The sequence below is a fragment of the Nicotiana attenuata genome, chromosome 3 (assembly GCF_001879085.1).
Source record: "Nicotiana attenuata strain UT chromosome 3, NIATTr2, whole genome shotgun sequence".
In the NCBI taxonomy this organism is placed as follows: Eukaryota; Viridiplantae; Streptophyta; class Magnoliopsida; order Solanales; family Solanaceae; genus Nicotiana; species Nicotiana attenuata.
The window spans coordinates 67,092,389-67,158,398 of record NC_031991.1 but is presented as its reverse complement, the minus strand read 5'-3'; the positions used below and the strand labels follow the sequence as shown (position 1 = coordinate 67,158,398).

General features: G+C 37.8%; 4 protein-coding genes across 6 annotated transcripts; 2 read left to right on the top strand and 2 right to left on the bottom strand.

Moving 5' to 3' along the window:
- Positions 18,019-22,851, top strand: LOC109223991 (mitochondrial dicarboxylate/tricarboxylate transporter DTC-like). The gene is made up of 6 exons (XM_019388513.1): positions 18,019-18,330; positions 19,090-19,173; positions 19,943-20,004; positions 21,099-21,460; positions 22,169-22,383; positions 22,474-22,851. Exons 1-6 carry the CDS (start codon positions 18,217-18,219, stop codon positions 22,528-22,530), a joined length of 894 nt encoding a protein of 297 aa, XP_019244058.1. The 5' UTR covers positions 18,019-18,216; the 3' UTR covers positions 22,531-22,851.
- LOC109223990 (GDSL esterase/lipase At1g09390-like) lies at positions 22,732-26,410 on the bottom strand. Its single transcript, XM_019388512.1, has 5 exons — positions 26,110-26,410; positions 25,171-25,356; positions 24,762-24,919; positions 24,206-24,476; positions 22,732-23,623 (listed from the first exon to the last, which is right to left on the bottom strand). The coding sequence occupies exons 1-5, from the start codon at positions 26,363-26,365 to the stop codon at positions 23,385-23,387; spliced, it is 1,110 nt and encodes a 369-aa protein (XP_019244057.1). The 5' UTR covers positions 26,366-26,410; the 3' UTR covers positions 22,732-23,384.
- LOC109223989 (putative F-box protein At1g49610) lies at positions 27,615-32,249 on the bottom strand. Of its 2 annotated transcripts, none has more exons than XM_019388510.1 (4): positions 32,120-32,249; positions 30,373-31,368; positions 29,296-29,469; positions 27,615-28,294 (listed from the first exon to the last, which is right to left on the bottom strand). In XM_019388510.1, exons 2-4 carry the CDS (start codon positions 31,240-31,242, stop codon positions 27,980-27,982), a joined length of 1,359 nt encoding a protein of 452 aa, XP_019244055.1. In that variant the 5' UTR covers positions 31,243-31,368; positions 32,120-32,249; the 3' UTR covers positions 27,615-27,979. The 2 variants fall into 2 exon arrangements, with proteins under 2 accessions (XP_019244055.1, XP_019244056.1); XM_019388511.1 differs by having other exon boundaries at positions 30,373-30,988.
- On the top strand, positions 34,130-40,302 carry LOC109223988 (5'-adenylylsulfate reductase-like 5). Of its 2 annotated transcripts, none has more exons than XM_019388509.1 (4): positions 34,130-34,556; positions 37,111-37,292; positions 37,964-38,076; positions 39,481-40,302. In XM_019388509.1, the coding sequence occupies exons 1-4, from the start codon at positions 34,404-34,406 to the stop codon at positions 39,912-39,914; spliced, it is 882 nt and encodes a 293-aa protein (XP_019244054.1). In that variant the 5' UTR covers positions 34,130-34,403; the 3' UTR covers positions 39,915-40,302. The 2 variants fall into 2 exon arrangements, with proteins under 2 accessions (XP_019244054.1, XP_019244053.1); XM_019388508.1 differs by having other exon boundaries at positions 37,952-38,076.

The following is a 66,010-nucleotide window of genomic DNA, read 5'->3' as shown; positions in this document are numbered from 1 at the left end:
CCACACCTTATTACTTCGTGTTGCAGCGCGCAACCCGATCCCACCGAGCAATCACAACTCACAAGCAACACAACAACAACAACAATTCACAAGGACAACAACAACAATACCACAGCAATAACAATTTACATAAACAAGGATAACAACGACAAATGTCAAGGTCAACAACATCAAATCCCAATAACAACAGCGACAAATCTCAAGGAATAGCAGCACGATACACAAGGGAATTCTTTAACCATCAATGCCATTTCCATCTTATTCAATAGCCCAATGCACAATTTAGATCACAACGGTAGTTTCCCACAACCAGCCAGATATAATGTTATCACATTTGTTTCAATTGCATCGATTACAACTTCTTTCCATCATTTGTTACACAGCTCTTACCACACAAACACATTCACATACCCACATTTGGTTTATTGCCATTCACTTGCACCACCATATTGGAAGACTTAACCAACAATGTTCAAGGCTCATTAATCACACGAATTCACAAGTAGTTCACATAAGTAAACACATACTTCCATGTCGACATCCTCAAGTTTTTACATACTTTGCACATAATAAGATAGGCACATCAAATCACTTCGCACAATCACATATAACTTGGTGGTAGGGAAATTAACTAAGGCAATCAATTCACATATTTTCATACAAGGTACACATACCGTATGCTCGTCACAACAAGGGGATTCTACAAGAGTTAAAGTTAGCCATACATACCTTTCTTGAGCTTTTCTTTAATTACTACGATATTCCGGAAATTCTAGCAACTTCAATCTATTTTGGGACATAGCAAAATTGAACACAAATTAGGAAGATATTCATAATTCTAGCTCATTTGAGCATTTTATCAAATACTAGTTGAGCATCTTGATTTCAAATCCCCTTTCCAAAATTTTCTTCATTCCCTAACCCAATCCTTACTTATTTATGTTAAGCAATCTTCCCATAAACCTAAGTTGTACATGCATGTATATACAATATTAATACACCCAAGAATCATACCTTAATAACCCATCTTATACTCCAAACTCGAAATTAAAACCTAGGGTATAGAATCTTACCTCTTAGATGAAGAACTTGTGATTGGGATCTTTGATTCTTGAAGATTGATGCAAGTTTGGATGATTTAAATGTTGGGTTCCTCCTTCTCTCTCTAAAATGCTCTCACCTCTCTCTAAAATCAGTAGAAAATGACCCCAAAATGAACTCTAAAGCCTATATATTAAAATGGGGTCGGGTTATAAAACTTAGAAAATTAACCCTCCGATGTCAAGTCTGCTATAGCAGAATGGACCGCAGAACGCGAATGCTGGCCGCATAATGCACCGCAAAATCGGCGTCCAAAACTAGGCTACACTAGTCCAATTTGCGACCTGATTTGCGGCCGCAGATCAAAAATGTGGACAGCATAATGGACATTGAGATCGCAGATCTGACACGGGATCGCATTTTTTCCAGCCTTTGGTAATTTGGTCATAACTTTGTGTAGGAATGTCCAAATGACGAACGGTTTGAAGTGTTGGAAACTAGACTCGAAGACCTTTCCTTTGATAGGTTATCCACCTCCTAAAACCTTATATATATTTAGATATGCTCGTTCAAAGTATGGACTAGTGCAAGATCGTTGGGAATTTTAGCCTATTATGGACTTTTCCAATTTTTCTTAGACTTAGGCCTTTCCTTGGACCTCAAATTACTTACAATAAGACTTATACACATATCTACCAAATCCAATGGATGTACACCATGTTAATAGCACATAAAAATATTATAATGAGCCTACATGACACCACGAAATCCTAAATTACTTAGCGAAAATTTCCGGGGCCTTACATTCCTCCAAAAACACTCCTGAGTCCTCGGGGCTCCTAACCAAACACACACACTAACTCAACAACATCCTACGAGCTTAACCGTGCGATCAAATCGCCAAAATAACATCATATACATAGAATCAAGCCTCAAATCACTTGGTTTTCTTCTAAGTTTCATAAACTTTCAAATTTAGAACCTATAGTCTGAAACACGTCAAATGACGTCCGATTTCGACCAAATTTCACAGGAAGCGCTTAAACCACATATAAGACCTGTACCGGGCGCCGGAACCAAAATACGGGCCCGATACCAACGCTTTCTAATCCATTTTCAGTTCAAATTTCCATATAAATTTCAGAAAAATAATTTCTTTTAAAAATTCATTTCTCGGGCTCGGGACCTCGGATTTCGATTCCGGGCATACGCCCGAGTCCCATATTTTCCTACGGACCCTCCGGGACCGTCCAATCACGGGTCCGGGTCCATTTACCCAAAATATTGACCAAAGTCAACTTTAATCATATTAATATCAAAATTCATCAATTTTTACATAGAATTCATATTTAAGCTTTCCGGCTACGCGCCCGGACTGCGCACGCAAATCGAGGCAAGTAAAAATGAGGTTTTCAAGGCCTCGGGAGCACGGAATGAAAGAGAAAACAGGTGATGACCCTTTGGGTCGTCACAAACGTACACATCTAATAATAATTATATCAAGATTAAGAGTATAAGTACATCTAATGGCTAGAGAGTTTATTTTATTAAGTCAGTATAAAATACTTATCTCTACTTGGTCCATTAAATACATACAAAATGTACTAGCATAAGAAGTTGGAATTAAACCATTCCCATAATCAAGATAAATTATATTTAATCTTGTGCTACAATCATTCCTGATGGTTTGTCCAATTCCATCATTAGATTGTGAACTCAAACTTTATACTTATAAGAACCGATGATTTAATCTTCCGTATATAAGCTAAACTCTTACACTAAATCATCTACTATATAAGCAAAGGACACAAACTAATATATGATCTATTTAAAATTTTATTAAAATTGAATGAACAATTATATCATAATAAATACTATAGCTAAACCAAATCCATGGTTAATAGTATATATCCCAACAATCTCCCACTTAGACTTTTAACCATGACAATTGTCAGAGTATACTATATCTAAACGCATGGTTAATAGTATATGCCCCAACAATCTCCCACTTAGACTCATAACAATGCATATACTACTTTCTTAGGCATTCTTTTACATGACTATTAAACATCTTCACCAAATAAGGTTTTGTTAAAGAATCGTGCCAAGTTATTTATGATGCAATATTTGTCCAGTAGTGCTTTGTCGCAACCATCTAGTTTGATATTAAACTCTTCAGGGATCCTGTTAATGAGACTATCCCAAGAGTGTACACCGAACTATGATTTTCTTTAGCATTCTCCCACTACGATGAAGTACTACTAATATTACCTTCATTACCTTACGACATTGAAATATTAGTGACTTCTTACTATAGTGTTCACTGTTCAAAAATCACTCCCACTCGATAAAAGTATATCATGTCTATTAACGTTCTCCCACTACATAAATGCAATGGAACGTCAATTCCGACTTGTGGGTTTTGATGTTCTTGAACGTCACTTGCCTTATTTTCTTTAGGACAATGAAATAAAACTCTATTCGTTTTCTTGGATATTCTATAAACATGCACCTATCCATTCTTAGTTCCAACTTACATATCCGCTTTCCCTTTCAGCACATATGCGGGACAATCCTATATCTAAACATGCCACAGACTGAGCTTACATTCAGTTCGCAGTTCTATAGATATCCCAGGTACTAACTTTGAAAGAACTAAATTCAGAATGTAATTTGCAGTTTCTACGAAATATTCCAAAAACAAATAAGGCAATCTGAATAACACGTCATTAATCTATCCATGTCCAATAGAGACTTATTTCTTCTTTCTACCACACCATTTTTTTATGGAGTTTACGGTGTAGTCAATTGAGATGTAATCCCTTATTCTGATAAGTATCAAAAGAACTCTTTAGAGAGGTGCTCGCCACTACAATCAAATTGCAGTAACTTAATATATTTTCTTGGTGCTTTTTCGTTTCAAGTCTTAAAAACCTTGAATTACTTAATTCATTAAGACTTATGGTGCATCAAATAAATATATTAATATTTTGAGTAATAATTTATGAACGTCACAAAAATACTCAAAACTATCTCTTACCAGTATGTTCATTTAACCATAAAAATCAGAAGGGATTCATTCTAGCTTATCACTAGCTTTATTTCCTTTTGAAGGGAAACAACCTTTAGTCAAATTACCTTCCAAACAGGATCTACAAGTTGGTAGTGCCTCTACTTTCAATGAACCTTAAGGTCCATCCTTGACCAACTTGAAATCCTATCCAGATTAATATGACTTAGACAAAAGTGCACAGATAAGTTTTACTCAATTTTGAAGAACATATTCTCTTATGAGGCAGACTGATATTGTTCTGTCCAGGGGAGACATTAATATATAATAACAAGGTCATGCATTCATGTACCACTAGAGATAAAATATTTATCAAGCTCAATAACTCAAAAGTTATTAAAAAAATGAAATAAATATCCATCTCTTATTTTGCCCAGAAATCGGAATTAAATTCCTTCTAACAAAAAGTACATATATTGCATCCTTCAAATTAATGTCTTATCACTGAAAGAATTTTTTTTCCAAGTAATACGACAAATTGCATAAAGTCATTGTGGAGTTGAGATAAAAACATTAAATAGATCATAAAGTCAAAACACTAAATAGTACAATTCAGACGGCATTCAATATTTATATGCATACATGCATCTCGAATAATAAATTTCGATGGGAAAAGAATCATTCATGCAAAGTATGTTATATAATGCAAAAATTATACAATCCAAAAAAATAAATAGAACCAACTCAGATGGAGAGTAAACTATTATTTTCAGTCAATTGTATATAACCTTTTAATACAAAAAATTTTAAACACACTACACATATATGTCATGCATCTTGAATAGCAATTTCGATGGGAAAAGAACTACTCATGCAACATACATATGTAATGCCAGATTATTCACTCCAATAATTAAAACAGACCCAACTCGGATGGAGAGTTTACTGTTAATTTAAGTCACGTGAACATCATAATTAATAGCTCTAGTTCCATTGATCCAACATGTATACTCAGATGGAGAGTAAGTACACGATATCAATTACTAGTATTTCACCTAGTGAGCTTACAATAAATTTATCCGATATGGAGGAAGACCCAAAGTCAACGCATAAACTTATTACTCACTTGAAATTAATTGTGGAAGACCATAGAAATATATTTCTATCACCACTTAATCATGGTGGTATTTGAGTTACAAAATTGATTCGACACTTTAAACTCAGATAGAGAGTTAATACAGGTTATCAATAGCTAGTAACTATATCCAGTGAGTTCATAATAAATTTATCCGATATGGAGAAAGACCTAATGTCAACGCGTAATTTTATTATCTCACTATAAATAAAAAATGGAGACCATAGGAGTTAATTCCTATCACCACTTTATCACAACCATGAACTTTTCTCTGAGGATTAAGTTCAATAATTAAAAAAATGCTCAATACCCCATTTAAATAGTCTTAAACACTGAAATTAACGTTTTTCACTGCATTGTAGTGAGTATTGTTCACTGAGTTATTTCTGATGAACCTACCAAATTTCAGATCAACCGGAGATCGTTAAAATCATAATCTCCAAAAATTGCGACCAAATTTGGAATATTACCATTTTAAGCAATTTTTTTTAAGAATATAAAATATGACCTACATTCTTATCATACTCCAATTCATGTCAAATCAACATGTGTTATCATGTTCCAGATTAGACATAAATAAAAAGATAGAAAGAATGACTTTTCGTATATAAATCACATTTTAATCCGCCAAACCTCCAAACAACTCATCTAAACGATCCCAAATCGTCAAAATACGATGTGATTCACTGCATAGCAATGAGTTCTTCTTAACTGATCGTTTCCGATGATCCTACCAAATTTCAGGTCATTCAGAGATCGTGAGATTCACGATCGCCAAAACTAGACCAAATTCGAATAAATTATTTTTGGCGTATTTAGGATTAAATCCATGTGATTTGCATTCTTGCTATATATCATATCAAGTTAAACCATCATGTTTCAGATTTAACACAAATATAGCCGATATATAAAGAATAATTTTTCATATTTATAACAAATTCAATTTAATAAACTGCTTGAAAACCCATCTAAACGACCTCAAAATGCCGAAAAACAGCATGATTCACTGCATAGCAGAGAGTTTTTCTCACTAGATTGTTTTTGATGAACCTACCAAGTTTCAGGTTAATCGGAGTTCGTCAAATTCATGACCACCAACCTGTTATCAAACTCGGAGAATAACCGTATTAAGCAGTTTCATTATTTAAAATAAATATGATATTGATTTCCATTCTCCTTATAATTATACTATGAGCTCAAGGCATATATTATGTTCTTCAAATTTCTAGGATACATAATATCTGCTTTTGCAATAAATTATCCTTTTATTAAATACACAAGAACCTAAGATATTATATTTTCTCCCGTTCGGCGAAAATCCCAATATCTCTTCTCATGGTTGGAGTTGGTTACACTAGTATCCAAAGATAAAAATCTTTTTCTAGTTAAGAACCTCCACCACTAATGTAGATTTATCAAGGATAATTTTCACACAGTACATTAAGCAGATTTCAATGACTCAAATAAATAGACCATTTTGTGGATCCTACTTATTAATCATAATGCTCAATCCATGAATATACATAATTTCACATGTACAAATTTATTTAAAAAAATTCACGAGTTCAAATAAACAAACCACTTTAGTGGTAACTATTTATTACTCGCAAAATTCTCAATTTACGAGTGAAGATAGATGTAGCTCATAAAATTATTTCATGGCAGATTATGGACCACAGCTTAAAAGTCATGCCAATAATATAAAGCTCATACACAAAATATCGTCATATTTCACTTAATTACAACCTCCAACCAAAGAACAAAAACTTTCATCGAAAATCCAAGACTAGTAATCACGTAGGGCATGAAAACATAAACTAAAATTTGAGAATTTTTTTTATGCACAAATATGCCAAACGCTCTAATCATTAGTCATCCAGGATATCAAATAGAGGATTTCACTTTCTTACAAAATAATTATATCATCACACAATATCAATTATACCTTGTAAGACCTAGTCAATAAAATCCTACACCTCTATTATTGAATTTAATACAACAACACGTCTATTTACTAATAGCCAATGTGTAAACCTATTAGATGACCCGTATTTAATCATGGATACCATGGGGAGTCACTCCCACCACCATTGAATTAAAAACGAATTAAAATAATCAAGAATTAATTTTCAGAAAATAAGAAAACGTCCAAAACACAGTCCAAACGACCTCAAAATGCCGAAACATATCATGATTCACTGCTATAGCAGTGAGTTTTCTCAGCACGTCATTTCTGATGGACCCACCAAATTTCAGCTCAATCGGAGTCCGTCAAGTTCGCTGACCTCCGAAAATACCGGCAATTCGGTCAAAATCAGGTTTTGCGTTTTTTTGGGGTTTACCCAAAAAATCCAGATCATCTCAATCAAATACCAATAAGAAAGCAGATATCTCATGATTACAAGAATAATCCAAAAATTTTGCACCAGTTAATTCACAAAACAGCAGTGCAGTTTTTCAGAAAACCACATATACATGTAAATAAAAAAACGCACATAAAGACGATATTCTTGTTTTATGAAAAACTTAGTTATCTAATTAGATATGAGTGGGATTTGATACCAATTGATGGATTATAATAAGCAGCGGAAGCAATCCCAGTATCAAAATCACACGTAATCTAGACAACTAGCATAAACAGAATTTCACGGGTTACCTCTTGAAGCGTGAACAAATCTCTTCTATCACGTGAGCCTTCAATTCCATAACTTTTCAACGTAATCTCCATCGCCCGCGCAATCGTGATCCTCGAACGTTCCACGGTCTTCTGTTGTGTTACCCAAATAATATCCGAAAATAATAATTTCGTGTGGGAAATTTTCTAAGGAAAAGGGCTGAGAATTTCGGCCACTATGTCTACTTTTTCTAGGTGAAAAACCTTATGTATTTATAGCACAAGTTTTAAGGGTTGGAACCCTTTTCTAAAACCTGTTAGGTTTTGTAACACCCCGTAAATTCGGCTTAGGTGTGAATGTGTTAAATGAGTGGTAAGGTTATATTTTGAACATGTGAAGTCCCATCGGGATGATTATGGCTAAAATATTTGTTTCAAAATCAAGATGGAAAGAGAGGTGCATAAGATTTGACAAAATCGACTAAGTTTGCAGAAGGTCTGTCTTCCACCAAGTTTTAGTGAAAATGTGTAAGGAATTAGGAATAATGCAAAGCATGAAAGTTGTAGGCCTTTGAAATATCTTTCCAATGAAATATCATGGAGCCCGAACGGATCTTTGTGCAAAAAGTTATGTGCATTTTACAGAACAGTACGCGTATGCGCACCCGGTAGCGCGACCGCGCTAATTTTGAGGTAGTGTTACTGCCGTTTAGCGCGGTCAGTAGCGCGAGCAAGCCTCCAGGTGCACGAGAGCGCTAGTGGGGTTTCGTTTTAAAGCTATATTTTGTCCCCCACAGCCCCAAAATATAAAAACTTGCTCTACAAAGGAGAACTCTCAAAAACCTAACTCCTTAAGGGTCCTTCTACCACCCAAGGTAAGTTTTAATGGTGATTCTAAGTTAATTTCATTTTTCCAACATCTTATTAATATGGGTAAACCCTCCATATCATTACATATTCGATTGGGACATCATTGTTGAGAGAAGGAAGCCTAGAACTCGAAATTCAAGGGTTTGAACTTCAAAAAGGTAATATCTTCACCCTCTAATTGATTATAGCATTGGTTTAATGATTTTAAACCCTAGTTCATGAGATATGAGTTGATGGGTTTGATAGAAAAGCATGAACAATTATAGTTTTGGCTTGTTGATTGTGGATTATTGGTTAAGGGTGTTGTTTATCTTATGGGTGAAGAAGAATGACATTTATTATAACCGTTTGAGACTTTAAAATTTATCTAGGATCAAGAGAATGGCTTGTTGGGTGTAGAAATACCATTAATAAGGACCATGAAGCTTTATGTCACCAAGTGTTTGAGAAAATGTTTAAGTGACTAAAACATGAGAATTTATGCTAATATGGAATCCCTTTGACTTGTATTGATATATATTAAAGTTGAAAGGGTTGGCGAATGTTGTAGGAAATTAAGGTATGTGAGGCTAACTCTCTATGTTTGGGAATTTTAATGATTCTCCCTACACTACATTCTTTTACGACGTTACCAATTGCCTCAGAAATATAGTTAAGCCTAGTTCCTTGAATAGTTGTAGAACTTCTATTCTCTAGCTTCATAACTCGCCCATGACTTTCATTCTGAACGTTGTGAGCTCAGTGCATATTCAATATATGCTTGGGTTTGATGCCCCCGAGTCTTAGTATAGATTACTCAGTATGCCATATACAGTTGAAATTTCAGTATTCACAATCAGTTCAAGAATACATGTCTCAATCTAGTCCCATTCAATATGTCAGTATTATGTAACCCAGTATGATCCAGTATTCCAGTATCATGTAACTCAATGTGATTCAGTATTTCACTATCATGTATTGCAGTATGATTCTCAGTTTCTAATTTTAAATTCCTGAATGTTGAACACCTGTATTTGGGCCTGAGGCCGTAGTTTATATGCTTTATGCATGTTTGGGCCTGAGGCCGTAGTTTATGCTTTATGCATGTTTGGGCCTGAGGCTGTAGTTTATGCTTTATGCATTTTTTAGGCCTGAGGCCGTAGTTATGTATACGTATACTTAGGCCTGAGGCCGTAGCTTGTGCACATATATATTGGGCCCGAGGCCGTAGCTTTTTCAGATAAACAGGTTGTTCATCATTCAGAAGAGGGAGTATTCATATCCTTACTTCCTTTATTCAGTTCAGTTATTAGGTATCAGTTATCTTTTGAGTTATTCAGTTCACTTATCAGTTATCAGTTATCTTTTCAGTTATCAGTTCAGTTATCAGTTATTAGTTATCTTTTCTGTTATCAGTTATCAGTTATCAGCTTAGTTTCAGTTTCAGCACTTATAATTCTTTCTTTCAGTTACTTTACATACCAGTACAATTCAAATGTACTGACGTCCCTTTTGTCTGGGGCCTGCATCTCACAATGCAGGTAATGATTTACAGGTTGATGATTCAGAGCGCTAGGATTCTCGTACCAGCTATTTGGTGATCCCCAGTTCTTTCGGGGCATTATCATTACTTTACAGCCTTTCAGTATTTACAGATAGTCAGTATTTCAGTATTTCATTAGAGGCTTCATAGACTAGAGTAACAGTTAGACAGTGTCTCAGGCTTTTCATGTTAAGCTATGTTGGCTACAAATATTTTTCAAAATTGTATTAGTATTTCCGCAGTTTGATTTATATCATCCAGACTTTCAGTATATCAGCATGTGTTAGTTTATCTTCCGCATTCAGTATGTTATGATACCACATGTTGATTCAACCAGCCAGTTGGTTCGCTCGGTCACATGTAGTCAGGCACCGAGTGCCGTGTTATGTCCAGGCCCAGGTTCGGGGCGTGACAAAGCTTGGTATCAGAGCCCTAGGTTCAAGTGTCCTAGGGAGTCTATGAAGCCGTGTCTAGTGGAGTTTCCTTTATATGTGTGTGTCGGCCACTCGTATAAACGGTTAACTACCAAGACATCCAGGATTGTCTCATTTCTTTCTACTCTAGATCGTGCCATGAAGCTTAGAGCAATAAACCTTCTCTTCCTATCGAATTCCAAACGTATTGGATTCCCAAGCGACGCGCAGGAAAAACGTATGGTCCTAGAGAGGATAATTGCCCATTGGGGTATAATCATGGAGTACGGGTTGGTAAATATGAGACTTTAGAGGATGTTAAAAGTGGGATGCAATGGATAGTATTACACATTAGAGCATAACCTTATCAGAAAGACAAAAGCAGTTATCATGTCTTATGGCTATTAGTTTACCTCAGTTACCAGTTATACAATCTTTTCAGTTAGCAAGTTTATGGTTATTCAGTAAGCCAGTTATATTTTTTTTTTATTCAGTTACCAGATCTCCAATTTTCAGTGTATCAAAATTTCTGGTGACTTGTGAGTATACGGTGATGCATAGGGGTTCTCAAAGAAAATGTAAGTAGCAGTGGTTATAGCTAAATCTTTGCATATTTTAGGTTCATATTAAGACCAAGACTCGCCGGATGGCGCAGGAAGTGATTTATCAGATGATGGTATACTCTGAAGGATAAGTTTGTGTATGGTAATTGTATGTGTTTGACCTCAGAGAACAATTTTTTTTAATTCTTGCAAATGGAGCAACATGCTGGATGATGATAGTTCAGATGTCAGACCCTAACTTTGGTGACTATAGTTTGGACAGAAAAGAGCCTAAGGTTAAAATACCTAGGAGTCAGAAACGTTTGTTATTACCAAAGATGTGATTTCGTACAACTCATGCAAATGACTAGAAGATATGATGTATGCAATGAGAACCAAGAGCAACCAATATTGAATTTCAGGGAATGATTTTAAGTTGTGTAGATTTATTCAAATCAGAACTAGAAGTACCACGTTAGCAAGATACTATAAGAAGTAGTTATTGATGTTAGATAAGAGATATGGCAGTTCCCCCTTAGGTTATGTGACCAAGTGATTACCGCGGATATTTATAGTATGATACGATTTAGTATTGTATAGAAAGTTCAGGGTTAGATATTCTAATTTTGTTTAAGACAGATGAAATTTCCCTAAGTGTGATCCATGTACATAGTTCAAAAAGAATGATAGTGTGCGACAAAAGAATATGGTCGGATGACGAGGGAAGTTAGGAGTAACCTTATGCTTCACTTTAGTTATTCAAAGCAGGAGAAGAAAATATGATGCTAGCAGGTGGTTAGTAAAAGTATTATTAAGTAAGTTTTGAGTAGATACAACAAATTAGCAATTTCAGCAGAGCTAGTAAAGGTACAATTTGATGCACTTAGCCAGGTTAACTATAGTGAGTGGATGACAGTTTGAAATACTGATCGTGTGTTAGTAACCCAAAGAGCTTAAGTTAAACCCGAGGTACAACGATAGTGGGAAAAAAATTAGCTAGCAGTAAGAGAGCAAACTACACAGTGTAAGCAGAGTTAAATTATTAAGATTGTGTATGATAGTTATGAATACATTAGATTTCCGTTAAGTGAATAATTTAGTTTTTTTCTAGTAAGAAGGATTTCTCAGAAGTTAGTAGGAAGATGAGTCGTCATTGACGTAGAGTGCAAAGAATTGAAGAAAGTAAGGAAAGTTATTTGGATCCCAACAAAAAGAGAAGGATCCACAAGTATAAGACCTTTGGTCTAAGGGGTAATGTGAAAATTTTCAGTAAGTCCAGTTAGAGATTTGAAACTCGAATAGTTAGCATGGGATATGAAAAAGAAAATCAGTTCAGTAATGAGGAAAAATTGTGTAATTACAACAAGGATTATGTCTAGCGTGTGTAAGAAACATAAAGTGATTAGAATGATCACCGAGCTTAGTTATTGATGATAAAGTGATCACAGAAAAGCTGTAAAATCATGCCTATTTGTGTGTTATGAGGGTAGAGCCATTGCACGGGACTCTAAAATTTAGAGTACATGTCAAAGACTTAGGTCACAATAATGCTATAAGTGCTTTCAGGAAGTGCTTAAGAAGATAAAGTGTGAGAAGTATAACTCATAATTGAGGTAGATAAGAGAACTCTGGTGAAAGAAGTTCACCAACCAAGATAGGAGTTTGACTTTGGACTCCGAAGATGACGGAATTGTTGTCTAGAACAGGACGTGTTCCCCATTAGTAGCTGAAGAGAAGGAGAAACAATTTGATGATCCATACGTGTTGCAATTGAAAGAGGAGATTCACAAGTATAAAACGATAGCTTTTGAATAAGGGGGAGATGATGGTACTTTGAGGTACCAAGACAGATTGTGTGTTCCAGACATAGATGGACTTAAAGAGGGAATATCATGTTAGAAGCCCATAATTCCAGGTATTCTTTCCATCCAGGTTCCCCAAAGATGTATCATGGCATTAAGGATATTAATTGGTGGAGCAACACGAAAAAGAACGTTGCAGACTTTGTGGCCTAGTGTCCGAATTATCAGATAAGTGAAAGTCGAGCAGCAGAAAGCCTAGTGTTTTATCACATACCTCTCATTGACCTTGCTAATAATAACCTACCATTCTAGTATCAAGATGGCACCGTACGAAGCTATGTATGGGTGAAGGTGTAGATCACCAATTGGTTGGTTCGAAGTTGGAGAAGTGGAGTTGTTAGGACCCGATTTGGTCTATCAGACTATAGAGAAAGTTAAGTTGATTCAAGAGCGTTTGAAGAAAACTCAGAGCCACCAAAATGTCCTATTCGAGCGTGCAACATAGAGACCTAGAGTTTCAAGTTGATGATTAGGTATTTCTGAAAGTTTCGCTTATGAAAAGCGTTATGAGATTTGGGAAGAAGGGAAAGCATAGTCCCTACTATATTGGGCCATATAGAATCTTGCGAAGGATCGGTCAATTAGCTTATGAGTTGGAGTTGCCACCAGAATTAGTGGTGGTACAACCAGTATTTCACGTGTCATGTTATAACATTCAAGTTTCCGGCACTCAGATACTCATGTCAGTTCAGTACTCAGATACTCATGTCAGTTCAGTACTCAAATACTCATGTCAGTTCAGTACTCAGATACTCATGTCAGTTCAGTACTCCGATACTTATGTCAGCTCAATACTCAGCTACTCATGTTAGTCCAATACTTAGACATTCATGCCAGCTTAGTACTCAGACTACTCAAATATTCGTGCCAGTTCAATATTCATATATCCATGTTAGTTCAATATTCACGTATCCATGGCAGACCAATATTCAGTCAATGCAGTAGTCATTCAGTTCAGTATCGTAATAGTTCAGTAATCATGTATTCATTCAGTTTAGTATATAAGTGTTAATGAAAGTTCATGTTTGCACCAGACTCATTTAAGGTCCGGAGTTAGTAGAAGTTACAGTCAAGACAATCATTCGAGGACGAATGATCCCAAGGGGGAGATAATGTAACACCCCGTAAATTCGGCTTAGGTGTGAATGTGTTAAATGAGTGGTAAGGTTATATTTTGAACATGTGAAGTCCCATCGGGATGATTATGGGTAAAATAGTTGTTTCAAAATCAAGATGGAAAGAGAGGTGCATAAGATTTGACAAAATCGACTAAGTTTGCAGAAGGTCTATCTTCCATCAAGTTTTAGTGAAAATGTGTAAGGAACTGGGGAAAACGCAAAGCATGAAAGTTGTAGGCCTTTGAAATAGCTTCCAACGATATATTATGGATCCCGAACGGATCTCTGTGCAAAAAGTTATGTGCATTTTACGGAACAGTACGCGTATGCGCGCCCGGTAGCGCGCCCATTAGCGCGACTGCACTAATTTTGAGGCAGTGTTACTGCCGTTTAGCGTGGTCAGTAGCGCGAGCAAGCCTCCAGGTGCGCGAGCGCGCTAGTGGGGGGTCGTTTTAAAGCTATATTTCGTCCCCCACAACCCCAAAACATAAAAACTTGCTCTACAAAGGAGAACTCTCAAAAACCTAACTCCTTAAGGCTCCTTCCACCACCCAAGGTAAGTTTTAATGGTGATTCTAAGTTAATTTCAATTTTCTAACATCTTATTAACATGGGTAAGCCCTCCATATCATTAGATATTCGATTGGGACATCATTGTTGAGAGAAGGAAGCCTATAACTCGAAATTCAAGGGTTTGAACTTCAAAAAGGTAATGTCTTCACCCTTTAATTGATTATAGCATTGGTTTAATGATTTTAAACCCTAGTTCATGAGATATGAGTTGATGGGTTTGATAGAATAGCATGAACAATTATAGGTTTGGCTTGTTGATTGTGGATTATTGGTTAAGGGTGTTGTTTATCTTATGGGTGAAGAAGAATGACATTTATTATAACCGTTTGAGACTTTAGAATTTATCTAGGATCAAGAGAATGGCTTGTTGGGTGTAGAAATACCATTAATAAGGACCATGAAGCTTTATGTCACCAAGTGTTTGAGAAAATATTTAAGTGACTAAAACATGAGAATTTATGCTAATATGGAATCCCTTTGACTTGTATTGATATATATTAAAGTTAAAAAGGTTGGCGAACGTTGTATTACGCTCAAGAGCAGGAAGTTAAGGTATGTGAGGCTAACTCTCTATGTTTGGGAATTTTAATGATTCTCCCTACACTACATTCTTTTACGACGTTACCAATTGCCTCAGAAATATAGTTAAGCCTAGTTCCTTGAATAGTTGTAGAACTTATATTCTCTAGCTTCATAACTCGCCCATGACTTTCATTCTGAACGTTGTGAGCTCAGTGCGTATTAAATATATACTTGGGTTTGATGCCCCCGAGTCTTAGTATAGATTACTCAGTATGCCATATACAGTTTAAATTTCAGTATTCACAATCAGTTCAAGAATACATATCTCAGTCTAGTCCCATTCAATATGTCAGTATTATGTAACCCAGTATGATCTAGTATTCCAGTATCATGTAACTCAATGTGATTCAGTATTTCACTATCATGTATTGTAGTATGATTCTCAGTGTATGATTTTAAACTCCTGAATGTTGAACACCTGTATTTGGGCTTGAGACCGTAGTTTATATGCTTTATGCATGTTTGGGCCTGAGGCCGTAGTTTATGCTTTATGCTTGTTTGGGCCTGAGGCCGTAGTTTATGCTTTATGCATGTTTGGGCCTGAGGCCGTAGTTTATGCTTTATGCATTTTTGGGCCTGAGGCCGTAGCTTGTGCACATATATATTGGGCCCGAGGCCGTAGCTTATTCAGATAAACAGGTTGTTCATCATTCAAAAGAGGGAGTATTCATATCCTTACTTCCTTTATTCAGTTCAGTTATCAGTTATCAGTTATCTTTTGAGTTATTCAGTTCAGTTATCAGTTATCAGTTATCTTTTCAGTTATCAGTTCAGTTATCAGTTATCAGTTATTAGTTCAGTTATCAGTTATCAGTTATCTTTTCAGTTATCAGCTTAGTTTCAGTTCCAGCATTTATAATTCTTTCTTTCAGTTACTTTACATACCAGTACAATTCAAATGTACTGACGTCTCTTTTGCCCGGGGCCTGCATCTCACAATGCAGGTAATGATTTACAGGTTGATGATTCAGAGCGCTAGGATTCTCGTACCTGCTATTTGGTGATCCCCAGTTTTTTCGGGGCATTATCATTACTTTACAGCCTTTCAGTATTTATAGATAGTCAGTGTTTTCAGTATTTCATTAGAGGCTTCATAGACTAGAGTAACAGTTAGACAGTGTCTCAGGCTTTTCATGTTAAGCTATGTTGGCTACAAATATTTTTCAAAATTGTATTAGTATTTCCGCACTTTGATTTATATCATCCAGACTTTCAGTATATCAGCATGTGTTAGTTTATCTTCTGCATTCAGTATGTTATGATACCACATGTTGATTCAGCCAGCCAGTTGGTTCGCTCAAGTCACATGTAGTCAGGCACCGAGTGCCGTGTTACGTCCAGGCCCAGGTTCGGGGCGTGACAGGTTTTCCTTTCCACCAGAAAAATGATTCCTTTATTTCCTATTATTTAGGCACAACAGGGACCACAAAATTTAATTAACAAGGCTTCCAATTATGAAATTAATTTATAATTTTTGAAAATTAATATCCACCATAATTAATTACGAATTATTCCACTAAAAATTCGTAATTGCACTTCTTATTCAATTTCGAAATTCATCCATTAAATCTTATTTAACTCCCCATGTTAAGATTCAGATACTAATCAATTAAATTAAATTACTGACGATTTAATTTATTGATTTTTTCCTTCACACTTTCGCTTAACTTATTTCATGTGTCGGATACAAAATTCACCAGCCGGGTTTTGCACATGAAAACTTATAAGCTTTCATAAAGGTGTATCATCAATCTCTAAATCGAGACATGGATTCCATCAACTAACTATTACTTCGCCAATGTATATTATTATTATCCAATTTACCAGGCATATTGACCCACGAAAGAATCTCGCCTTTTAATAAATCAAAACAATAATAATGTAAACAGCTAATGATAATTATATCAAGATTAAGAGTATAAGTACATTTAATGGCTAGAGAGTTTATTTTATTAAGTTAGTATAAGCTACTTATCTCTACTTGGTCCGTTCAATACATACAAAATGTAATAGCACAAGAAGTTGGAATTAAACCATTCCAATAATTAAGATAAATTATATTTAATCTTATGCTACAATCATTCCTGATGGTTTGTTCAATTCCATCATTAGATTGTGAACTCACACTTTATACTTATAAGAACCGATAAGTTAATCTTCCGTATATAAGCTAAACTCTGTACACTAAATCATCTACTATATAAGCAAATGACACAAACTAATATATGATCTATTTAAAATTTTATTAAAATTGAATGAACAATTAGATCATAATAAATACTATATCTAAACCAAATCCATAGTTAGTACTCCCTCCGTTTCAATTTATGTGAACCTGTTTGACTGGGCACGGAGTTTAAGAAAATAATGAAGACTTTTGGAATTTGTGGTCCTAAACAAGTCCAAATGGGGCCAGAGTATTTGTGTGGTTATAAAAGCTTCTCATTAAGGGTAAAGTTGTAAGTTTAAGCTAAATTGTTACCAAAGAGTTCATTCTTTGGAACGGACAAAAAAAGGAAATAGGTTCACATAAACTGAAACGGAGGGAGTAGTATATATCCCAACAATGAAAGTAGTACATGAACTGATGAAAGCAAAGAATCTAATTAAAAATCCCAAAAATAATAAATAAATATTACTACAATTTCTAAAAGTGTAATTTTCTCGAAATCAAGGGCCAAGAGTAGAGAGAATAAATTAAGGTCTAGTCACACTCACACACAAGCGTGATACCAGAGGCCACAAAGAGGGCTTGCTTTTGTTGGCTCGACGAGTGAGCTGATCTTTGCTGCTTACAACTGTGTATAAATAGCTAGCCCCCCTCTCCCTTCCTTTTCTCCTTTTTCTCTGTAAACCCTCATAGAGCTTCAGCCCCCCCATTTATTATTCTCTTTTTCTTTTTGAATCTGAAGGGAAAAGAGAACAGAAAAAAGAATGGGAGAGAAGCCAAAATCTGGAGGTGTTTGGCCCACTGTTAAGCCCTTTGTTAATGGAGGTGCTTCTGGTATGCTTGCCACCTGTGTTATTCAGCCCATCGATATGATCAAGGTATTGCCCCTTGAACCCACTTGCTTTTTTTAAATTGGTTATTACTGTTCTTGTTTGTAAAGATCCTGCCTTTTTGATGTTTTAGGGCGTTGTTTTGTTTTTAAGATGTGTTTGGTTAGTGGGTCAGGTTCAGATCTTGGCTCAAATGATTGTCATTTTGGGGTTTTTTTTCCTTTTTGTTTTGTATGTGATGTTTGGTTTTGATCTTATGGTGTATTTGGTGAATTCAGATCTTAGATCAAATGGGGATTATGCTACAATGTCTCATTTTACTTTTTCCAATTTAGAGTTGTTTTTGTAGTGAATGAACAAGATCTAGCCTTAAAAAGATTTGATCTTTACACTAGGAATTTCTTCCCATCTACCTAACCCTTGCTTTCAGAGTTATCCCGTACCTATGTAATCAGAGGCGGAGCCATGATTTGAAGTTTATGGGTTCGGTATTTTATTAAGTTAATAGGTTTTAAATTTTCTTAAGACAAATGTATGATTTATACCAAAGCTACTCAGTTCGACCGAACCCGTAGCCGAAAGGCTAGCTCCGCCTCTACCTATGTTGGTGCTTGTGGGAGGTAGCAGGTACCCGATGGTATAGTCTAGTTGCGCGCAAGCTGGCACGGACACCACCATTATAACAAAAACTGAATCTTTGGTTTTTTTATTCAATGCGAGATAAAGTTTGAATCTTGCAGTTTGTAATACTACTACTTAAATTTGATGGGATCTATTCTGATTTATGGTACTTTTTTATGATGGCAGGTGAGGATACAATTGGGTCAGGGATCAGCAGTTGATGTCACCAAGACCATGCTTAAAAATGAAGGCTTTGGTGCCTTTTACAAGGTTTGTTCCCCTGAGATTTATATTGGTTAACTCTGTCCTTGATTAATAATGTTGCACCATTTACTTTTTGATCTCTGACTGAATAATTCATTATTTTATCTTAGATCACAAGAAACAGATAGGTATTTTAATTCCCCACTAATAATGAGTATACCTGCTCTTTTAAACTTGGTGCTGAATGGGTTTGTAGTCCTTATATTATAGTATTCTCAAGAGACGACTGATAAATATTCCTAATGTTTCACCTTGGTTATGGCGTTATGCCTTACCGAATTAGCTACTTTTCTGGAGCTTATGGTATTTTAGCATTACCTTTTACTACCTCATATGATCTTGAAAGTTTAAATGCCTGAAAGGAACAATTTCTGAATTTTTTTTGTCAATCGATAGTACACCTGGAACATATCAGCAAGAGAACTAGATGCTGCTTTTCTCTAGAAATGAGCTGCTGAAAGTCTTTCTGTATTTAATACAAATGTTTTACGTCTTTCAATACCCATCTTTGGCGTAATGCGTAAGAGATACTCTGATTCCATTCAAACTTTTAATTGGTGAATGCTACAAGTGTAACATATCATGGATTAGACAGGTGCCGAGTAACATAAATTGGATTATATAAGGTGACTCCCAAATGCATTAACTTATCTGTTGTGGAACAGCTGATGGCCTGATGCACTTGTTTTATTTAATGCATAATTTTCTCTAACTTTTTTGTATTGTATGGTTTTTTGTGATTCCATGCCATCAATTATTTTATCGTCATATGCAGGGTTTGTCAGCTGGGCTTCTTAGGCAGGCAACCTATACAACAGCCAGGCTTGGGTCATTCAGGTGACTATTTGTCTAAATTTTGTCTTTTCTCCATTCATAATGTGCCGGATTTATTTAAGTTTTTAAGTACTTTTGATACTATTGATATACATCAAGGTTCATAATACTTCACAACCCTTAGGATTGCCTTCTATTGTTCTTTGATGCATCTAGGCTCATAGTTGTGACACATAATTGATCATACCCTCCCAATAGTATGTCTTATACATTACATACGAGTGCGTAATAAATTGGAGGTTTTCAAAGGATTTACTCTGGACACCACCATTATTCTGCGTGATACTTTTTGAGTCACACCTTCCTTCTCAGGTCTTTTTTCATTTTGCTTTTTTGAATCAAAGATACAGTCTGAACGAAGCATATTGAGGTGCTGTGCACATCTTACTGGAATTTCCGTTTAAAGAAGTTACTCTTTGGATATGTCAAGTGTCAATATAGGAATAAATTAATGAACAATGTGATCTTATTGATTTTCTGCAAGTCTTGCTTTTCATTTTTTTTTTTAAGATCTTGGGATTACGACGCTTCATTTTATCCTCTCCCCCTTCCCTCCACTTGGCTGCTAATTTTCTTGAAAGTTTTGTGGTTTGGTCTTATTTTGTAATTTTTTTGAGGTGGTTGTGCTTATTGGGTTTGCTCTGTTGTGCTTTTCTGGTGATTCTTGTTGCAAGGTCTGTGATATCACTGTTGGACCTCCATAGAGATGCAGGGTTTTGCAAAATTTTTATGTGTTTATAGAAATATTGAGCTAACACACCTTTTGAAAGAATTGGTGTCATAAAACTCAGCAGGTAGAAGAATAAGTGACACGTACAATTTTAGATAATACAGAGGCTTAATAACCTACTTCACCAAGCATGTTTGGAATGTCGATTCTAGTTACTTGCGTAATAAAATTAAGCTCAAATTTTTCTTTGGAGCAAAGAGGACCTAGCTAAAAGCACTATATTATTGGTGATATTGAGGATGATTTTATACAATAGCCCAACTTATTGCTGTTATGCTTTTTGCTTGATAAGATTCTTGCCTATATTCATCCAATAAAAGAAAAAACGACTTACTTTTCTGCCTTTCTTCTGGTTTTCTTGAAATAGAATTTTGACGAACAAGGCCATTGAGGCCAATGAAGGGAAGCCCTTGCCTCTGTACCAAAAGGCTTTATGTGGTCTTACTGCTGGAGCAATTGGTGCATGTTTTGGTAGTCCAGCAGATTTAGCCCTCATTCGTATGCAAGCTGATGCTACCTTGCCTTTAGCACAGAGACGCCATTACACAAATGCATTTCATGCACTCTCCCGTATTGTGGCTGATGAAGGAGTTCTAGCCCTCTGGAAAGGTGCTGGCCCCACAGTAGTAAGGGCAATGGCATTGAACATGGGAATGCTTGCCTCTTATGACCAGAGTGTGGAGTTCTGTAGGGACAACCTTGGCATGAGTGAGGCTGCTACAGTAGTAGGTAAGAGAAGTTCTCTTTTAATGCTTCTAAGGGTCCTGATTTTAGTCTCAAGTGCTCTGAGTTTCTTTAATGCCTTCGCTCAAGAAGCGTTTAAGCTCATTTTGTAATTTCAAGAGGGATCAAATAATGAATCTTGTCTTATAATAAAATCAGTAAACTTCTCTTTAGGGAATTTCACCCATCTTTTGCATATCCTGGTTAATCATTTTAGTTACTATCTGCTAGAAAATGCAGCATCTTTGGGCCTGGTTCCTTTCTTTGGTGCAATTGGTGCATTATGGCAAAAAACTGCTTGCTGAGAAATGCTTGATGTTAATCTCTACTTTGCTTCCTGCCTTTCTGCATTCAAGCTACTTGGTAGATTGAGGGAATTTGGGACTCTGGTAAAGCTGGTCAGTGTAACTATTAGATGGTATAAGCTATGCCTTTGAGGTGTCGCCAGTGAGTAGGGCAGGTCATTCTTCTGCTCCGGCTCTAGAATGTTCTCTAGGAAGTCATTTCTGCTGTGGCATTCAATAACATGGAAATAGTGCTTTGCAAAGTTTGTCTGGGATATTGTGTGTTCGAGTACATTTTTTTCTCTCGCTCTTCACATTGACTGTCTTGAACGTTAGTGTTCTCATTGGATGATGCAAAATTCAGTATCTCCCATGAGGCGCAGCGTTTCCCCTTCTTACAGATAGTACCTTTCTCTTTCCTAAAACACAGGAGCCAGCAGTGTTTCTGGATTCTTTGCTGCTGCTTGCAGTTTGCCATTTGATTATGTCAAGACTCAGATACAGAAAATGCAGCCAGATGCTGAAGGAAAGTTGCCTTACTCTGGTTCTTTCGATTGTGCCATGAAAACTTTGAAGGCAGGAGGACCCTTCAAATTTTACACCGGATTCCCAGTATATTGTGTTAGGATTGCCCCTCATGTTATGGTATGTTTCCCTATGTTTTTCCCAACTTCTGTTCTCCCAGATTTACGTCAGCTTTTACTAAATGTTTGCTTCATTCTTTTCCCTATGCAGATGACTTGGATTTTCCTTAACCAAATTCAGAAGGCAGAGAAGAAAATTGGATTGTGATTTGCTGCTAAACAATACATCCGCTCAAGTTGAGCTCTATTAGAATAACATCTTTGCATTGTTGTATTGGTACTTCTTTATCTATTTCTTTAGTTGCGCACCTTCAAAGTGAAAGGGTGCTTGAAGATTTTTGTGGTGATACATTGACTCGTGAAATTTAGGTTAGACATTTGGTCTTTTTTGATATTCCTACCTATTTAGTTTTGGGAGGACTGCTTTATCCAAATGGATGGGAAGATTCTTTTAGCTGAATAAGCTATGTACTTCAACAACTTTCTTGAAGTAGGTTTTATGGAGTTTTACACCAGTTTCGGCTTGTCATCTTTAGCTTAATTTTGGTTACCTATATTTGGCTGTTCTTAAATGGTTAAGTTTTTTTTGTTAGTATCCTCCTGGAATGAGCTATTGAGTATTGGAGTGAAGATGGATCCAAATGTAGCAAGAACAGAAAAATAGAGATTCATGTAGTTGTTCTCAAGTAGTTTGAGATGTAGTTGTCTATAGGTGTATATGCCTTTAGACCATAAGTATAGGTGTTCATGCCCCTATTTATCACATTATATATACAAAATCATGCCTCAAGAACCTGATATGCATGCATTATTTATAGATCTGATTGTATGTATTAGTGTATAGGTAGGCCATACATAAATTTTTCAATTCCTATAGGATCTTGTATTGAAGTTTTCCTAGTTTCCAGACTGGGGGAGATGGTTTAGTAGCTTTTCTTGACATTGAAATTACTGGGTTGGGTTTGCATATTATTGTTTTCGATACAGAACCTGAAAATAAACTTATTTACCAAACAAAACTGCATACAACTTCACTGATTGACAAAAGTCTTTAGTCCCATATCAAGGTGCAATATTGCAAAAACTATTGAACTTGAGTGGAGGTGTAGAGTAGTTTGATGAGAGTATTTTAGAGGCAACAGCTGCATTAGCTGCTTCTGTATAATGAGCACCATCCCAGCTAATGTACTTGGATCTATTCTCACATATTGTGTAATTTCCTTGCCCACATTTGTTGTTTGATTCAAAGTTATATGGTGGCCCTCCATATCCACAACATGCCATCAATGGATTCACAAACCCTACCAAAATAGACCCAATCACTTCTTAGTATTTACACTGTCAACAACAATCCAGTAAAATCCCATAAGTGGGGTCTAGGGAGGGTAAAGTGCACGCAGACCTTACCTCTACCCCGGAGGGGTAGAGAGGCTGTTTCCAAAAGACCCTCGGCTCAAGAAGATGAAAATAAACAATAGACAATAGATCAGTGACAACAACAGAAGCCAGAAAAATAAAATTAATATCAGCATCGTAAGAAATAGAAAATAAATATAAAAGCAATAACAATACCCAGTAATAATGCCATTAGTGTGGAAGCTACATAAACCACTAACAACCCAAGGCGAAACATTATCAGCCTAGCCTAGCCCCGCCCCCGGAAACAACGTAGAAAAACGTTCGACTCCCTCCTAACCTACAACACTTGGTATTTACACTAAACTAAGCAATTTATCCTTGAAGATAGCGATACACATGCAAGAAATCGATAAATATTTATCCACACTCAATATTTACACTAAACTAAGCAATTTAACCTTTGAAGGTGAAAACGGTGAATGCTTCATCATATTTTCCGAAAAATGAAAGAAAGGAACACTTACCATAATTAGAAGAATTGGCAATGAGGTCATACTTGATGGAGTAGACATCAACATATACAATGGTGATATTCTTCAATTCATCTCTTAGTGTTTCACAGAGAAGGTATAATTTGTCATTGAATATTTTTGCACCTTCATTTAGAGATCTTAGGCAACCATGCTCATCATAATCATCCTTATACTTGTTATATGTTGTAAGTGATTTAGGCAAGCACCCTATTGGCCCTGTATTATGTACCCAAAAATTCTTTCCACCTTCTTCATAAATTTCCTACAATTCAATATAGAAATTCAACAAATCCAGAAAAAAGGACAAGCAAAAAGAGCAAAAGTATACAAATTTAGAAAGAAAAAAGAAAAAACTATAGAAAGAAGAAACATAAAAAGGAAGAGGACTATAAGTACAATAACAACAACGACCCAGTAAAATCCCATAAATGGGATCTGGGGAGGGTAGTGTGTATGCAGACCTTAGCCCTACTCCGAAAGAGTAGGGAGGCTGTTTCCGAAAGATTATCGGCAAAAAGGACGAGAAGAGGACTATAAGTATGGTTACCTTTATTGCATTTTCAATTTCATAAATGAAATCAGGAATTTTTAGGATAGCTTTTTCATATGAGAGACCACCAAATACTCCATCCAAATCATTTTGTCCAATATCAATTGTGTAGAGGGCATTCCTTAAATCTTCATCTCCTAGCAAATTTCCATTACCTAAAAGATAGAAAAAATAATATTCCTTTTTAAGAATTTGAGTAATAGTGAAAGTGATAAAAGTTGTTATCTTGCCTTCGAGCCTTTGATCACTAAGTTTTAAACCATACGCTAGTAACCCTCGAGATTTCTAGATTTTCTGATTATAAAAAAAATTGTCTTTAATTCCTTTTTTCCTTTCGGCTCGAAAATGTCAATATTTTTTAATAGGAGTGGTTGACTTTTTAGTATGGTTATAATTTAATATATACCTTTGTCAAATAACTCAAGAGAAAGAGAACGAAACCGATGGAACTGGGCAATTTGGATCTTCAAATTAAAAGAATCTGAGGCTGGAAGAGTTTTAGAACCAGCAATAGCAAAATTAACTCCGTTTGTAAAGTTTTTCCCCATTGACTCCATAAATGGAGTTAAATAACCATTTTTCACACTTTCGCCTGCAATGAATAAAATAAAATTAAACAAACAAATAAATAAATAAACAAAAAGATGAACATGAGCCTTGAAAATGGATGAATTAATGATATTTGTGCTTACTTAACAAAAAAAATAAAACAACAGTCAATAGCGAAGTCAGGAATTTTCTCAAAAGTGTTCAAACTTAAAAGAAGTAAAAACAAATGCAGTGTAAAAAATACTTTCGTATATAAAGAAATGTCATCGACACACTTCGTTAAAATCTTTTCAACATATATGTAAATGGTATCTTTAAGAAAAAAAAAACAAAAACAAATGTATATGCAAAGACGTATACCATAGAAAAAAACAACAACAACGACCCAGTGAAATCTCATTAGTGGAGTCTGGGGAGTAGTGTATGCAGACGACCTCTACCCCGAGGGAGTAGAGAAGCTGTTTCCGAAAGACTCTCAGCTCAAGAAGGCGAAAAGAGACAATATCAGTACCACCAACAGAAACCACAAGGAAAATAACATCATGAAAACCAGAAAATAGATGCAAAGCAAAAGCGATAGTCATTACATAGACCCGGCAATATGTAAAATGAAAGAGTAGTAAGATACAACATTGTCACTAGCTAACTTAGACAAAAACTCTATCAGACTAGCCTCACAAAGGGGCAAATTCAAACGCTTATAACCCAAATTGTGATAATAAATTGACACTATTTGTTTATGAAAAATTCTGTGCACGCCATTGCGAGGTAATATTAAAGTTTAAACCTAACTTACATAGAAAATCAATGACTAATTTGCCATCACACATTCGACCAGCTAAATCATGATTGATGGTGTGCTTTATTGGAAGCTGTCCGATCATTCCACGTATTATAACGTAGCCACCAGTATCAGAATTGGAGTCACCAAAATTGATAATTACTAGATTTCCATTACACTGTGAATCAACAGATAGAGGAAAGAAAAGACCAATAATAAGGGAAATTATAAAAGATAGAAGATAAAACATTCTCTCCTTCAAATCCATCATTTTGCTTCTTCATCTTTGATCAAACATCTTTTGTTTAAACTTTACTTATAATTTAGAATATATGGTAAGTGATAATTTATTTCAAAATATTTCAATATATGGAATTACTTGAATGATAGAGACGGAATCAGAAATTAAATATTTTTGAAAGAAAAAAATAGGTAGTTTGAGAAAACGAAATTTTATACCAGCTTGTTTTTTTTGGCCTTCAATTGAGCTATATTTTAGTTAGAAAAAAAAAATGAAGAAGCTATCTTTTAGGAAAAAAATTGTAAGAACTAGCTATGTTTAGGTTGATTTCTCTTGATAGTGGAAAAAGGAAGAACTATTTTGACCCCTTTAAAAAAAATATAAGAAGAATTTTATGACCAGTTATAGCATAAATGTGATGGATTAATTGGTAATTAGATAAACAAAAAAAGATTTATGTATACATAGGGGTCGTCTGTATTCTGTAACTGTTAAGACAGAAACCAACAGATTAGTAGAGTACCATTAATTAGCTTGTTAAATATTTGTTGAACCAAAATAAAACGGAAGATAATCGCACTATAATACCGTTAGAAAACCCAACAAATTTCATGTCATTTATTCATGAAATTAAACATAAATAATAAATGAAGAAACTGAAAAGAGAAGAAACAATTAAAACTGAAAATATATTCAATGCAAAATAACTCCAAAGCCCCAAAAAGATTTACAATAAAAAAAAATAGAAAGACAAGAATTCATTACCCTTCAAATAATAAACACATATTAAATTCTAGAAAGCTTCTATAAGGACTACTCGAACCTCAAGTACTACATAACTTATGAGGCGGGAATTGCCCAATACCATATAAGGAGACAAACAGTCCGCATCCCTACGGACATGAGAACTCTGAGTAGTGGACTTACCAGAGAGGTAGCAAGAATAAAAGTCATTTTATAACAAGGTGGGAAATCGAACCCTCACCAACAAGGTGAAAGTTTGAGTTGCTAATCAACTAAACTACTAAGACTACCCTAACAATTGTTTTTCACTAATCTTATGTATAATAACTTAATCCACCTACCCCCCCCCCCCCCCCCTCTTCATCTTTTTCAACCAACAAAAAAAAAAAATCAGCATAACAAAAGAAGGGGCTATTGGAATTACCAAGGGAGAATCACACGATTTAAAGACTTAACCACAAGCCTAAGGGGATATATACTCAAGTATTAACTTGAGGCAACAGAATATATAATATCCAGGAGACAAGAAGCATCATAGCAATATCGGTGGCGGAGCCAAGATTTTCATTAAGGGGAGTCAAAACATACAGAAATAAACTCACCAACAAGTCAAGGGGTATCAATATATATAGTATATATACATATCTTAAAAGAAATTACCCAGCTACACTATAATTTTCCGACAAAGGGGTGTCGCTTCCCTTGGGTGCATGTGGCTCCGCCACTGAGCAATATTACAACAACAAGAGACATTTACCTTCACAAAATGCATTAGTTCATTTTAGAAAAAACGTGTTTGAACTATTCAAGATGTCTGACACCCCACAAAAATCAAACATAATCCATGCAGCTTCGGAACAAGCTGATGAGTTATTGAAATTACAAAATGACTTGATGTCATCAGTTGAGGAGCGTAACAACTGCTCGGGAAGAAGCCCTAGGCAGACTTAGTAATATTTGGGCAACTTTTAGCAAGTAGTCTGGTGAATTTGTATCTACCCTTTTCGCTATGATTACAACATTCTCTAGTACCTTCCCGTTCTTCAAAATGAACTCCAGAAATGGAAACACGGAGGTTTTTGCCACAAACTGGGTAATCTTGACTGTCTTCAAATGGTGCAGCAAACATTTAACGTGCTTCGCTTGTGACGCTAAGTAGTTTGCGCCATTAGAATTGTAGAAATTTTTTGAATCTGCTAGCCCCGCGCCTTTTGGCTAGAAAAAATTTCCAAGATAAGGTTTGCTTACATTTAGATAGAAGCAGAAATGAATAATACAAATGATCTCCACAAGCCAGTACAGGATCAGATATAACGGATATTTTTGTTTATGTTTTTATTTTCTTTTGATAAGGAGGATCAGATCAATGGATGTATGTCAATGAAAGCATTTTCTACTTCTCTGGCAATGTAATGAATGCGGTGTTTAGTTTATTAACTGAAGCTAAATTTCCATAACCAGTTCATCGCGAAGATACTGTTGGAAATAGTAAACTTAAATGTTAACAGTATGAACAAGTGCTAGGTTTATTTGTATTTTGAGTTTTTCTAGCTGTTTAAGTCTAATATATATGTTCTGAAAGTTATAATTGAAGTGTGTGTCCTTTGAGTTGAGTTATCCTAGATGGTTCATGTAACTAGAAGTATAAAGTAGCTACACATATGTGAGTCTAGTGTGTTTTTTTTTAAATGTAAAATGGAACTTCTCCTAATGTTATTAGAGTGCTTATCTCCTTATTCGATTCTCTTTGAACCTTATAAAATTTTATCCTTTGAATTGTATTATTCTCTTCTTCCAATCACACAAAGTGTCAGCAAGAACGCAGTTTAAAATCCAGAATGCTTCTTGGAGTGATGAATCAGGTTTTAAGGGAGTGTTTGATGAATAAACTAGATTCATCCCAAGCATATAAATTTTCTTAGTTCATGTATTACGATATTAATGTAAGAATGCATGTATGATTCTTATGTATTTGGGAGAAAGAGGAAATATAGAATAAACTATGAACATGTTAGAAGAATACCTATAAAAACCTACATACTAAATTTTTTTGGTGTCTAAGTCGAGAGAAGAAATAGCACTATGCTTTCCTCCACTTGTCTTCAAGAGAATTAGTTTGACTGAAAGTGCTCTTTCTCCACAAATTTCTAGTAAATACTCTGGGCAGAATATGTCAGATAAGAAATAGAGATCAAGAAAGTTTAGGAAATATGTACCTCTTCATAGGGTACATATTGCATGTCTATTATTAGCATCTGCAGAGCTGGTGAACCTTTAAGCAGGTTAACTGTTCCAAAAAGATCATCTTCCTTCATATGTATACTTAATGTGACACATTTGTGAGTTGAAATCTGAGAAGGAATGCGTTTCTTCTCCCTTAGCGCTAGAACCTTGTATCGTCAAATTCACCGAATCCAGAGGGAAAAAGTAGATATTTCAGTACCCGCTAGGACAAGCGTGCCCGATCAGAATTTCATGAAAAACAAATTGTATAATGTGTAGTTATGGGGAAGTTGTAATATAAAAACACACTGCCAAGCCGTTAACTTCTTAAACCTAGTCACATACTAGATCATAATAAAACATGATAAACTTAAGATAAAGATGAAAGGAGGTGAGCAATGTGCTGAATCATACTTACTTTGAAATGATTTTTACTTCCTCTAAGATGTCTCCATCTTTAGGCATTCAATTACTGTGCTGAAAATTTGGTCATTTTAGATATCTGGAGAATTTTTGCCATTGGAGAGCTTAAGAGATTTCTTCTCAATAGATTCTGATCTAAGTAAACCTAGGAATTAGTTTTTTTTTTAGTTAGATTTTGTTTACAAATATTATGTGGCTGAAGAATTCAGGTGAGCCAGTAACAGTTCAATTTCCTTGTGAGCTTCGGAAATTGTACTTACAGTTGCATTTGGAAGGAATATTGTTTGTTTACAAAGAAAAATTAGAATAATACTTGTGTCTTGAAGTTATTAGCTTTTAGAAAGTAACCTAATGCTAAAAATTCGGAGGATTGTAAGGAAGATCTCTCTAATGTGCTTGTTTGAACATCAGGATTCGACCAATGTGCTTTGTGTATATAGAGGCATGCCGAGAAAGCAAAGCTAACCAGAGAAGAGAGGACTAAAGCTAGCAATTTTAACAATTACTTCACTCTGCTCCAAAGGTCAAGACACCTACCCCATAACGACACGCGCGCACACACACAAAAAAAACAAAGAAAAGAGAGAGACTCTTAAAGGTAGGCAAAGAGAAAGACCAGATACAGATAACTTGTTTCGAAAACTAACCTCAACGCACCAAGCACCCAAAGTTAAGTTCTCAACATGTTTAAGGCTCCTAACTAGCTCCATTAGGTTATCCTGCTGCCCTTTTAAGTTCTTCTTTTCACCATTAAAACCAGTGTGTGGACGAAGATTGAGGGTGGCATTAACAACGGACTGCACATTCATCAAAATACACTTCCTATAAAGAGATCCTGATAGGCGCAGGGTCTGAACATTGGGGGCTGAAATTTTCATGATGGGACCATATTCAAACTCAACTGACTCAGACTCACGTACAATCAGTGTTCTTAAAGAAGAAGAATCAATATTCAGATCATCATAGCCACAGCAAGAATCCAACTCAAGGAATTCCAGTTTTGGAGCACCCACCATAATCTTATGAACATCTTGATCCCCCAACACCGAGAACCGGAGGGTTAACTTTGCCAACAAGTTCCAACTTATTTGCACATCACGTATAAACTTGCAACTCCACAAATTCAATGTCTTGAATGAAGAATTGCGATACACACACCGAGGTGGGCACCAGTAGCAACAGTCTTGATTAAATTCTAAGAAGAGCTCTTCTATATTACTCTTTACAGCATACAGAATCCATCCCTCATAATCTTTAGGATAACTGGCATTTAAAAAGAGACCAATTTTAAGTCTTCTGATCTTAGAAGTGCCACGAGAAAGCAAGGTCCGATTCACAAAGTCCACATAATTCTGATAGGGATAGAAATCATCATAACTAAAATCAAGATTTGGGACAATTGACCACAGGTGTCGCCATCGTTTGGAGAGAATGGCTGTTCTGACAACATCTCTCATGTTCACGAATGAGAGGATGTGAACCAGTATCAGTTCAGGCAGCTCACTAAGTCGATCCATAGGGGAAAGGAATCAACTTCGAGGACAAGCTCACTGATTTGGCAATAATCCAGAACTCAGTTCCTGTTCACTGCATATAGTTATCTCAGTTGCTTCAGGAATAGGGTCAAAGGGTGACTTTATTCACTGAAGGATGAGATTTTTTCCCAGGATTGATAAAAGGAGAAAGTCATTAATCTTTATCAACAACCAACAACAACAACAACAACCACCCAATATAATCCCACTAGTAGGGTCTGGGGAGGGTAGTGTGTGCGCAGACCTTACCCCTACTCTAGGGTAGAGAGGCTGTTTCCGATAGACCCTCGGCTCCCTCCCTCCAAGAACTCCCCACCTTGAACTCACAACCTTTTGGTTGGAAGTGGAGGGTGCTCACCACTAGAGCAACCCACTCTTGTCAATCTTTATCATCAACCCAAAAAGGAAAATCAACGGTGATTACAGCATACTAGTAAGAGATAAATCCCATCATATTCAGCTAGAATCAAACAAATTTCGAGCTATGAACATAATCTTTTTATTTTTTAATGGTAAATTAGCTTTGAACATAATCTTAATACACCAAAGCTCAAAGACATCAAACTACAGTATAAGTTAGCAACATTCAAGAATCTGCAACTCCAAAAAGACAATATATCCTTCTCAAAAAAAAAAAAAGACAATATGAATGGATCAATATAAGCTAGCAGGCCTTTTTCTTAAGGCTTGAAATTCTTGAAAAAGCATATGAAAACCAAATCTAAAGCAGTGGAAATTTTGATGTTGAGGTCTTAAAGGCATGCAAGAAAAACCACTGCGCAATGATCTAAGCCCCTTTACATGAACAGAAAATCCAAATAAAAATACAACAAAAAAAATCAAAGATCAGAAGAAATACCATATAGCTACTGTAGTCATCAGAAGAATGACAAAACGAGGAAAGGGAAAAGAATCATTTATTTATTTATTTATTTCTTCTTTTTCTCCCAAGCGTGGAGAAGAATTGGAATAATGGCCAGCATGGAAATAAATTTTCTACGTATTTATATATTTTTTATAGATTAGTTGGTTGGGTTTGGTATAGTCTTTTGTTAAATTGTCAAAATTGGTCAATTTATTCAACTCTTTTATGTTCCATCTACCCCCAAGAAGAAGTGCATTATTAGGGCTCGTTTGGTACGAGGTATAAGAGATAATTAATTTTAATATTAAATTTAAGATGATCTAATTCTATATTTGGTTGGAATAAAATTATAGTATAACTAATTAAGGGTTAACTTGTTCCCAACAAAACAATCCTTTGCTATTTCAATAAACAAAGCGATAATTTCACATAAATACAACTCATACACCTGACTTGCAACATAATAGCCTAGATACCACTTTGCAAATCTATAGCCCAAAAATATAGGCTAATTCCCGAAAGACAGCTTATTTCACACAATCAACTACGGTTATTGCTCCCTCTTTATACAACCAGTTATTTTCATACACTATTATGTGTAATTGCTGAAGCAATGCAACGGGATAAAAGAAAAATAAAAACTTGGTAAATGAATTGTAGAATCCCTCCAACGCGTACAAATCTTTTTTATACAGCACATACACGGAAAAAAAGAGAGAAGGAAGTGTCAAACTTCCGTAGAGGCCTCTTACACACTAACAATGTATATACATCCTTATAAACTGAAAAGAAAATATAATTATACAACATTATACACAAATATACACATTTATACACAATTATACAATACTGTATAACTTGTATAAACATGTATAATAGTGTATAAGAGGTGTTTGTATATTCATATACACTATTATACAGTGTTTATACAAACTGCTACATAGTTATGATTTTTATCCAAGCCTCGAGTTGTAGTAGAAGGTATTGGATGATTCAACTCGTCTATAGGTTAGCAATTTTGCGCCAACGATTCGGAATTCAACGCACAAATACAATACACCCAATTTCAGATTCGAGACTTCAAGGAGGACAACACACATATCACGGGAATCAATAACTTGCGATGAGCCAAGATGGTCAACAAGCTTAAGAACAAGCAAGTCTGGAGCTTTCTGTTTCATCGTGTTGAAGATTGATTTAGCTTCCGATCTTTTCTCCTCGGAGCTCGACCAGACATTAGAAATTAAGGTTATTCTTCTGCTTGTCACCATAGACGACAGAGTAGGAGCCCGAGCCTTCTTCGAGCCATTGATGGCAGAACTGCGTAGGGGGGTAGGGGAGGGGGAATAGCGGTGGATAGGTTAAGAGATGATGAGGGATCTATGTGTGTTGGAAAGAAAGAAGCTAGAGGCGGTGAGAGACAATTTGGTGTGCTAGGAATGAAGAAAGAAGAAAATAATAAAAACCTTAAAAGTGTGTCTTTAATAATGGGTAAAGGCTGAAAAGTTTCTTTCAAGTTATGTACAATATGTGTTAAATAGGGTAAGAGCTTCAAATCTGGACGATTTTCGGTTGGGCTGCTATGCCAAGTGACAAGAGGTGTAATTCTTTCCTATAATTATGATTCTTCAAAATATAAGAATTGTGATTTAGAATTTATCTAATTCTTAAATATTAAAATAATAATAAACTGCAAGTGTGTCAACATTTGTGCTCTTAACCTTTTTATCGTTTGGGATGAATAGAATATAATTAAATATCACAAAAATATTCTGTAGCTTAATATAACATTTATTACATTTTTTCAAAAAATATTATTCAAACTCGTGAGTCGAGACACTATGTTTTGAATGGTAGATGGTGGAAAACTAGATAACCACAAAAAAGAAGAAGTAATTTCTTCATATTTTATAAAAAATAAGAAGATATTTTAATATTTACTTTTCAAGATTACAAATCAAATAGGCCTTATTAAAGTATATCGAAAAATAGAAAAGCCAAATTAGTTTTAAATCAAAAATCGTACGAAGACGAAAAAGTTGCTGAGAGAGAGAGAGAGTTTTAGAAGAAAAGCTGGTTTGACAGAACATTGACACTAAACATACAAAAAATATAAAAGGAAAAAAGAAGGCGACTTTATCATCCAAAATTTCAAGATTTTCTTAAAGAGAGGCTAAGAGGGAAGAATTTTCTTTTTGTATTTAATATTTAGGGAATTTTATTTGGGTTTCTTTTTATAGGAGAAAATCAGAAAGTAGTTAGTATTGTTGTTTGTAGGATGATGGTGTCGATGAGATACATAGTAGTATTGTGTTATGTATTTTCAGCTTTTGGATACGTATTTTCATCGTATAATACGAATACGTTTTTGTACGATCTGAGGTCTCAATGCCCTCTTCGGATCTCCTTTCCACCTCCTTTGCTTGTTGAGGTAATTTAATTTCTTTATCTCTTTTTTTTTTCTGGGGATTTTTTGTTTATTTGGTTTCAGTATATATCTGGTATTTTTGTATTGGGGTTTTGTTGATTAATTGAAATGGGTTGAATTTTTCAAAAATTTTGCTGTTTGGTTTTGCTAAAGATTTCATTTTTTTGAAGTGGTTTTCTTATTTTGGTGATTCTTAGGGGTTTGAAGTTGTTATAAGATTTGTGAGAATCTTTGCTGGGTTTTTTTCCCCTTGATTAATTGGGTTTATTTATCAATAGCCAATCATGGTCTTGTGACTTGTGATTAAGTAATTTTTCATTGAGTTGCTTCTGTTTTTGATGATTTTCATTATTTTTGCTTTAAAAGATTGGATTTTTAAAGTTAATTTGGGGTTTGAGATTATCTTATGATTCAATAGATAAGGTATTGGGGAAAATACTGCAGCTTATTTCTGCAGATTTTTCAAGTCACGGTAACGTGGAGATACTTGTATTTAGATGTGTTATCACCTTTTTGTTCAAGGGCAGTTTTATAAGTCCCTTGTTGCATCGTAGCTCATTTTAAGTACTTTCAATAGCTAATAATGGTTTAGTTTTGCTTACTCATGGAGTTGCAGCTGATTGTTTAGGAGATCTTTTGAAAAATATGAATTTTTGTAATGTTTAATTGCTGTAGACGTTGAAAAGATTACTTAAGTCACCGGTGATATGGAAATTCTATCATTAAGCATTGAACGTTCCTGTTTCAGGGTCCTCTTTGTAACTCCTTGTTGCAGCATAGCTGATCATTTGAGCGTAATTTAGATGTAAAAAACTAAAGATTTTCTTTGAATTAAGAAATTACAAAAGAACTATTGTTTTTTATTGATTATTGGAGAAACAGATCAAAGTAATCTGGAGTATTAAGCTGTATTGGTAGTCCCCCCAACTTGTTTGAGACTGAGGTGTACTGGTGTAGTTGTTATTGTTGTTGTTGATAGCCTCCCCATCCTTGCAGAGGCACCCATGAGTAGGATACTGTTTGATGGAATGACATTTACTTTGTTTTTGAAGATTTTCTGTTTGGAAATTGTATTTCATGTCTCGAGAGTAAACAGTGAAGTGTAAATAGTGCGTTTAGAGATATTGATTTTTGGATATTTTATCATGTGTATATGTAGTAGATAAAAAAGATGTGTAAGTGGTATCAACAGCCTCCCCTCCTCCCCTGGAGAAGCCTGTGAGTTGGAAAAGCATTATGTGATTAATTTTGTTCTGAAGCTGTGCCAAGCGTTTGCAAAGTGTATTCTATTGTTTCAAGAGTAGATAATGAAGTGTGCATAGAGAGGGAAACTTGGGTTCGAAGAGTGTTAGGTGGACGGGACAATTTTAGGCTCAGACTGCGGTTCATGTATTCGCCTTTAGGATGAGTGCTCATATGGACATCCGCTACTAATAATTATTTTCTTTTATCAGCAAACATCCGTTGATAATGATTTGACTGATTGTGAAACATTAATTGTGGCATTTTATCTTGGCTGCAATCAGAATGTGGCGTTATTTCCACTCTAGGTGAATATTATACTGTTTTTCAACAGTATTAGGGAAGGGGGAATCCACAAGAATAAGTTTCTATTTAACCTCCTCTGGCTCCAGCACTTCTCTTGTCCTAGTAAATCCTTACTTAGTATGCAGGTTAAAGCAAGGTACTTATATTACAACTTCCTACAAGCTAAAGATGGCAAGAGCTTGGTTTGAAGGGTGACAATAGCATGTATAAGAGCCGAAATAGAATTAGGAAAAGAACTGGCTTTCAGGTAAGTGAATGAATAAGTGGTCATCAAGTGGTTAATGAACGGAGTAGTTGGTCGTCAAGCTCTATTATGCTGAATGGATGTTTACCTAACTTGCGGTTGGGGCTTCAAATGGTTTTGTAATGTTGGGATCATCTTTGAAAAATAGATTATTCAACTGATAATGTGGGTTCTCTAGATGATGATGTATCAAATAAATGTCCATCAGTGTGCGATTGTTTGTGTCTCAGCAATATATATCACTTTGGTTCTGGGATTGCTCCTTTTTTTAGGGCTTGTTATGTGTTGAATGCAACAGGCTTATTCTCTCTTTGATGTGAAAGGTTTTTTATTCATAAGTTGTTTTCGAAATTTAGCTTTTACCTCCATAGCCGGTCTTTTGATTTCTCCTGGATACTTGTGAGGAATGTTTATTCTTTTCTTGCATTAATTCATCTCCAGCCTGAAGTGTGTGCAACCTTGTTATGCAGTTTGTGCTGAATGGATGGATCTCATTTAGATCTCCTTTTACAGTTTCCCAAAGTTTACATTTGTTATATTATCATTTTCTTTCCATTTGTTCCTTGGGGCAGGAGCTGGGTTGTGTTTTCTTTTCTTTTTCTTTTATGGTGTAGGAGAGGGAATTGTGGACCTAATTTCTCATAAATAACTTAATAATTCTTCACATAAACTACGTTCTTCTTTTTAACTATGGCATGCATCTTAATATAGTTATTTTTCTTTTTATCCTGATTTTTGTGCCTTTATTCAATCTCCTCACAAAAGACGGATGGAGAATCACTTGACAAGGCTCTAGGGTCCAGTCAGAAAGATGATGTTACTGCTATTTTGTTCTACGCCTCGTGGTGTCCTTTCTCAACAGATGTTAAATCAAAGTTTGGTGCTCTGAGTTCCATGTTCCCGCGAATCAGACATGTGATGGTTGAGCAATCAAAAGCCATGCCTAGGTGGGTTCAATTTTTGCTACATTATTATCTTTTCTAAGTATGTTAAAGCCGTGCCATCTCTATTAGCATTTTGCTCCACCATTAGAGCTTGTGCAATACAGCAGTAACTGCTCACAAGGTGCCATTAAAATTTATGGCAACTGCTGATCCCTGACTCGCCTTTATGCCCTTTTTAAGAATACTTAATCAGTGCTGGATATTAAATTAAACAATGAAATAGTTGAAAAAGTGCTGAAAGCATGCCATCTATGACTGATACCGGCAGTTCATTTAAGGGTCTGTACCTGGGATGTCGTCCCAACTCTACCTATTTGTTTTCAGAATGTGCATGTACTGCATGGAAATTTGTCTAGGAAAAGTATGAGATTGAAACTATCAGATAAATATACCTTATCCAAAAAAATAATATCAGATGAATATTTCCCTGAGCAACCTAGTGACAGAAGCCTTTGTGAGTCCTTACCTACATATGCTTTCAATTAAATAAGTACTATTATGTGCATCAATAATAAGGCCTCTGTGCTACATCATAATGTTTCCCCAAGAAAAGGAAAATTGATAAAAGTATTTAGCATTTTCCTCTATCCCAAGCTTCTCTGCTCTCTTTCAGCTGTTAGTTCCTTACAATTTTAATCACGTGTCTTGCCTCTCACCTGCAGTGTCTTCTCCAGATATGGAGTTCACAGCTTTCCAGCAATATTGATTGTGAATCAGACAATGAGAGTGCGGTATCATGGCCGGAAAGATCTTCACTCTCTTGTGAACTTCTACAAGAGGACTACAGGTGACCTTTCCAATTGCTTGCCTATATTCTCCTTTTGCCTGCTCTTGGGTGGCATAATAGTAAGAGTTCATCCTTACTGTTTGGAGGAGTGAGCATTTTTCAGCAATTAGGTCAATGGGCTTTGATTATTGTGGTGGAATGGTTTTAGCTTTTCAATTTCATTATATTTGGTTTTCAGCCTGGTGCCATTTTTTTTAAGGAAAAGATTGAGCGGATCGGCCAAAGAAAACTGAATTCTGACTCTAAAATGTTTTACACTTAGCCTATGCTCATCGCTTAAGCCAATTAGTATTTGCAATGTGTGAGGATCTTTCTTAACTTGTTACTTGTGTTTGGTTAACTACCTTACTGACTTGGGGTTCTTTATTTTAAGTGGCATGCCTACACCCTGTATACACACACTATATTTATATACATAAAAGTTTCTAGCCTTTCGATAAAGCCCCTTGCTCTACTGAATATAGTTAATTCAGGCCGAACAATAACAAGAGGCCCGGATCCAGCTGAAAAACGGAATGGAATACTCTAAAATGCATCCTAGCTTACCTTATTATTAGAGAAAGGGGAAGGGCTTTTTCTATTTTGGCGAGCAAGGGTTCTCCCCTATGGCTTTCCTGACTTCAGCACTTTTGGCAAAATTCAATGTTGAAGCAAAGTGCCATACATTTATGCTGAAGCACAACCACACCACTTAGCATTTAGATTTGGTCCCAAAGCTGAAGAGCCCACAACCAAAAACTTAAGTAGAATCTGAATAGTATTGGGCTTTACATTTTTATTCCCCTTTTCTGTTTCATTTTACTTTTGCATTTCTTTTTCCAAAATTAACATGAACATGTGATATGTAATTAGGTAAAAGTAATCAACTGGCTGTAGCTTGTAGGCATCTGGAGGATCAACCTTTAAGATACTGGAGAACTAGATGAGCTAAACATTAGCTGCTAAGCTGACTGTAGATTAGCAAAGGGCATGCCTGCAATTATTTGTCGCATGTTTACATAATAGAAAGAACAAGAATTAAGTTAGTTTAAAATAAGTCAGCAAAGACCAAGTATATATCCACATCCCAATCAAACTGATGCATAGAAGTGAGATTTTGTATCCTGGGAGTTTCACATATGGACATTCCTTAATATGAGACTGCTGAAATGCCAAGAAAATTCGCTGTAGCTTGTCGAATGAACACCAGTAAGGGCCCACCTCCCCCAAAAAATGATTGCTTTATTTAGTGAAGTCAAAAAATTTGAAGTGCTACTTGGCATATATACAGGGTTTAACCGTGCAGCCATATACTATACAAGTAATAGAAATACTTATTTTTATGGCATGCAACAAATCAGTGCTTTACACTTTCTCATTTTCAACTTAATGGTATTGAATTCACACATTTATGCTTGTTTTCAGGGCTTGATCCTGTGACAGAAGTGACTGAACATCAAATTACTTATAAGACAGATGGTCACAAAGCTTTTCAGCAATGGAAAGGGTCCTCTTTAAGGGAATTGCTCTCGAGTGAACCTTACCTTGTACTGTCGGTTGCATTCCTATTTTTTAGGGCGTCCCTTTATTTCTTCCCTGGGTTGGTAGCTCATGTAGTAGCAATGTGGGTTGCATATATTCCTCATCTAAACATTGGAATCTTTGGAGAGTCAAGGCAGCTTTTGGGGCGCGTTTTCCACGTGATTGACCTCAAGAGGGCTTGGAGCAAGCTAAAGCTGAGCAAAACAAGAAACTTTCATAAAGGTGCTAGGAATGCTCGAGTTTGGGCTTCGTCTTTGGCATCTGTTTCGCTGGGAGAGACGTCATCAGCAAGAGTGTCCTCCTCAGGAGACTCGTAAGCTACTACTCGTCATCTCTTGGATCGGATTATCACTAAAGCAAAGAACTTAGATCTCAGAATCTGGCTTCTACAGCAATTAGAGTGGCTTTCTTCATTCCCTTTTATTTCTTCCCCTTTGGGTTAGTTGCTACGGCCCCATGTTGTATCTTATCTTTTTCAGAAAGTTTTTCAAATACGCAGGTAACCGAAGCTCTTGTGCTTTAGAGTTTAGATGGAAACATGACAACAATCTTGTAAATTTTGAGAACAGAGGGTTTCTATGTATATTATTACATGAGGGAGACTTGTAACACTGCATGAATTTGTCTGTGATGGTTTATTGTCATTAACAAAAGGCGTTGACTATTGAGGGGAGGATGCTCTTCATTAAGAACATCTGTTTTCTGTGATGGTTTATTGTCGTTAACTTGGAGTTTAATTGGCATTAGTAAAACAAAGTAAATTATTTGCATCATTCATCTTTCGGCTTCAAAGTACAAGTGTGCATCGGTCGGGTTGGTTCGGTTGTGAATGTTATCGGTTCGACATATCGATTATCGGTTTATAAACATGCTAAATCGATAATTGAACCGATAAGATATAGGTTATCGGGTATCGGTAATATCCAAAAATTTTCATGTTTTTTTTATAGAAATTGTGATCATACTGTTAAGAGAAAGGAACTGAATTTTTGCTCATAAGAAAGATGGATTAAATTTCAACTTTAAAAAAGAACACTTTCTTGCATTTGAAAATCCCAACGAATGATCTCAATTTTCAAAGTTATAAGTTAGTAGGAGTAAGGAATAAGACATTCAACAATCTAATCTTATTAACTATCTCACTGCGGGCGGGCATAACTAATAAGAAAAAAATAAATTCGTAATCTTGTAAATACAAAAGAATCAGTGCAACAAAAGAAACAAATAGACAAATTAAAAATCTAAACAATTAATTCTTTAAAGTATAGAACTACAAATCTTAACAAAAGAATTAAGATGAAAAATTCAGAAAAGTTTAAAACTTACTCTAAGGATTAAGGTCTGAAGACTGCCGAGAGAATTGAGGGAATGAAACCATAAGGTGGCTTTATATACTTAGTGGGTAAAACTATAATTTTGTTAAAGTTTATTGGGCCATCGGTTAAACCGTTAATAAAATTGGGCAAATCGACACCCCAATCGATAACCCAATAATCAAATAATATTAAACCGTTATCGAACTAATACCCCGATATCCATAATCCAATACTAGCATTTTATCGGTTCGGCCTATCGATTATATATGGCCAGCGCTACTTCAAAGGGCCTTACATTGATGTAAATCTTGACCTATTTCTTAAACGAACAAACTCACTCGAATAAAGGCATTGATAGATAAATATGTAGTTAGTATATAGTATAATTTAGAGATAAAGGTCCAAACCAACCGACCAAGTTTTGGAGCTGCATTTAATGATGAAGAATTATTGAGGGATGGTTTAATCATATGTTTAGGCCTTTTCTCTTTTCCATTATAATTTACTCCCCCATGTGCACCCCTAATGAATATAGATAGACATCCATCATGTTTAATCATATTTATTAGGAGGAGTATCTTCTCTTTTGTAGCCATGTGGTGGTTTGAATTTTCTAGCTTTAAACATTTTCCCTACAACTAGGGCTTTTGAATTTTAGCTGTGATCCTTGACATTTTTGTGATGGCTCCAAAAGTGAATTATATTCCCACCTTGAAAACAAAATAAATAAATCTAGCAACATAAAGAGGAGATTTGATAGCTATAAATTTATAAGATGAGTTGTCCATATTTTGCACAGTTTGGTGGCCTTTCATTGAAACTTTCAATAAAGATCACAACTTATTAGTTCACATGTACAACTCAAGAGTCACCATCAATTGATGCCCAGAGAATTCTCGTCAATGGTTTCTATTCAACAAAAGAATATCACTTAATTTATGGCATCTATTCAATCTCACTTGTGCTTCTTCTATTCCTCAATTTACTTGACCATTCAAACAATTAGAAAGCAAATATATTACCTGGCCAAGGATTTATTTTCATGTAATGATACCACATGATTCGAATATAGAAATTTCTAGCTAATTTTGTTTTTATTTAATAATTATAGTGTTCGTGCTGGCTTGCATACCTCAACCTAGCTACTTTTCTTTTTCGCCCCTCCTTATATAATTGATGATTCCGTGCATGAAAAATATCATGGTAATAAAAATAAGTACCTCTTAATTTGCTATATATGGACTTCAGAATATGGTCTTTCTTTAAATTCTTAGATCATCGTAACCTTTTGAGGTTTGAAAATGCATATGTTTGGAGACTTGAAATTCACATTTCTTAGAATAATAATCATTATTGTACATATATTCCACTGCAACTGCAAGTAGTGGAATCACTCTCAACTTGTTACTTTAATAAAGAACTTCACCTTACAAAAGGTAGTTCTACTAGTTAGGCCTTTAATTTAAAGTAAATTTATAGGTTTGGAGTTCTTTCTAGAAAGAATAACAAAAGAGGTTTAAAAAGTATATATATCGTATATGTCGCTCGAAAAGTATATATATCGTATATGTCGCTCGAACTCTCCAAAAATACTGGTTGTGTGTTGAATCTTTTAAAATCAGCATACTTTTTAAGGAACCGACACGAATACAACAATACTTTGTAGAATCTGCGCAACATAGTATACCGTCCAACATATGATGCTTATAAAGGTTCTTTTTCGTCAATTTATTTCTCTTTTAACTTTGAATTGATTAGAATGTGCCCTTGCTTTCTTGAGATTTTTGCAATTAGGTACACATTTAAGGAAAAAAAACATATTAAAGAAGTATTTACCTTCCAAATTAGTTCCAAATATACTAGGGGAAAAAAAACATCATACTATAATTTTAAGGTAAAGATGTCGTTTGATCACTTTTGCAACATATAATTATCTCTACCATATTAAATGAACGAATCTTAATATAGTACTCCCTTCGTTTCAATGAACACTTTTAGAATTTGTGGTCCTACACAAGTTAAAAGGGCACAGTATTTGTGTGGTTATAAAAACTTCTCATTGAGGGTAGAATTGTAAATTTAAACTAAATTGTTGCCGAATTTAGAAAAGAGTCATTCTTTTTAAAACGGACCAAAAACTAAATAGGTTCACGTACTGGAACGGAGGGAGAGGGAGTATCATCTTTGAAAGCTAAATATAATTAAAGAAATAGTAAGAATTATGAAGCCAAAACACTAGAGTCAAGATATCTTATTAATAGTAATAACCTAAAAAAACTCACTAAAATTCCAAATATATTACACAAAATACATGAAACTAACAAAATACAATCAAAGAGTCACCCCAAAAAAATCAAAACAAAAACCCAAAGAAAAGAAATTTACGAAACGGCCCTCATGATTTAATCAAGAATACACGGAGCTAAATTAGAAGAGAAGAGCAAAAGCAAGAGCAACAAACGAAGCGAAGAAGGTGGGGACGAAGACGGTGGCATCAGAAGCCGGGGCAGGTGCCGGAGCATCAGCGGCGGCGACGCTCTTCACGGCGGAGATAGCCATCATCATCATGACGACAGCAACAACAAACATCTTCATGTTAAAGCCCTCCATTTGTAGTAGAAATTTGGGAATGCGAGTAAATGAGAGACTCTGAAATTCCTCTTTGAGAGCAAAATGCTGAAAAAGGCAAATGCAAAGAGGAACTACAGAGACAGTGAAGGAAGATTATGGGCTAATATGCTGTTTTTATATAGCTGTTGTGTGGCGTGGGAAAGCGAAGAAGAATTACGGGCAGGTGGGCTGCCCGTTGAAAGTGCGATACCACATGTGAAAGTGTATTAATTAGGTTGGACATTTCAAGTCTTTAATTACTACTAGTGATTAACAAGACTTATTCTTTCCTTACTTATAAGTATCGAAATTCAAAATAACTTATTGATAAATGAAATAATTTAGGCAGAATGGCCTAAATGGCACCTATACTTGTATCACTTTGTCATGTCGGTCCTTCTACTTTACTTTTTTTCATCCAGACACTTTAACTTGTTTAAAATCAATATTTTAAACCCCTCTGACCGTTGACCAAGCACATGTGGCAAAATAATGGTTGAGCTGGATAAAGTGGTGTAATTCACGCGGATAAGGAGCGTGAATATGAATATGTTGAACCAGAAATAATTAAAATAAAAAGAAAAAAAATCATTAAAATTAAAATAAGAATAAAAATTAAATAAGAAAAAAAAAAGGCAAAAGGGATATTCTGTTCCTCCCTCCTCGTCCCCCCCCCCTCCTCCTCCTGTGCGCTTCTTCTTCTTCTTCCCCCACTCCCTTCCCCCACCCCCCACCCCCACGCACACAATACCCCCCTTTTCGTCTCCCCCCTGTACGCTAACAATAGGCTTGCTAATTGAATTAGCTTTTCGGGAGAGTTTCTCCACAAGTTCCTGCTGCCTTCTTGCCATATCAAGCTCCCCATTGGCTTTGAAGTCCACATCAATGGAAAACTTAAGAGAAAGGTCTTCGACATCTCTTAGTGATTCACTCATAGGTTCTTCAAGAGTTGACTTCATGACCTCAAGATGATTGGCAGGGTGGCGATTTCTGCAGTTTTGAACATGGGAGAGGTAATTCCGGTAGTGCTTTGGCCATTAGAAGCGGTGGATATTCTTTGGGCCATTTTTACGGCACTCCAGCCATATGTTTTTGTCAGCAATTACTAAAAGTGGCCATTGCTGCTTACAAATACTAATTTTGTTCTATTTTCATTTAATTTTAACATTTCGTAGGAAGAAGAAATATGTGAATTTATTTTAGGGAAGAGAGATGAGATGGAGATATTGATTTCCTTTTTCTTTAAGAAAATAATATATAATAAATATTTTAGTAGATAAAATATAAAAAAAGACGTGGAATATGATGCGTCATCCACGTCAAGCAAGTGAGATACACACACGGTCAGAGGGGTTTAAAATATTACTTTTGAACAAGTTAAAGTGTCTGGATGACAAAAAGTGAAGTAGGAGGACCGGCATGACAAAGTGGCACAAGTATAAGTGTCATTTAGGCCATTCTGCCAATAATTTATGTTCATGTATTTCAAAATGTTAAAGCAAAACTTTATCAAATTTTTTGAATATTTTATGCAGTAAGTTTTTCTTATATTTGATAATATTTTTCTTATATTGATGAGGATGTCACACACCGTATCGGTGTAGGGTGGATGAAGTGGAGGCTCGCTTCCGGTGTCTTGTACGATAAGAATGTGCCGTTGAGATTTAAGGTCAGTTCTACAAGGTTGTGGTTAGACCGACTATGTTGTATAGGGCAGAGTATTGGCTAGTCAAGAACACACATGTCCAGCAGTGTAACGACCCGGCCTGTCGTTTTGAGAGTTAGAGCTCCGATCTCCTATTAACTGCTTCCCCCGTATCTATTTCTGGTATTGTGACTTGCCGAGAGGTTTCATTTTGGTTTTTGGAAGTGTTTGGGACACTTAGTCCCTAAACGGAGGCTTAAGTTTTAGAAGTTGGACCGTAGTCAGAACTGTGTGAAGACGACTCCGGAATGGAGTTCCATCGATTCCGTTAGCTCTGTTGGGTGATTTTGGGCTTAGGGGCGTGTCCGGATTATGTTTTGGAGGTCCGTAGCTTAGTTAGGCTTGAAATGGCGAAAGTCGAATTTTTGGAGTTTTGGACTGGTAGTGGAATTTTTGATATCGGGGTCGGAATCCGATTCCGGAAGTTGGAGTAGGTCCGTAGTGTTGAATATGACTTGTGTGCAAAACTTGGGGTCGACCGGACGTGGTTTGGTTGGTTTCGACATCGATTGTAGAATTTTGAAGTTTCAAGTTGTTTATGTTTGAATTGGAGGGTGATTCTTGATTTTAGCGTTGTTTGATGTGATTTGAGGATTAGACTAAGTTCGTATGATGCTTTAGGATTGGTTGGTATGTTTGGTTAAGGTCCTTGAGGCCTCGGGTTGATTTCGGGTGGTTAACAGATCATTTTTGGACTTTGAGAGTTGGCAAATTTTCTGGTATTTTGTTGCAGAGATTTCCTTCATCGCGTTCGCGAAGGCATCTGGGAGGACGACTCGAGTTTACTCTTCGCGTTCGCAAAAAAGGGTCCGCTTTTGCGAAGGTATGGTCAGTGGAAGCATCGCACACGCGAGGAGTAGAACGCGTTCGCGTAGAGGAAAGAGGAAAGTGAGGCAGCTGGGACCCATCCATTTGGTCTACACGTTCGCGGAGTAAGGTCGCGAACGCGATGAGAGGGTGTCAGTACCTTTTGCATTCGCGAGTGATTGACCGCGTTCGCGTAGAAGGGATTTTTGGTCTGGTGAAATTTGTGCTTCGCGAACGCGATGCTTGATAGCGTTCGCGGAGAAGGGGCATACCTGGGTAGAATTTAATGTTCAAAAACGGAGGATTTGAGTTCATATCACAAAATTGAATTGGGAGCTCGGTAGAGGGAAAAATTTCGAGAGATTTTTAGAGGAAGTTATTGGGTAACGATTCCTAACTCCCTTATAGTTATATCCCACTAATCTATGCTTGATTTCATCATTTAATTTCAGATTTGGGCTGAAAAAATTGGGAAAAATTGAGAAAAGTTCTTAGGCCGAATTTTGGGGTTTAGATCGAGATTTTGGTATCGGATTGGAGTAAATTTGGTATGGTTAGACTCGTGAGTGAATGAGTGTTCATATTTTGTGATTTTTACCCGATTTTGAGACGTGGGACTGAGCAGGTTTTTTGGGCATTTTTCTAATTTCTTGCCTTAGCTTTGATCTCGTTAGCTAGATTAGTTTTTTGTAGCTATATTTATGTTATGTAATTGGTTTTGGCTAGATTTGGGCCATTCAGAGTCGGATATTTGTGGAAAGAACATTGTGACGTGTTGATTTGAGCTTGGTTTGAGGTAAATGGCTTGCCTAACCTTGTGTGGGGGAACTCCTCTTAGGATTTGGTACTATTTGATATATGAGCATCGTGTACGTGAGGTGACGAGTGCGTACACGGGCTATTTATTAAAAAACGCCAGCTTCATTAAGTAAAATATATGTTTTCCTTTAACTGAGCTATACTAGCATATGTAATTATCCTGTTTAGTTTAGAACAACATGACTACGTGTCTTAAATGCTTACCTGAACTCTGTGCAACATGCTTAGTGACTTTCCTGCTTCTTTGTTGACTTGGACTTAGTCTAAATCGTAGGATTTTGTGTTGTAGGTGTAATTCTATTGTTTGAGCTGCATATTTACTTTTGGGACTACGGAACGGTATCCCGGGAGATCCCCCAACACTGTATATTTACTTTGGGACTACAGAACGGCATTCCGGGAGATCCCCCTGTACTGTTATTTACTTTGGGACTACAAAACGGTATTCCGAGAGATCCCCAGCACTGCATATTTACTTTGGAACTACGGAACGGTATTCCGCGAGATCCCATTGCACATTTACGTTTGGGACCACGGGACGGTATCTTGGGAGATCCCTTGTTGTTATCATTGTGTTCTGAGCTATTGTCTTTCATTGATTCTATTCCTGTTAGATTTCCGTATTTATTTTTACTGTGATATCCATTCTGTCTTATTTCTTTATATTTATACCAGTAGGGCCCTGACCTGATCTCGTCACTACTCGACTGAGGTTAGGCATGGAACTTACTGGGTGCCGTTGTAGTGTACTCATGCCCTTTCCTTCACATATTTTTTGTGTGCAGATCCAGATTCATCTTACCAGCCTCATCACTAGTTGCAGTCGCTGCTGCGTATTGGAGACTTCAAGGTACATCTTGCCGCGCCTGCAGATCCTCGGAGTCCCCTTCTATCCCCCCTATGTTCATTTTTCCTTCCTTTTGTAGAAATGATGTATAGAACAGTTACAACTTCTTAGTAGCTTGTGACTTGCGGGTTTTCGGATTTTGGGAATTGTTTTATACTTTTCTGAAGTGATAATTGTATATGCTGAGTGGCATTCGGTTGCTTACTAGTTATTGTTACTGTTAGTAGTTTATGTTCATGCTTTTATTTTATTTTCCGCAAAGTGTTAGGCTTACCTAGCTGTAGAGACTAGGTTCCGTCACGACAATTCACGGAAGGAGAAATTGGATCGTGACAAGCAGATGAAAGTAGCTGAAATAAGGATGTTGAGATGGATGTGTAGGCATACTAGATTGGATAGAATTAGGAATGAAGTTATTCGGGATAAGGTTAGAGTGGCCCCTGTGGAGAAAAAAATGCGTGAGGCGAGGTTGAGATGGTTCGGTCATGTTAAGAGGAGAGCACAAATGCCCCAATTAGAAGGTGTGAGAGGTTGGCCTTGGGGGGAGGGGGGGGGGTAAGAGGAGAGGTAGAGGTAGTCCAAAGAAGTCTTGGGGAGAGGTGATCAGGCGGGATATAGTGCAACTTAAGCTAACCGAGGACGTGACCCTGGATAGAAGGGTGTGTAGGTTGAAGATTACGGTAGAAGCTTAGCGGGTGGTCGTACGTTTCCCTTTGTCTTTCCTAGTTTGATAGTATTAGTGTTAGTACGGTACCCTTTTATCCTTAGTTTGTTATTATCGCATTTCTTGATCTGTTATTACTTGACATCGCTACTTCCGTAGTTTGCTAGTAGTACTTTGTTCATATTCTCGTTTGCTACATTGGATTTAGTTTTCTAAATATATTGTCTTGCTATTACTTGTTATCGGTATCTCTTTTATATTTTCTGTTGCTATCTTCGATTTAGTTTTCTAATTATATTGTCTTGCTATTACTTGCTATCGGGGCTTCTTTCACCTTCTTTAGTCGAGGGTCTATCGGAAACAGTCTCTCTGCCCTTCTAGGGTGGGAGTAAGACTGCGTCTATTCTACTCTCCCCAGACCGCACTTGTAGGATTATACTGCGTTACTGTTGTTGTTGCTGTTGTTATACATATAGTTTTGAACTAATTGAAAAATCATAAGAGATCGATTGATTTTTCAAAGTATATTGGTTTTAAACAAAAAACAGAAGGTTATAATAGGTTCATACGAGAATGGAACACATAGGAATATAATAAAATTTTACAAAAAAAATGCATGCAGCTGAGCTCAACTACTGTTGAAGCATCATTTATGAATTAATATAATAGAAATTGAAGATGGAAATTTGGTGTTTCTCTGTTGGAAAATTTTGTTGGTTCAAAATGAAGCGAGCAAAACTTGAACTATATTCTATTTTATCTATTAAGTACTATCTAATACTAACATTGTTCACACTGAAAAGGAGGAGTAACCCTTCTACACTACTCCCTTCTATCCAAAATAAGTGATTTTTTGGCATTTTTCTTGTGGTCCAAAATAAGTGATTTTTCCAGATTTCAAGAATGAATTAATTATTTTTTTCCTGCATTGTCCTTGGAGTAAATAGTGTTGAAATATGTGTTAGGAGTGTTTATGTGAAATAGTAAAGGTTAATATGGTCAATTCCATTGCTAATTATTGCTAAAAGGTGGATTTCTTAATCTGTATGAAAATATCCAAAAAATCACTTATTTTGGACCGGAGGGAGTATTTTTTATTTAGAAGTTAAAGTTAGTTAATTAAATACGTAATACTTAAATTGTGACAGCAAATAAAGGAAGGGCTGCCCGCTGCCCGAAATTTGACAGAGTGTAACATGGAGTGATTTATGAAGTACAGCTCTTATTAAAATACTGGTGGGTCACCACCTCAAAGCTGTCTTCTTAACCACTGTTTTGTTTTTCTTGGAATTTTCACTATAAATAAACTTTTCAAAAGGTTTATTAGGCAAAGGGATAGTGGTCATTAGGGTGTTCAAAACCGATCCAAAACCGAAAGCCGAACCGAACCGAAGCTTAATGGCTTACTGGTAACGGCTTAACGGACGGAGAACGGATTAAATTTTTTTTATTAACGGCTTATCGGTTTGGGAGCGGATTATTCAATTTTCTTAACGGATAATCCGTTAACCCGTTAAGAATATATATACATATATATATATACATATACATATATATATATATATATCTTTATTTATATACATTAAATATTTAAAAAAACCCTTGAATAATCAAAAACAAAAACCCTTGACCGGTTTACCCGTCTGTCTCTATAGTCTATTCTCTAAAACTAACGCATTCCTGAATAATCAAAAGAAAAAAATCATAGAAACCCTAACGCCTAAACCAGCAGCCACCGCCCACCAGTCCTCGTCGTCGTCGACTTCCACCAGCCACCGGTCTCCCTCTCGCCGTCTCGTCTCTCCCTCTCGCCGTCTCGTCTCAACTGATGACATACTTACTCTAGTAGTAGAGGTACCGCAACATTTTTCTTGGAGAAAAACCAAACTGGGTTTAAGAGATGAGCGTGCCCTATGAAGGGATTTGAAAAATGGGTCAGAGATAAAGCTTCTCCATTGTTTGCAAACGCACCTTAACCTGCACAATGTCTTTGCGTGTAGCCTTGACAAGATGTCCGTCATCACATCCTTGGACAGCATTATTATCTGTGCTGCAGTACATATGAGTACAGAAGCATGGTGATAAGAAGAAAGTGGAATTGATTCAATGTGTTCTTTTTTCTTTTACTGTACTTTTTTGTTTTTGATCTAGTTGCTTACACTATGTTGTTTCAAATGGGGAATTCCAATGTTTACCTCTTGATAGTTTATCAATCTGTAAAGTTTAATTATGATAATAGTGTGACTTTTTATCATCATATGTTCCAAAGGCCAGTGTTTCATCCTTTTCTGAAGAATTCAGAAAGCAAGGTCACATGATTGTGAACTTCCTTGCTGATTACTATCAAAACATTGAAAAATATCCAGTTTGTAGCCAAGTCAATCCAGGCTATCTCAAAAGAGATATTATTCCAGGGATAACTCATTGGCAAAGTCCTATTTTTTTTGAAATTATTTTCCTTCTTCTGGTAGTACTGCTGGATTCCTAGGCGAAATGCTTAGTGTTGGATTTAATGTGGTAGGGTTCAATTGGATCTCATCCCCTGCTGCAACTGCACTTGAGAGAAAATATCTCTAAGCATTCAGTCGTCTGAGAGTTTACTGTTTAGCTGTATTTTCTTGAGCAGTCATGAACTTTAGGAAATGGGGACTGACTCGGAACATGAACACTTATTTTCAGTTTTATAGATTTTTATAGATCTAGAATCATTGATAATTTTGCTAGGCCGATAAACCGCCCGATAACCGCCCGATAAGAGTTAAACCGATACCAATCCGGCCGATACCTTATCGGGTGGCTAGCGGATTAATACATTTAAAAGCCGATAACCGATAAGCCAAACCGTTAAGAGTAAATAACCGCACAATCCGCCCGATAAGCAGCCCTAGTGGTCACCTTGGGCTAAATTTACTAGTAGTGACTTCTTTTTCACGAGAAAAGTACGGGCTAGCCAGTTTTCGAATTGATAATTAAAAAATAGTCAGTATTTGTAAAATCATTAAAAAATAATTATTTATTTTACTGCAATACGAAAAGTTCCAGCATAATATACTGGAGTTTCAGTATAATATACTGGACTTCCAGCATATTATGCTGGAACTTCAACACATGGAAAGTTCCGGCATAATATACTGGAGATTGGAGCACCCGTGTATAAACTTCCAGCATATTATGCTAAACCAGTATTATACTGGAACTCAAGTATATTATGCTGAATATTTTCCGGATTTTGAGCAGTGCTTTCGTTCAGATTTATCTTTACATGAAAAGCGGCTAATTTTGATTTTTTTTTTTGAAACTGTGATTATTTTTCAATTACCACTTGTAAATCTAGCTATTTTTGAATTTCACCCTTCTTTTTCTCCTTTTTTCTTTAATATTGTGAAAATGCTACATGAAATTATTTGCAAGCATAAATTAAATGATACTTTTTTGGTTAGTTTTAATTATTATATATAGAAAAGAAATGATATATTGTCAATGATTGATCTGCTAGGTAAACGATGGACAAGGAAACTACTAACATATCTTAGAAAAAATAATAAAGGAAAATATATGAATAGGTGAATAGAAAGTGCAATTAATGATTATTCCAGGAATAGTAAAAGGAATACGAGAATAACATCGCTTATGAATTACGTAAAAGGTAAAGGAATTTATTGTTTATACACAGTTTCTTGAATACCATGCGTGCATTGAGGTGGTGTAAAAAGGCAAATCAAAGTAGGTGTGAGTTGGTATTTTTTGACGTTTGGATTCTTGTATAATATTTGGTATCTCTGATAAAAAGTACTGTGAACAGTTCATGCGCGTGCCACATGATTATTAAACAAAGAAAAAAAAATGTTGAACATAAAATTTAGGAATGTGATGAACAAGTTTAATATAATAATTAAACGTTAGTAAAATTTAAGAATCCTTAAGAAAATTTGTCTTTTGATGGGTTGAGAAAATATCTATGGTATTGGAATTGCAGTCAAATGATTTTCACTTAATTTACAGTATTAATTTATAATTTATAGTAAAAAAATTTAGGTGAACAATTTAATAAGGGATTTGATTGTCTTGCATGCATAACAAATTAATTCGGGACAATAAATTTGTATTAACATCTTAATCACACAAAAGTAGTGTTGAGAATTAGTTTTAGTTTTGACTATTTTCAAAGGAATATTGTCTGTAGTGACTACAATTCTTTTTCATAGTTTGCTTCTAGAGAAAAACCTCCAATACCATCAATAATAAAATAATTGTCAAATAATTATTTTTGAAGACTAGTTGTTTTATTCAAAAGATATTGGAACCTGTTTTAACAAATCAATCAAAGAGAATGAAGGGGTAAATCTTAGCTAAGTATAATGAACTCTAGAACAAAAGGTATAAACGATGAACACAATGGGAAATATTTGTTGACCTTATGAAAGTCAATGATCACACATTGAGAATGCCAATCTTTAATCTCGAAAAGGAGTTACAATTAGGATTCTTAGCTGAAAGAGTCAAAAAGGGTCCCTCAACAAAGGGTTTTTCCCACTATATATAAGGGGCAACCCCCTTCTGAGCCCTAAAAAACATACCATGGGAATATTCGAGAGTATATTCCTAATGCCCCCCTATGGGGCCCACACTACTGCAAAAGCCACACGTCCTCTGCTCTTTGTATGTCGCCCTTCGCATGGCGTCGAGCTATGAAGACCTCATGTTCTGTCGTATTTGTCGATGGTTGTGGTCGTCCAAATTTGGACCCATACAGTTAGTCCCTACGCTTGTCGAGGTTGCAATTTGGTGCGTCCTTGATAAGCGGACACCGTCCATTCTTCGTGGAGAAATTTGGTTTCATGGAGCGGCATGACATGGCCAACAATGGGGGGTTAGCGTGCTCAACAAGACCCTGGGTGGTGTTTCTTATCGGGAAATGACGTCATCTCCACATGCGTCATCATTATGCGTGTTTTCGAGACATGAGCTGACGGCTTGTCGCTTCGATTTTGGTGCCACTCTGTAGTCTTCCTACTTCGATTCCGGTGCCACCTAATCCTATATATAGGGGAGGGTTTGTTTTTTCGAAAACTCTTGGCCATTCCGTCTCTTGTTATTCTTTCTCATCTCCCCCGTGTTTGCTTCTAATGTTTTCTCTGCTTCTTCTTCCCCCGTTCTTTGTTCTTAGCTTTCTATGTTATTTCATCACATTTTCGCCGAAAGAGATTCCTAGATCACATCGATCTCGGGAAGGGGTTTCTGACGCCACTCCGTTATCCGTGGCGCCCCCTTTTGGCGATGAGGGCATAATGGCTGATGAGGGGGATAGCTTTCCTACCGTGGAGGAGTTGGTGCCAAGACACCCTCTGTCTCGAAGCGACTTTCATAAGGATCCTCCCCCTACTCCTATCCCTGTGTTCTCTGAAACGGAGCAAGTTCACATCGATGCTCTCCGTGCAAAGTATAACATTCCCGCTCATGTTGATGTGGTTCCAGCGGGAAGGGACTTTGTGGAAGCCCATAGGCCTGGGTACTGTGCTTTTTATGAATACCCCTTCTTGATCGGTCATTCATTCCCCCTTATTCCGTTAGCGGAGGAATTCTGTCGATTCTACCAGATTTGCCCGGCTCAACTATTCCCGAATACGCTTAAAATACTCCTGCTGTTGACAAAATACGCGGAGTTGGCGCGGTGTGAGGTTATCGTTCACCACCTTCAGCACTTATTTTCACCCAGCTTTCACAGAGGTACCATGGTGCATTTGAGGCACCATGGGACAAAAGGGCTGGTGGTTGGGACCGACGACCGAGTGAGTCGTAATTTTGGCACAAGTACTTCTTCGTCAGAACCGCACACATCGTATCTGACCCTGCTAGGTTCCCGGAGCGATGGAACGAGAATCGTAAGTGTCGCCACTTGTTTTACTCTTTTGTTTCTTCTTCATTTACCTTAATATTTGTTTACTCCTCATTTGCAGCTGTGGGGCGTCCACCTCGCCCTATTGCAGGTATAAGGGATTGGGTAGCCCGTCTGCTCCCCCATGCAGTGGAGACTCGAGACTGGCCTGCTTTCGTAAAATGCTTTGGGCCGAGGGTTTCATCTGGGAAGTGTCTTCCTCTATATCACTCGTTGACTGTATACCGTTGCCCATTGATATGACTCTTTACGACAACAGGTCGGGGAGCTTCTAGGCAGAGGGCCCAAGTCCTTGTATTTTGACAGGATGTCGCTGCTGCAGGAATGCAGTTTACACTAAGTGAGTCTGTTCGGGAGGGTCGTGCTCAACTGTAACGACCCGACCGATCGTTTTGAGCTCTAGCGCGTCGCTCAGCAGTCTGGGGCCATGAACAGCTTCATTTCAGGTATTATGACTTGTACGCGTGGTTGGAATTGAATTTTGGGAACTCAGAGTTGATTTGGAAAGAGAATTCTCATTTCGGAAGCTTAAAGTTGAAGGAATCAACTAGGATTGGAATTTTGAGTAAACGACCTCGGAATCGGGATCTGAAGGTTCCAGCAGGTTCGTATGATGATTTCGGACTTGGGCGTATGCCCGGATCAGGTTTTGGATGACCCGGGAGCGTTTTGGCGCCTATTGTGGAAGTTAGCATTTTGGAAGAAATTTCATAAGTTTGGCTTGAAGTGCATTTCAGTGTTACCGATGCCCGTTTGGGATTCCGAGACTGGGAGTAGCTCCGCATGGTGATTCTGGAGTTGGGAGCGCGATCGGAAGTAAATTCGGAGGTCCGTAGGTCATTTTGGAGTTATTTGGCTAAAGATAGAAAATTGAAGGTTTTTGAGAAGTTTGACCGTAAGTGGACTTTTTGATATCGGGGTCGGAATGCGATTCCGGAAGTTGGAGCAGGTCCGTAATATCGAATATGACTTGCCTGTAAAATTTGGGTTCAATCGAATGAGATTGATAGGTTTCAGCATCGGATGTGGAAGTTAGAAATTTCAAAGTTCATAAAGATGAATTTTGGCGCGATTCGTGATTTCGACGTTGTTTGATGTGATTTGAAGCCTCGACTATGTCCGTGATATGTTTCCAGACTTGTTGGCACGTTCGGACGGGGTCCCGAGGGGCTCGAGTGAGTTTCGGGGTGGTTTCAGACCATTTCTAGGACATTTATAACTGCTGGTTTTTGGCTACAGCAGTGTTCTATGCGATCCCGGGGAATTGGTCGCGATCGCGGTGAGTAAAATGTGAGAAACGGGCCAGTGAATCGCGACCGCGGAAAGACTTTCGCGATCGCGTAGAGTAAATATTCTGCTGCACTGACTCGACTTCGGAGGCTCATATCTCACAATATATAAGGAATTTTGAGATTATGTAAAAATAAAAGTTGTATCCCTTTGTGTCTAGTTTCTAGAAAAGTAAACCATTCATGATTTGGATTTGTGTACAAAGAGATATGGCTGTTACACTACAGGGTGTCCGGGAAGATGAAGAAGAAAGTTGTGTTACACATGGGCTGATTTTGACAGATTATATCTAGAAATCTATAAGGAATTGGGAGATTACCAACACATGAAAGTTGTATATCTTTGAGTCTAGTTTTTAGAACATTTAACCATTTGTCATTTAGAGCTGTGTGCAAAGAGTTATGACTATTCTACTAGAGGCTGTCCGGAAGGCTGGGAAATTATTCTCCGCGATCGCGAAGCTCTTCCGGCGATCGCGAAGAGTAAATTTTGGGCTGGAAAAATTGTTCTCCGCGATCGCGAAGCATTTTCCGCGATCGCGATGAGTAAATACCTGGGCAGAATGGTATTTTAGTGGGTTTAGCTCATTTTTCTTCATTTCTTCAAAGCATGGACGCTTTTTGGAGAGCTTCAAGAAGGGATTTCGTCATCTATGTTAAGGTAAGTTACTCCTACTCATTTCCAAGTTAAATACAAGATTATATCATGGAATTAGACATGAAAATTGTGGAAAAATTGGAATTTTTGGAAGAAAACCTAGAAACTTGATAAATTGGATTTTACCACGAATTTGAGCATGGAATTAGGAGTAAATTATATATTTGAGCTAGTGAAGCTATGGGTAGAGTATATCTTCGAGAAATTTCGGAATCCGGGCACGTGGGCCCGAGGCCATTTTGGTCATTTCACTAAGCGTAGTTGGGAATTTGTATAATTTGAATTGTTAATAAGTATTTGAGTATATTCTCATTAGTTTGCCGTTATTTGGCTAGTTTCGAAGCATTTTGCAACGATTCGAATCGTCGGGAAGGCTTGGAGGCCGTTTATGGAATTTCGGAGTGAGGTGAGTCTCCTTTCTAACCTTGTAAGAGGGGATTGTCCCCATAGGCGAGTTAATTGGTTATGTGCTCCTAATTGTGGGGGGCTACGTACGCACGAGGTGACGAGAGTCCGTGCGTAGCTACTATTATGCTATTGTCCGAGTAGTCTAGGACCCAGAAGCATGCTATACTTGGATTAATCGTAAACTTACTGACAACTTGAATTGCTTAAATCACATTGAATTAGTAAATGAATTTCTAAAAGGATTAAACTCCATTTACATTAAATTTTTAAAGGATAATTGGCTTTTAATTGGGATAAATGTTCCCGAATAAATTCCTAATTGGCTATTTGCGCATGAGTTTTGATGTGTACCTGCGTCGCATGTATGATTCGCGAGCAGGGTATGTGTTTAAATTTTGGAGCGGGCCGAACGCCTCGGCAGATTAAATAGATGCATCTATGGTTCGCGCCGTTCGACCCTCGGCAGTGCACAGTTTACATTTCTGTTGGAGCGGGCCGTCGACCTCGGCATGATATGCGTATGTTTGCATTGCTTACTTGAAACTTATTAAAGTTGATATTGCCTTCTTGGCCGCTACCCACTAATAAAGATAATAAAAAGTAAATCTTGAAAATCCTTTGTTAATTATTCAAGGTGTTTACCTGTTTTACAGCTTCGTGAGTTAGAACCTGCTATATAAATCCATGATTTCCTCACATTTTAGTATATTATTATTTGACCACTAGCAAGTGTTAAAGTCGACCTCTCGTCTCTACTTCTTCGAGATTAGACGGGATACTTGCTGAGTACACGTTGTTTTTGTACTCATACTACACTTGCTGTGCATTTTTGTTACACAGGTTTATTGTCTGGCTAGTGGCTTAGTGGCATAGCAGCATGGTTGACACAGAGACTAGGTGAGATGTATTTCCCCGAGGTGATTCCGCAACTAGTATAGTCTCTTTCAGGATTCTATTTACTTTCTGTCCAATTGTATTCCGGACAGTTATTGTACTTATTTGGTTTCTCTTAGAAATTGCTCATGTACTTGTGACACCGGGTTCTGGGATGTATTTGGGTTTAAATTCAGAAATTTTAGAGTTGCTAAATATTTCATTATTAATTCTGAAGAATATACTGATGTGTTGTTTTAAATCGTATAAAAGGCGTGTTTTCAAAATTATTAAACAAGAACTTGATTAAGTATTTCAGTTGGCTTGCCTGACAGCTGTGTCCGGCGCCACCACGACCCTTAGTGGATTTTGGGTCGTGACATCAACAGATACAGATGTGAGATCCTTCTCGCTATATGGTCGTGAGGGAAGAGGCCTCTTTCGTACTGGTCCATCACCTCGCAGACGAATCCTCTAATGGGGATGAGTTGTTACTGAGGAAGAGAAGGAGAGTGGAGCTCAGGAAAGATGTGGCCGTGGACACTGGTAAAAGTAGGACGGGTGCGTCTCAGACGGCGCCTGTGCCCATGTTTATGGCTGATGCTATCTTGGTAGGGAGGTCCCCCCAAACGGGAGGGGTTTACCCAGGAGGTGGTTCCGTGTGCTTCGTTGAGGGTGGCGCATCTTCTAATGTTGGAGGGGGTCTCCGCATCGAGGGCGACAGCTCGGGTTCGGATGTCGACCCGGGGGACGTTCGTGAGTTTTTAGAACGCCATACTCATGTGAAGGTCAGAGTGGAGGGCTCTGATCGGCATATATTTGTCCCTGGGGACTACAACTTGTTGTCTAACTGTGATTAGGTGGCGTCTGTTTTAGCCCCTTTATGTGCTGCCCCAGAGAGCGAGGCGCTTAGAGCGATGAACGACATGGAGTTGTCTCGGAACGTCGCCGGCATGGCCTTGCGGGTAGGTATCTTTCTCTTCCTTTACCTTGTTGGGTTTCCGTTATTTTTTTTGGCCTGTCTTTTTGTTTTAACTTTTTCTTGTTGTGCCAAACCCTTATCATGGAGATTGAACACGAGCGCCGGGAAAGGAAGAGGACGGCCATCTATGGGAAGATGTCTTCTAAATATCAAGAATATCGCACCAAGCATCGTGCGATGGCCGACATCTATAATCAGGACCCTAACTTCCAACTATTCCGCAAAGGGCTTAAATAGAGGGAGGATCAATTGGCGCGCAAGGTCGAGGAGTTGAAAGAACAAGACGAGGATCTGATGAAGGTCGTTGCCCGCAATAGTGAACTCGAGGCATCCCTTAAGGTGAAGGAAGATGAGATCGAGTTAAGTAGAGGGGTGATGGCTGAGAATGCCGACCTACAAGCAAGGATGGCCAGTATAACCACTGAATTGGGTATGAAGGCAGCAGACATCAACAAACTCAAGGGCGAGTTGAGTGTGAGTGCCGATAGACTGGCGTTCGTTATTTCTAAAGCGGCAGTTTTGGAAGATACCCTCTGTGTCTGTAGGTCGGAGCGGACCAAGGAGAAGGAGACATTCGAGCTTAAGGTAGCGGGGCTCGAGGGGCATGTAAAGGAGTTGGAGGTAGAGCTATCCGCATTGACCGGACAAGTGGCATCACTGAGAGCGGAGGACGCGCGCCGACACTCACAACCTTCTACGTCTCGTGCTTCAGCCGGTCCTATCGTGCCTCGTTATTTATATGAGTTGTGGGTTCACGTTTAGGCCAAGCTTGATGTTTACAAGTCTCTTCATGCTGACGGGAGGGAATCTGAAGTAGATCTTCAGGGTGTGCGTGCCAAAGCTCGTGCAGCTCGTGAGGCATGCGGGTATGACCCTTTTTCGCCTGACGGAGACGACATCAACTCTGATGATGCGAACCGTCTTGCCTCCGACTCTTGGTATGAAGATGTGTATGCTACCGTGGATGATGCATAATTTTTGGTTTGTACTTACTTTTGCTTCATGATTTTTGTAAGGGCGTCTTTGAGCCCATTGTAAAGATAGGTGCCAGTAACATTTTATTGTAATGAAGAAATTGTTTCGTTGATTCGGTGGTAATATTTGTAATCTTTATGATATTCTGGGTATTTGTCGAACTGTTAAGCCGATTTTGCTTTTTGACGATGGCCTAAGCCTTTGGGATTTTACTTTCGAGCAGGCGTCGAAGTAGTATCCCATCATAGTTCGGGTGAAATCGAACTCATATCTTTCATCGGTGGCCTTAGCCATTGGGATGTTACTTTTGAGTTGGCGTCGAAGTAGTATCCCATCGTAGTTCGAGTGAAGTCGAACTCATTTCTTCGTCGATGGCCTTAGCCATTGGGATGTTACTTTCGAGCTGGCGTCGATGTAGTATCCCGTCATAGTTTAAGTGAAGTCGAACTCGTTTCTTTGTCGATGGCCTTAGCCATTGGGATGTTACTTTCGAGCTTCGTCGAAGTAGTATCCCGTCGTAGTTCGAGTGAAGTCGAACTCGTTTCTTCGTCGATGGCCTTAGCCATTGGGATGTTACTTTCGAGCTTCATCGAAGTAGTATCCCGTCGTAGTTCGAGTGAAGTCGAACTCGTTTCTTCGTCGATGGCCTTAGCCATTGGGATGTTACTTTTGAGCTTCGTCGAAGTAGTATCCCGTCGTAGTTCGAGTGAAGTCGAACTCGTTTCTTCGTCGATGGCCTTAGCCATTGGGATGTTACTTTCGAGTTTCATCGAAGTAGTATCCCGTCGTAAGGGTGGCGCTCTGTTCTGTTTGTTGGAGTATCGTGGATGCTAGTTTCATTCTTACATTGAAGATTTGTTGGAGTATCGCGGATGCTAGTTTCATTCATACATTGGAGATTTGATTATATTCTTGTAGGAAATACGTGTTGACTTTGTACATACAATGGAGATTTGGCTATCTATACTGAGTCCCTTCATTACTCGTCCTGGAGATCATGTCAACGGGCGAGGTGATGAACAACACTTCGGACTTCGAGACGTCACCCTTGCCGCCTCATTAAAAACCTCATTGAGAAAACCCGATTGAGACAAAACCCAGGTGAGGGAAAAAGAGAACGACTTAGGAGGCGCCTCTTTTCAGAAGTGGAAGTATTTGAGATGGGCGACATTCCAATTGTTTTGGAGTAGTTTTCCTTCCATTGTTTCTAACTAGAACGCTCCTTTGTTCGCTGCCGCTGTGATTTTGTATGGCCCGTCCCAGTTTGTTCCCAATTTTCCCTCATTAAGGTCTTTTGCTGCTTGTGTTTTATCTTTGAGAACTTGTTATAGTACCTTTCTGCTTGTTGTTTTTGGGCTACCATTCTTACGTGAGCTATGTCTCTTCGTTCTTCGACTTCATCGAGGTCTTGTAACCTACTTTCGTCGTTACTTGGTCCGCTCTCGTTGGAGTATCTCAGTCAAGCTCTAACGGGTATAACCGCATCAGTCACGTAGACTAATGAGTATGGCGTCTCGCCTGTGCTAGTTTTTGGCATGGTGCGATATGCCCATAGTACTTTTGGTAGCAGTTCAGACCATAGACCTTTGGCGTCCTCGAGCTTCTTTTTCAATATATTCAATATCGTTTTATTGAAGGATTCGGCTTGACCGTTGGCGGCGGGATGGTATAGTGTGGATAGTATTCGCTTGATGTGCCAATTTTCAAAGAACTCGGTTGTTTTCTTTCCGACGAACTGAGGTCCGTTGTCGCAGCTGATTTCTTTGGGAATGTCGAAGCGGCATATTATATTTTTCCATATGAACGCGATAGCTTCTTGCTCACGTATATGAGTGTATGCACCTGCTTCCACCCATTTAGAAAAATAGTCAGTTAAAACCAAAAGGAATCGTACCTTACCTCGCCCTGCTGGAAGGGGTCCGAAAATATCCATCCCCCACTTTATGAATGGCCACGGCGAAGTGACGGAGTGCAGAAGTTCTCCTGCTTGGTGTATCATAGGGGCGTATTTTTGACACTGCTCACATTTCCTGACGTAATCTGCGGCTTTTTTTTCATGGTGGGCCAGTAGTATCCTGCGCGGATGAGGCATCTGACGAAGGCACGGTTTCCTGTATGAGCGTCGTAGTGCCCCTCGTGTACTTCTTCTAGTACCCGCCTTGTCTGATTTGGCCCGAGGCATTTGGCTAGGGGGCCGCCGAACGTCCTTTTGTAAAGATCGTAATTTACGAGACTATACCTAGCTGCCTGCATTCGAAGCTTTTTGGCTTCTTTGTTATCTTGTGGGAGCGTTCCTTCCTATAAATAAGTTACGATACGGTTGCGCCAGTCCCAAGTTAGGTTTATAGAATGTACCTCGACATGGTCTATCGAGGAATAGAGGAGGGTGACCAAGTTTTCTTTGTTGATATTTCTGGTGGCTGCTGCTAGTTTGGCGAGACCGTCCGCTTCGGCATTCTACGCCCTGGTTAATGGTCGAGGCGGCATTCGTCAAATTCTGGTAGCAGTTTGTGAATTTCTGACCGGTACTTTTGTAGTCTCTGTTCTTTGATTTGGAAAGATCCAGTGACTTGATTCACCACGAATTGGGAGTCGCAATGTAGGACGAGTCGTCGAGCTCCATATTTGAGGGCTAATTTCAATCCTGCAATCACAGCTTCATACTCGGCCTCGTTGTTAGTCATTTCTGGGCATCATATGGATTGGAGAATCACTTCGCCCGTAGGGACTTCGAGGAATGGTCCCAGTCCCGATCCCGACGCATTAGATGCACCGTCGGTATAGAGGACCCAGAGGTCGGAAGGTGTGGACCCATAGAGCGCCTCCTGCTCTACTTCAGGCAATATTTTCGCGCTGAAATAGGCGACGAAGTCGGCGAGCACTTGCGACTTTATAGCAGTTTGCGGTTGATATCTTATACCGTGCTCGCTTAATTCTATGGCCCATTTGGCTAACCTACCCAATAGTTCGGGTTGGTGAAGGATGCCCCTGAGGGGGAAGGTCGTCACCACCTTTATGGTGTGGCATTGAAAATATGGTCTAACCTTTCGTGAAGCTACGACTAATGCCAGAACTAATTTCTTAAGGTGGGGGTACCTTGTTTCGGCATCAATAAGTTTTTTCTAACGTAATAAATTGGAGACTGCGTACCTTTGCTTTCGCGGACCAGAACTGCACTTACTGCGACTTTGGAAACTGCTAGATACACCAAGAGGCATTCGCCTGGGTCTGCCTTGACAAGTAGTGGCGGCAAGGACATGTACGCTTTCAGTTTCTTTAGGGCGTCGACGCATTCGAGGTCCACTGTAGTCCGTGATCCTTCCTTAGTACATTGAAAAATTTATGACTTCTGTCTGATGACCGTGAGATGAACCTCGACAGAGCGGCTATTCGTCTTTTCAAATTCTGTACCTGCTTTTTACAGGTCAATGTCTCCGGTATTCCTTCGATGGCCTTGATCTGGTTCGGATTTACCTTGATACCCCTTTGCGACACCAAAAAATAGAGGAATTTACCCGAGACTACGCCAAGGGCGCATTTTCGAGGTTTAATTTCATTCCGTATCGCCTCAATATTTCGAAGGCTTCCTTTAGATGACCAATGTGATCCTCCTTCCTTTTTGACTTCACTAACATGTCGTCGATATAGACCTCCATAGTCTTTCCGAGTTGTTCTTTGAACATTTTGGTGACTAATCTTTGGTACGTCGCCCTTGCGTTCTTGAGTCTGAACGACATAACTCTGTAGCAGTACGTCCCTTGGTGAGTGATAAAGGTGGTCTTTTCTTGATCTTCTTCTGCCATTAGGATTTGGTTGTAGCCAGAATAGGCGTCTAGGAAGCTTAATAGTTCGTGCCCCGCTATTGCATCGATGAGCTAGTTGATGTGAGGTAACGAAAAGGAATCTTTTGGGCATGCTTTGTTCAGGTCGGTGAAGTCGACACACATCCGCCATTTTCTGTTCTTCATTTTTACCATGACCATATTGGCGACCCACTGAGGGTACTTTGACTCTCGGATGGAACCATTAGCGAGCAGCTTATCGACTTCTTTGCTGACTGCGTCGAGATTGCAGCATTGAACTTTCTCCTCATTTGCCGCACAAGCGGGTAAAGAGGGTCGACATTCAGCCGATGTGTGGCGATGTCCCTTGGGATTCCCGGCATATCTGAATGGGAGAAGGCAAATAAATCGGCATTGTTAGTTAAGAACTCATGGAACTTACCTGGTTTTGAGAGTTTGTGCCCGATATAAGCTTTTTTCCTGTTGTCAGTGCTGTCCAATTGAACGGGGTTGAGGTCTTCCACAGTTGCCTTGCAGGCTTCTACAACATCTGGGTCTTTGATGGCCTCTATCTGTATGCCGGGTTTGGTTCCCGACATGGCTGATTGCTATGCTTCCGCACTTGCTCCCTTTAGTTGTTGGGTATGTGTGCAATCTTGGGCGATTCAGTAGTATTCTTGGGCGGTCGTTGCTCGCCCCGTATGCTGAATATTCCCCATGGGGTAGGAAATTTGATTACTTGATAGAAACTTGAAGGGATGGCTCGCATGGCGTGTATCCATGGACCCCCTATGATAGCATTGTAGGCTGTTTCCTGGTTCATGACGTGAAAAGTCATTTCCAGAGTGACTCCTCCAGCCAGAACGGGCAGCACTATTTCTCCAGAGGTTCGTTCCACTGCATTATTAAAACTCGTTAGTGTTATGCAACGCGGTACTATCTTATCCTCAAGTCTCATCTGTATGAGGACTCGTGGGTGAATAATACACGCGCCGCTTCCGTCATCCACCATTATTCTTTTTACATCGGTATCCGTGATTTGTAAAGTTATAACCAAAGAATCATAGTGAGGGAAAGACAAACCGTAGGTATCTGACTTATCGAAGATGATACTATCTTCGAGGTCATCATACCGTCCGTGGGCGACTGTCCGCTTGAGTTTGTGTGTAGTGGTGAATTTCACTTGGTTGATTACCGTATCATTGTTGCTGCCAATGATCATTTGTATGACACGAGCTGGTGAAGGTGGTTTTGGGGGTCCTTAAGGTTGATCGCGCCCGCGAGCGAAGTTAACCCGCCCTCGATCGCTCAGCAGTTCTTTTAGGTGTCCCTGGTTTAGCATTCTTACCACTTCCTGTCGCAGGCCTATGCAGTCTTCGGTCTTATGCCCTCTTTCCTAATGGAATTAGCACAGAACGTTCGATCTCCGGGCGCTTGGATCCGACTTCATCTTTTGCGGCCACTGCACCTTTGTGCCGAGCTTTTCTAGTGCATACACTATTTATGAAGGAGAAACGCACAAGTTATGAGCAGACAACAGTGGGGGCATACCTCTCTCGTTTCGGTGTGGCACGATGTGTCGGGGCGTGATGTCGGCATGTCGTGGAGGAAGTGGGATGGATGTCCGGATGTAGGGCTGATGCCTTTCTCGATTGAAACGGGATAGTTGGTCCCTTTGACCATCGTTGCGGCGATCTCTCCTTATTTCGGTTTGTACCGAGGTTAGCCGTTGGATCGGACCATTTAAGTCGTCCTCATCTGCCCTTACTTCGACACAATAGGCATTATGGATTTCTTCCCACGTGGTGGGAGGGTATTTCATGAGCCTACTTATTAGTTTTTTAGTTGCTTTCGACCCATTTCTATTTAACCCATTTTGGAAGGCTGCTACTGCCATCCCCTCAGATACGTTAGGTAGGCTCATCCTTACCCTGTTGAATTGGGCTAAGAAATTCCGAAGTCCTTCGCCTGTTGATTGCCTAACGACGAAGATGTCGTTTACCCCGGCTTCTGCCTTTTTTGCTCCCGCGTGAGCGGTGACGAATTTATCTGCCATCTTTTCGAACGTCGATATCGATCGTGCCGGTAGTTAGGAATACCATGTCAGTGCTCCCCCTGTTAGGTTTCGCCGAACTTTTTCAGCATCACCGATGACACCTGCTCTTTCGACAGATCGTTGCTTTTTACTGCCGTGACGTAGTGGATTATGTGATCTTCTGGGTCTGTGGTGCCATCGTATATTTTCAAGTATGGTGGCATTTTGAAGGTTTTTGGAATAGCGTGGGGGGATTCCCCTTCACTGTATGGTTGCTCGACGAATCGGCCAACATCTCGTTTTGGTAGCAACTTCGAAGCGCCCTTTATTTTATCGACCCTTTCTTAATGCTCCTTCAACTGATCACAGAGCGTTTTGTTCTCGTTTTCTATTTCTTCCCTTTTCTTTAAGATGGCTTCAAGTGCGTCGTTACCTACATCAATGACAGTGTGAGTGATACTTGCGCGTGGAGTTTCTGGCCCATCAGCAACAGTTGCGGTGTCAACGTGTGTTGTGCCTCCGATATCCCTTTGAACATGTTTGTCGAGTATGCTGCTCAAGATGTTTGTTAACCACTCTTCTAATAGCCTTTCACAGTCGGTGGTGCTTCTCCTGCTGCGGATGCTAAGGTTCCCCTCTCGCGCGAGACAGTCAGGGTTTTGTGCATGGGGGTGAGGTATCTCCCTCAGGTGTAGCGTTTGGCGTTGTATTTTCGTTGTCTTCCCAACCGGCTTCGCTGATAGAATT

Excerpts from the sequence above, each read along its gene's own strand:
- LOC109223991 (XM_019388513.1), top strand. The coding sequence starts at position 18,217 with ATGGGAGAGAAGCCAAAATCTGGAGGTGTTTGGCCCACTGTTAAGCCC. Across the intron at positions 19,174-19,942 it reads GCTTTGGTGCCTTTTACAAG|GGTTTGTCAGCTGGGCTTCT; the intron begins GTTTGTTCCCCT and ends CGTCATATGCAG. Across the intron at positions 21,461-22,168 it reads TGAGGCTGCTACAGTAGTAG|GAGCCAGCAGTGTTTCTGGA; the intron begins GTAAGAGAAGTT and ends CCTAAAACACAG.
- LOC109223990 (XM_019388512.1), bottom strand. The coding sequence starts at position 26,365 with ATGATGGATTTGAAGGAGAGAATGTTTTATCTTCTATCTTTTATAATT. Across the intron at positions 24,477-24,761 it reads AAATTGAAAATGCAATAAAG|GAAATTTATGAAGAAGGTGG; the intron begins GTAACCATACTT and ends ATTGAATTGTAG. Across the intron at positions 23,624-24,205 it reads TGCCAATTCTTCTAATTATG|GGTTTGTGAATCCATTGATG; the intron begins GTAAGTGTTCCT and ends CTATTTTGGTAG.
- LOC109223989 (XM_019388510.1), bottom strand. The coding sequence starts at position 31,242 with ATGGATCGACTTAGTGAGCTGCCTGAACTGATACTGGTTCACATCCTC. Across the intron at positions 29,470-30,372 it reads TGGGTGCTTGGTGCGTTGAG|GTTCTAGCGCTAAGGGAGAA; the intron begins GTTAGTTTTCGA and ends TGACGATACAAG. Across the intron at positions 28,295-29,295 it reads AATATGTACCCTATGAAGAG|CCAAAAGGCGCGGGGCTAGC; the intron begins GTACATATTTCC and ends AATTTTTTCTAG.
- LOC109223988 (XM_019388508.1), top strand. The coding sequence starts at position 34,404 with ATGATGGTGTCGATGAGATACATAGTAGTATTGTGTTATGTATTTTCA. Across the intron at positions 34,557-37,110 it reads CACCTCCTTTGCTTGTTGAG|ACGGATGGAGAATCACTTGA; the intron begins GTAATTTAATTT and ends TCCTCACAAAAG. Across the intron at positions 37,293-37,951 it reads CAATCAAAAGCCATGCCTAG|TGTCTTCTCCAGATATGGAG; the intron begins GTGGGTTCAATT and ends TCTCACCTGCAG.